Source organism: Akebia trifoliata, chromosome 6 (genome assembly GCF_017979445.1).
Source record: "Akebia trifoliata isolate Shusen 1 chromosome 6, ASM1797944v1, whole genome shotgun sequence".
Lineage (NCBI taxonomy): Eukaryota > Viridiplantae > Streptophyta > Magnoliopsida > Ranunculales > Lardizabalaceae > Akebia > Akebia trifoliata.
Window position 1 is genome coordinate 13,853,800 of NC_141380.1, and position 72,089 is coordinate 13,925,888.

General features: G+C 37.9%; 1 protein-coding gene across 4 annotated transcripts; it reads right to left on the minus strand.

Annotated features, from left to right (window-relative positions):
- Nucleotides 1–25,962: 25,962 nt before the first annotated feature.
- LOC147400288 (glutathione S-transferase T3-like) lies at nucleotides 25,963–54,203 on the minus strand. Of its 4 annotated transcripts, none has more exons than XM_086445930.1 (6): nucleotides 53,955–54,203; nucleotides 53,347–53,514; nucleotides 53,179–53,237; nucleotides 34,692–35,087; nucleotides 34,291–34,604; nucleotides 26,148–26,288 (listed from the first exon to the last, which is right to left on the minus strand). In XM_086445930.1, exons 2-5 carry the CDS (start codon nucleotides 53,444–53,446, stop codon nucleotides 34,308–34,310), a joined length of 852 nt encoding a protein of 283 aa, XP_086302056.1. In that variant the 5' UTR covers nucleotides 53,447–53,514; nucleotides 53,955–54,203; the 3' UTR covers nucleotides 26,148–26,288; nucleotides 34,291–34,307. The 4 variants fall into 4 exon arrangements, with proteins under 4 accessions (XP_086302055.1, XP_086302056.1, XP_086302053.1 ...); XM_086445927.1 differs by having other exon boundaries at nucleotides 53,347–53,572; nucleotides 53,955–54,186; XM_086445928.1 differs by having other exon boundaries at nucleotides 53,179–53,234; nucleotides 53,347–53,572; nucleotides 53,955–54,185.
- Nucleotides 54,204–72,089: the final 17,886 nt, after the last annotated feature.

The window sequence follows — 72,089 nt, forward strand, 5'->3', positions numbered from 1 at the left end:
GGCATAGAGGAAGATGGTTAGTCAATGATCACTAACAATCTATAGTAGTCGAACGTTCAGACACATCGAAAAGAGACCCATTGCTTACGGTCACGTCAAACGGCCAGCCTGAGCCGGATAAATGGTCCTGCAAGTGTGGTAAACAACGACCAACCACAAAATCAGGAACTAATACTTATTATGAAACATCATGTCCCGACTGGGAGCGATCCAGTTGTGAATCCCAACTCTCTAATTCCACTACTTTACCATTGTGTATTATGTATATGTTGTCTTATTTTGATATATAAAATGAAATGCATGTTTAATATTTCCACTTGATCAATTAGTCTTTTATAAAAAGAAAATATTATAGTGAGTACTACTGATCGATGTAATGTGAGTCTTAAAACGTTTAGTTGCTCATCCCTGGTTATATGTACCAGTTAATCGTAGTTTCTTTTGTAAAACTTTACTTATTTTAAAATGATCCAGTACGTTTATTCGTTCATGTTATGAGAGGTTATTGGTAGAAATTATTTGCTTCTCTACTAGGTAACCATTGTTACTCACCCTTTCCTTCTCTATTTTTTTAGTTTCAGATTCAGATCACAAGTGAGGATCATCTGGTGGGTCAGATAGACAACCAGAGTTCGTCACCTAGTGAGTATTGGGACTATACTCAATTTGTCCAAAAGCGTTATAGATTTGTGCTAAGCGTTAAGACTTTTGTTAAAGTGAGGAATTTTTGTATCATCCCGTATATAAATTTCTTCTTCCGCACTCCGATCTATCGTTCGTTATTAGATATATATAGGCTTCCGTTGTTATTATATTTTGTATATATATAAAGGATAATGTATGTCGTTTATCAGGTGCAGGTTGAAAACCTTAAAATGCTAACATAAACAGAGGAGACCATATTGAAATTTCGAGGTGCCTCGAGATCTGACATGGGGTTTTGTGTTAACGTTTGGCGGGGCACCACATAAACACTTTGAGGTTTTTATTTAATTTGAATTTTTCACCCGATACACTCTCAAAATTATTCAACAAGACATTACTCACTGACCAGGCAGAGTAATCTTGTTGAGCTTCCTTGAGTATTACCTACATCGATTAATACAAAATGCATTATAAAAATATATAAATCTAACTTAAAAATATGTAGAGGATGTGTCTATGTCAATTGGACGTACAATATACATTGGACTAAAGAAATGACATTTGAGGAAATGATCTGAATGTTGCAACTCTTTCATTTTAAGAAACTTGCAATATCCATCGATTATCTGTATGTGGCAACAAAGTTAGAGACATATTTGATTATTGCAAAATTGTCAAAAAAATTTAAAATTTAAATATGAAAAATATTACCTGATCGTCCAACCACTAAACCCCCTGAGTGAATCAATAGATGCGCTCGGAATACAATACCCATCCTCCAAATTTATATCAGCGTGATGTGAATTTATCAACATTAATTCTTCGTTGGTAAATGGACGCTTAGAATCATGAAAATAATTACGAACACAACTCTACAAATTAGTACATAAAATAATTACATTTCATTCATAATAATATTAGAACAAACATAATCAAAATGAAATCTGAATCACGCATACATCCCACTTCAAGTCCTTGCATATCTTCTTTTTTTTCGTGTATCTAAGGGTGCATATGGTGGCTTCAAATATACTAAAGGTTTGACATCTCTCTTAGGCTTCCCAGGGTTCATAGAATACCCAGGCTTCCCAGGATTCATGGAATACCCAACTTCCTACAAGAAACGACAATATTGCATAAATTACTCGTACTCGTATGGTAGTTCAAACCTTTAAAATATGAAATTAACAATTGCGTATGAGTAGCCAACTGATTATATTTAAATTGACCATAACATAACATTTCAAATAATACATTTTTCAAAATTTATGCACCTTATTTGCTAAAGAAACCAATCGATACGTTGATTAAAAATTTTCATTTCATCTTAGCAATTTCGACGACATGCAATAAGAAACTATAAATGCGCATAGATACACATTTAAAATCAAATAAATCAATTGAAATTCTTACAATATAATAAATATATCGGATAGATCCCAAAAGGGGATATTGTAAGAAAAAAGACCACACACATTTTGATCAAAATCAGATGATTTCCCCCTAACTAGAATATTGATGTCTTCAGACTCTAACTTTATAAGAGATTAGGGTCCAACCTATAAAAAATAAAAGTTAGAGGGATATTATTGAAGAAGCATTTTTTGTATAGATAATAATTTCCTAACAAAAAATATATAATTCTAAAAATTAGACAACATATGAAGTCGAATGTGAGTGATTTTTTCTGCATTAAAATTTTAAATATTAAGTATATACATACCTTATCAGCGTCGAATTTGAATTCTAAATTTTGTTTATTATTGAGATAATTAGATTTGAAAATATTAAGCGAACTACGTCCATTATCAACCTTAGTAGACAGTTGAATAAGAAGAAATAGGACATCATCATAAAAACCAACTCACATGAAATATTTTTTAAACATTTTAAACATTGTTCATGCAAGGTACCTTGTACTTCGTGGAGGTAGAGAATAATACTTCAGGTTACTGGTTCATTGGCATTGTTTTAGATGTCTTTTCAGCATCGATTTCAATTTTCTCTTCGTTAGGTGGATACTCATTTGTGGAAGGAAATGTCTTGTGTGTACCAAGAAGAACACTAAAGGCCATTATCAGAGGCGATGACTTCGGTATACCTGAAAGATCGTCCGAGCCTTTGGTAGGGGTCGATGCCTTAGGCATATCTGAGGGATTGACGGAGATGTTGGTATGGGGATGTAGCTACGTGATTTTCGTCATTACGACGGCCACAACTACTAAATATTGGAGTCGCCACGATTCATGTACTAAGTAGGTGTGAATGGTCACCCGATGGATATTTTTCAAAAAATGACATTTTGGAATTAGTGACTCGCGATGGATAAGGATTGATCAAGCTTAGAGATTCGGCTAAACGGCTCGATTGGAAAAATGGGAAGGTGTTAGGTACCCCTTTCTCCCCGCCGAGTGGCAGTAACCTCTAGGTAACTTGGTCATTTTTTTTTTGTAAAAGAAAGTGAAAAACGTGCCACGTGGGTGCACTTGTACCCTAGATAGGGGTTCGCTTTCGGCTCGATCATATGATCATCTCATTGAAGGACATGATCCTAATGAATCATTTGCCTTAGGGACTACTCATTTAAAACAAAATGAAATAGAAGAAGGGGATATTAGAAGGGGGAGGAGGAAAGAATAGAGAGGGAGGGGGGTGTACTTAGAACCCACCTTGAAGCTTTAAGTTCACCCTTCTTTCTTCATTTCTTCTTCTTCTTCTATGCTTCTTAGATCCTTAGTGACATATGAGAGAATGTACCTTTTTGTTTTTGTAGAAGGTTAGTATGAGATTTGAGGATAGATGAGGATAAATTTTTTTGTGTTTTTTTGTATAAGACTTGGTAATACTTGGTAATAATTTGGTGATAATTGGTGAGAGAGGATTGATGAGAATTTCTTAGTGAGAATGGTTAACCCTTTTTGGAAGAAGGGGAAGGGTATTTATAGGAGTTGGGAGGAGGTTTAGGGGTATAATGGGGTTAAACATTGGAATAATGGGTAATGGCATGGTTTTTAGAATGTGGGGGTATGAAATTTGGGTTGGGATTGAGGGTAGTTTTGTAAAGGATGAAATGGGTTGTGTTTTAACCTAAATGGTTTGGGTCTTACCCAAATCCATTTGGGTAGAGTGTTTGGTGGGATGAGATGAGTGATGGTTGATGGGAGGAGTGGGGGTGTAAGAGGGTTGTTTAGAGAATGAGTATTAGGTTGGTTGATGAGGTGAGGTGTGTAGATTTAGGAGAATGGGTTGTGTAAGGGGTTGTTAAATTGGTTTTTGGGAGGAGAGAGGGGATGATGCCATGTGATAATCATGATGAAAAAATGAGGTGATGAGATTGGTTGATTGGTTGATGGGAGTTGTTTGATTAGAGAGAGAGAAATGGGTTAGTTGATTGATGATGAATGAAGTATGGGTTGAGTTGATTTTATTGGAATGTTTTAAGGAAGATGATAGGTAGAGATATGGGTGATGATGTGGGTGGTTGATGATGTTAGATAATGGTGATGGATTAGGGTATGTTGAGTATGGGTTGTGATGTTGGTGGTTAGAGAATGAGGGTAGGTTAGGTTAGGTTAGGGTAGGGTATGGGTTGAGGTGATTTTGGAGAGAGGTGAGATGGGTTAGATGAGTTGTTTGGAAAATGGTGATGGGAGTGGGTGATTAGATAAGGGAGGTGAAGGGTGGTGATGACATGTGTCATCTTTTGATATTGAGGGGCTGATTGGTTGATGTGGGTAATGGGTAATGGGTTAAGGTTATGGGTTAGGTAATGGATATGGGTAATAGTTAATGGGCTTTTAAGTGTTGGGCTTGGGTTTAGGAGGGTTGTGGGTTATATAAGGTTTGTTTGTGGGTTGGATTTTTGAGGGAGGGTAGGTGTTAGGGTTTAGGTGATATAGGATTAATTTTGGGTTAAGGGTAAGGTAAGAAATGAATTTAGGAAAGAGTTGAGGGCTTGTGGGCCTTAGGTGGGTTTAGGGTATTCACGAATTTCGAGGTGTAGTGGTGGAAGATAGATGAGGGGTAGGTATCCCAAGTCTCACATTTTAATTTTTTTTTAATTTTTTTGTATTTTTAAAATTATTGATTTGATCAAAAATGCCATGTGTTGACAAATCAGGCTTTTTAGGCCCGTTGAAGGATTTTATCGATTCTTGATGTAAGCGAGGAGCAGTGATGTTGAACACGTGTAGGACGGGTCCCAACCCTTTTCGTAGGTCCCCTTAGACCATTGGGAGGTCTTAGGGACCTTGGTTTAATTGAATTGCCACATTTTAACCTTTTGGGCCTTTGAGGCCTGTCGGCCCATTTTATTGGAAAGTCGATATTTCGGATAGTGTGAAATAGATGGGAGCATGCCGAATCCTTTTGGTGGACCTACTAACCCATTGAGAGGTGTTAGAGGCTTTGATTTTGGCGAAAACGTCGTATATCGAGGGTTCGGGCCATTGAGGCCCGTTGGCTAAATTTATTGGAAAAACACTATTTTTTGGGCCCTTTCGAGCGAGGACCCGTTCAAATCGGGGTGTCTACAGCTGCCCTTCTTTGCAGGAATTGCTTGCAAAGAATAGACTAAACCCCTATTTGTACGGGCCAGACGAAAATTTTTAAAACACGACTTCGAATTTTTGACTAAATTAATAACTTTTGTAGAAAATGGCTACTCAAGCACGGGGTCTGACAGAGTTACCTTATTGATTCCTTGGTCTTGATGGCGCGGAGCTCGTGTGAGACCTTGGATTTGATGCAGATTTAGTGATTTTTGGGTATTTCTCAGTCGTGTTTTAATAAATCGAAATTGAGTGCAACTCGAAAGGATTTAAAATTTTATATATATATATATTTTTTAAACCTTTTTTGCATTTTGTATTTTTTTGATTTTTTGATTTTTATTATTTTTTATTTTTATTTTTTTATTTTTTTTATTTTTGTACGAAGGTTCAATGGGCTTTGAACAAGTTGGTGTGCACACTCTCTTTGCCTAAAGTCCCATTACGATGAGGCTTGATCGAGGTTATGTTGACGTGTTGGGTTCCCGAACCCAACCTTTTCCATTTTGGGGAACATGAAATGACTCCCACCATCGAGGAGTTTGAAGTATTGTTGGGGCTTGAGATATCGGGCCCCGTTGTGATTCCACCATTGCATGATGGATTCCGAAGCGAGGCTTCCTACTTCTTGGGGATAAGCCGCAAGTTTTTGAAAATTTCAGACGGTGGATCCGTTTTGACGACAATGTCCAAGTCTTTCTTGATTGAACGCCTTACGGACTCCTCGAAATCGTTGATTTATTTCAATGCTCTCATTTTGATGGTGGTGAGTCAACTCCTGTTTTCGGGTGGTGGACACATCGTAGATCTTTCTATCATTCACGTGATTCAACAAATCTGAGAAGGACGTCGACTTGCACCGATGCTTTTGAGCGAGATGTTCCAATCTCTCACGACTTATTCGTCCGGTCGTGGTCAAATTTTTCGAGGATGTGCCCCACTCCTGCAGGTAAATTCCGAACTTAGCTTAGTTTTTAAATTTAAATTTGAACTTGCTAGTTTTCGAAGTTTAGACTGCTCCTGTTATTGTAGCTCTAGTTTATGGATCATCTGGCGTCAACTGAAGTAGTTAATCGCCCATTTTGCGTTAACGTCGATCTCGTACTCATGATGTCGAGGTGAGTTGTTCCCTTCATCTCGGGTGGCAAGGAAGAATGGTATTATTTTATCGGCAACCTTGATGATGAAGAAGTGAGATGGGTTGGGTCTCCCGTGATAGCATTCGATGGTGCCCGTTTTCTTGTTTTGATTGGTCTTCGTGAGTCAACTCATTATGTACCACTTCGGGTTCTTCGTCAATTTGGTTATGACCAGGGTGTGCTCATCCCTGAGAATTTCAATGAGCTAGTTGGTCCGTTGTCGACTGCACTTTTGAGTCGACTTGTGAAAGAATGGGGTCAAGTCGAGGTTCTGAGTCGGCCCATCTTTGCAGCGTACTTGTTCTCGGCATACCTTCATTGGATTCGAGAGCTCGTATCTGGGAGACCCTCGGTGTCGATAGTTCCCCAAACACGCCCTGGTGCTTCATCCTTCTTTGATTATCAAGATTGAATTGAGGAGTCTCAGACTGATCATCGTCGAATTCAAGCTATTTGGCTCAAATCCGAGAAGAAGATGCAGAAAGAGATTGCTCGGCTGACATCTGCCCTTGCCCATTCTGGATGTAGTGATAACGATGAAGTGGTTAGGCTGAGCTGAAGTTGCTGAGTTGAGGGATCAGCTTGCCCAGTGTCCTCATTTTGAGGACTTTGCGGCCTATTTGGTGAGCCGTGATGCATCTGATGCCGAGAAAGTGATGATGAGTCAAGCTGCCCGGATCCGTGCTTTGGAGGAGCACCTTGACTCTTTTTTCATTTCTCACCAGGATGTTTGATTGATTGCGCTATATTCTCACTTTTGTATTTTCTTGTCATTAACTAGATGTATGCAAAAACGTTAAAAGATTAATGCAAAGAAAATAGGTTTTGTACTTACTTGGCCTCAGGTATATCTATTGTTCTTGAAAACTCGAGTTTTGTTGAATACATCCTAGATTTGTCGTCATTGGCCAAAATAGTAGTTTTGAAATACAATTTTGTGAAATGTATTTATCAAATGAGTACGATGAGTTCAGAGTTTGTAAAATCTTTGGTTATGACGATTTTGGTATTTTCGCCCTTCACAGAGGATATAAGTGTCAATTACTCTTTTGGTTCTTTTAGAGTCATCCCCAGTACCCTGGTATAGGAAGGTTGTTATCTGTTTGGGTCTTAGGGCTTTGGATGGATTTTGCCGTTCACAGTTTATACTCTTACGGGCCAGGAGTTTTTTTTTTTTTATCGTTTTGTGGTTGTTGACTTGCTCCAGTCTTAGGTTAAGAAATGAATGTGATGGCTCAAAGGGGCTGACTAGGGTTAGATAGCTTGTTTGGGATAGCAAAGATGGCCTTTCGTCATCTCAGGGTCAGATTTCAGGCGTAATATTTCTTGACAGTGTCAGCATTGATCGGTTGCGGGAAGACTTGTCCGTCCATCTCCGTAAGGATCAGAGCACCTCCCGACATCACCTTTTTCACGATAAACGGTCCCTCATAGTTTGGTCGAAATTTTCCTCGGACGTCTTCTTGGATTGGCATAATCTTCTTTACACAAGGTCTCCTGATGAGAAATCTCTAGGCTTGACTTTCTTGTTATAGGCACGAGCTATCCGTCGCTGATAGATCTATCCATGGCAAATGGTCGCAAGACGTTTTTCCTCTATCAAATTCAATTGATCAAACCGGGCTTGAATCCATTCTGTTTCATCCAACTCTACTTCTTTCAATATCCGGAGGGAAGGAATCTCAACCTCTACGGGTAGGACTGCTTCCATTCCGTAGACCAATGAATATGGAGTTGCCCCAATCGACGTTCTGAACGAGGTCCGATAGGCGTGCAGTGCAAAAGGCAACATGTCGTGCCAATCTCTGTACGTAACTGTCATCTTCTCGATAATTTTCTTGATATTCTTGTTGGCTGCCTCGACCGCTCCATTCATCTTAGGTCTGGAAATCTTCGCACATCTTGACCATGTCTCTGTTCTTGAAGTTCTTGGCATTATCCGTTACTAGCCCGCTAGGAAGCCCATATCTGCAGACAATGTTGTTCTTGACAAACTTCAGGACATTACTTTTCGTGACGTTGGCGTACGAGGCGGCTTCTACCCACTTGGTGAAGTAGTCGATAGCCACTAAGATGAAGCAATGCCCATTTGCAGCTTTAGGTGAGATTGACCTGATGACATCCATTCCCCAGAGCGAAAAAGGCCAAGGCGTAGTCATATTATGCAATTCTGATGGTGGAGCATTGATCTTGTTGGCGTAGATTTGGCATAGATGGCATTTGCGAACATGTTGATAGCAGTCACTTTCCATTGTCGACCAATAGTATCCCATCCGCATGATCTTCTTTGCTAGCATATGACCATTCATGTGAGGTCCACTGACTCCACCATGTACAGTCTCGATTAATCGTTTTGTTTCTGTTTTTGCAACGCATCGGAGTAAGACCTCGTGATGTGATTTTTTGTACAGAATGTCATTGCTGATGAAGAATTGCCCTGCCAATTTTTGAATGGTTCTGCGATCATTTGACGTTGCGTCTGGGGGAAGGGTTCGATCCTCGAGATATGCCCTGATGTCCGAGTACCAAGGCTTTTCTTCAGGTTCTTCTACTTCGACAGGTAGACAATAGGCTGGCTCGTCCTGAATTCCAATCTCAATTGGGTCGATGACCTGATCTTCTGAAATACTAATCATGGAAGCAAGCGTAGCTAGTGCATCGGCGAACTGGTTCTTAGCTTTTGGCATGTAGGTGAATGAGATTTTGTCAAAGTGTGAGCTTAGTTCCTCTACATACTCGTGGTAAGGGATCAGTCTCTGTTCCTGAGTCTTCCATTCTCCAGAAGTCTGATAGACTACCAGGCTTGAATCTCCGAAAACATCAATCTCGTCTACCACAAGATCTAGTGCTACTTTCAACCCTGCTATACATGCTTCGTACTCAGCCTCATTGTTAGAGCATTGGAATTTTAACCTGATTGCGATTGGTATGTGGGACCCGTCTGGTTTGATCAAGACTGCCCCTATTCCGTTTTCTTTCTGATTAGCTGTTCTGTCGAAGTACATTTTCCAACCTGATTCTTCATCATCGTCGTTTTCAATCCCGACAAATAGTATGGCTTCATCCGGAAAGTTCGTCTTTAACGGCTCATAATCAGGCAATGGGTGTTCGACGAGGTGATCAACAATGGCTTGCCCTTTGATTGCCTTTTGAGTGACATAGGTGATGTCAAACTCAGATAATAATAATTGCCATTTCGCTGTGCGGTCTGTTAGTGCTGGTTTCTCGAATAGGTACTTCAGGGGGTCCATCCTGGCGATAAGCATAGTCGAGTAGCTGAGCAAGTAATGACGTAGTCGTTTAGATGCCCAGACTAATGCACAGCAAGTCTTCTCAAATGTTGAATATTTTGTTTCGTAGTCAGTGAATTTCTTGCTGAGATAATAGATGGCCTGTTCCTTCCATCCTGATTCATCATGTTGCCCTAGCACACACCCCATTGACGTTTCTTGTACCGAGATGTACATCAGCAGAGGTCGCCCTGAAGTAGAAAGAACTAAGACTGGAGGATTGAGTAGATATTGCTTGATCTTGTCGAATGCTTCCTGACAATCTTTGTTCCATTTCTTTGGCGTGTCTTTCCTCAGCAGCTTGAAGACCGGCTCACATATAGGTGTTAGCTGAGCAATGAACCGACTGATATACTGTATTCTCCCCAGAAAGGCTCGAACGTCTTTTTCTGTGAACGGTGCTTTCATCTCAAGGATATATTTGGTCTTTGCCGGATCTATTTCAATACCCCTTCTGCTGACGATGAACCCCAGTAGTTTGCCTGATGTTGCCCCGAACACGCACTTTGCCGGGTTTAGCCTTAAGTTGTATTTCCTCAGCCTGTCAAATAATTTCTTTAGATTCACCAGATGGTCTTCTTTAACGCTAGATTTAGCGATCATGTCATCTACGTAGACCTCCATTTCCTTGTGGATCATATCATGGAATAAGGCGGTCATTGTCGTTGGTAAGTTGCCCCTGCGTTTTTTAACCAGAATGGCATGACTTTGTAGTGGAAAGTACCCCACGGTGTGATGAATGCAGTCTTTTCTTGGTCTTCTTCTGCCATTTTTATCTGGTTATAGCCTGAGAAGCCGTCCATGAATGAGAACATGCCGTGTCCTGCCGTACTGTCGACTAGAGTGTCGATGTGTGGGAGTGGAAAATCATCCTTGGGACTGGCCTTGTTCAAGTCTCGATAGTCAACACACATGCGTACTTTTCCGTCCTTCTTGGGTACAGGGACAATGTTAGCTAACCATTCAGGGTACGTGGAGACTGCAAGAAATCCGACTTCGAATTGCTTCATGACTTCATCCTTGACCTTGAGGGTCCATTCTGGCTTCAATCTTCTCAGTTTCTGTTTGATCGGCTTGCTTCCTGAGGCAATTGGCAACTTGTGGACAACGAGCTCTGTATCGAACCCCGGCATATCTCTGTATGACCATGCGAAGACGTCTTGATAGTTCCGTAGGAATTCAACCATTTCTTCTTTTTGCTGTGACGTCAACCGTGCTCCGATCTTGACGATTCGTGGGTCCTCTTCGGTACCAAGATTGATTGAATCTGTATCCTCGATGTTTGGTTAAACACCTCTTTCGTGACGTTCTACCAAGGCTTTGATTTCGTTGGGTGGGTACTCCATTTCGTCCTCAGACTCTTCTTCGATCCCCATGAGGTCGAAGTCAAGTTCAAGATCGAAATCATACTCGTCCCTTTCAAATTATGTCTTATCTGGGTACTCATTCGATGGAGACAGATCCCTTGAAAGCTCTTTTTTTGGTTTTTGAAAGATATTTGTTTTTTTGTGATTTTGAAAGCTTTTTGATTTTTTTAGTTTTTGAGAAATTTATGATTTTTTTGCTTTTTGATGAATATTTGTTTTTTTGTGATTTTCTGGATACCTGAAATAAGAAGGACAATCATGCAAATTTGTTAATAAAGATAGGGAGCCCTCAAAATAGTCTTTACCCGAGGACGAGGGCTCATTATGATCCTCGGGTAAATTGATGTCGCCTAACGGCGTTTTTTTTTTTTTTAGGCCTTGACAACCTCAAGTGTCAGTGGGAATTCTTCCCAGTTGTGCAGTGTCTCCCCTTCTTTGAGGGGGCGGATTAGATGAGAAATTGGTTTGTTGGATGATTTGGTCGATGGTTCGGTCGATAATTCGGAGATAACCATGATCTCTGATTGATTGTTGTCAGGTTGGGGCATAGTCCCTCCCAAACTTGGTGGGATGACGACTGATGCCCAGTCAATGCCCGATGAAAATGGTGAGTTGTTCTCTTGGTTGGTAGTGACCTCCGCTTTGGTGGATTTTGGAGTAGTCTCTGATGGACTTTCATCGAAATCCCCATTGAATAGAACATCAATGCCTTCTTCAAAGGATAATTGGGACTCTACGATTGGGTCTTCTTGAATGTGCACTGGTTTAGGATTTACCATTTTTGGCTTCTTTGCTGGTGGCGATTCTGATAAGTCGTCAGGTCTGACATGGGACTTCGGGAAGTTAACACTGATGTGAGGGACTTGGTCTAGATTCCAGATGTTCGGCTCCCTGTTTTACTTTCTTGCTAGCCAAAGCTCTTTTTTCTTGTCATTCATTTCTATAATATCTCTCTTTGTGGGTCTAAACCCTAGACCAAAGTAAGGAGTATGCTTCCTTGCTTTGACCAGTGTAGCTCTTCCTCTTCCTCCCGGCCCCAACCCTTGCTTGGGTCGGTAACCTCCCCTTTTCATAACCCGGCCAATCATAAGGTTCGCTCCTGACAGCTTTGCCCTCACCTTCTCCTTCCCCTTTTCGATGTGATTGACAGCAGCAAATTGGTATGAATGGTAAAGTGCCTTGTCCTTTATCATCTCGATATCAATGAATGGCACATCTAGAGCTCTCCCGGCTGGAATAAGGTTCTCTGCCAATACTGATATCATCCTCTGTCCCATGATAAATTTGACTCTTTGATGCAATGAGGAAGGTACAGCTCCGGCAATGTGGATCCAAGGTCTGCCTAGTAACAGGTTGAATGTCGTTGGTATTTCCATGACTTCAAATGTTATTTCGAAGGTGCAAGGACCTATCGTGATAGGTAAATCTACCTCTCCCAAGGAATCCCTTCTCGAACTGTCGAAGCCTCGGACAACCTTGTTATTGGGTTTCACATATGACCAGTCAGCGTTGAGTTTCCGGAAGGTTTCGAGTGGACAGACGTTAAGTGCTGAGCCATTATCAATCAGCACTCTGGCAACCATCATGCCCTTGCATATGACCATAATATTTAGTGGTTCGACGTGCCCCGTTGCCTCAGGAGTAAATTCATTCTCTGTGAAAATAATAGGATTGGGGGCCATGATCTGGCCGACTGTTTGTTCCAACTGTGCTGGTGTCGTGGTCGAAGGCACATGTGATTTCCCCAGAACTCTCAGCAATGCCTCTTGGTACTCTTTCAATTTTTGCATCAGTCCTAGGATACTAATCTGAGCTGGCTGTTTGTTCAATCTGTCCACTACATTATGCTCACTCTTGAGAATGAGCTTAACGAAGTCTACAGCTTCCTTGTCGGTGACCTTCGGCTTTTCTTCTGTCTTCTCATCCTTATACAGCTTACCCTTTCCCTTTGCTTTTCTTTTTTCTTCATCTGTCCCTTCTTCCATTATCTCTTCGGTTTCTGCCCCAATGTTTTCCCCATTTTTTGGCAATTTTTGGCATTTTCCTGCCCTTGTCATATGGTCGATATCCGCCAGTATTGTTTCGATCCCCGAGGTTGTGGTGATAGTGGTCTCATAGTTCCAAGGAACTGCCTGTTTGGAGCTATAGGAGAATGGTTTAGGTGAGTGTATGATCATGGGGGGTGGATCGAATTTCATATTGAGGATGAGGGGTGGTGGCGGCAATTTAAAGATAGTGGTGGTGTATGGAATGACAAGTGGTAGACATGGGGATGGAGCGTAGGGTACGTGAAGGGGGGGTCGAGTTGATCCTTGAGAATATGGTGGTGTGTATGGTATAACGAGGGGAGGTCGGGTTGAACTTTGATGGTTGGATGATCCGCAAGGTATGACTAGAGGTGATCAGGTAGCAGCATTTTGGTGAGTGGGATGGATGGTAAGGTCGGCCATTCTGAGAGGCAATTGTGGATTTGGAGGTGGATTGGTTGTGTAGTGGTTGACTGTGTTAACTGACGATACCTTTGACTCCTGGGTTAAGTGGACCCTAATTTTTGCCCCTACCGGTGCTATCAAATCAGAAGGATTGAAGTTGAGCTCTCCGCAGATGACATTTACCCTATGCCCACTCCCTTCTCCATTGTGAGTGGGTAGGGGGTTTTGATTAATATTTTGTTGCTGGGGCGGGTTGACAGGCCCATCTAGGATGAGGGCCTTTTTATCAATTAGGTTTTGTACTTGATGCTTGAGCTGCCAGCATTGGTCCGTAGAGTGCCCTAGTGCACCCATGTGCAATTCGCAGAATAAATTGGGGTTGTATTCTGGTCCTTTGGCAGCCTCCGGATGTGGCGGGCGTTTTGTAAGATACTCACCCCTGAGTAAGAGTGGCAGTAATTCTGATAATGTCATGGGTAACCTGATAAACACTCTATTCACTCTGTTGGGTCGTGCTTGCTGGTTTTGCCCGTATAGTAGTGTCTGCTGTGCAACTGATGGAGGATTTGCCCTGAATTGATTTTGAAGGGGAGGGTTCCATGTTGACGGTGCTGGTGCCCATGAAGTTGTCGGTGTTTGTGGTCTTGGTGCTGGTGAAGGGATGAAGAGGGGTCGATTCGGTTGTACGTTGTTGACCTGTGTTTCTTCCTTCTTCCTTCTTATGGGCACTGGCTTTTTCTGAAGAGGGATTCCTGTTGTTGCCCCTAGACTCATGAAGTCAAAGATTTGACCAATTCGGATCCCATCTTCGACCCGATCAGCCACTTGTACCAGGTTCGAGAATGTGTCTGTGGTGTGCCCCACCAGATGAGTGTAGAAGGCATGCCTTAGTGTCGAGATAAACGTAGTGTTCATCTCTTGTTCTGTCATTGCGGGCCTTACTTGTGAGGTGGATTCTCGCCATCTCTGTGCATACTCTTTCACCGTTTCCCTCTGTTACCTTGTCATTTTGGCCATGTCGTTTCGATTTAGCCCCACATCAGTATTGAACCGATAATTTTGCCAGAACATTTCGGCTAAGTCTTACCAGTTCTTAATGAGTGAGTGATCTAGTCCAGAAAACCATTTGAGTGTCGGTCCGGTTAAGCTCCTTTGAAACAACTGTACCATGAACCTATCATCCTCGTCGTACTGGCACATGAAACCACAATACAACTTCAGATGCGACAGTGGACACCCTACTCCGTTATATTTTTCAAACTCCGGGCATTTGAACTTGGCAGGTAGTTGAGCATTAAGGTAGAAGCACAAATCCTTGAATCGAGTTCCGCTCATTGTGTTGAGGCCCTTCATCCTCCTCACCTCTTCCTGTAGAGATTCGATCTGCTAAGCCAGTTTTTCGTCTGTTGCACTTTTGGCTTCTGTAGCTCTGTACTCACATTCGTCGTCGGGAATGACCACTGGGGGCGGACGGTTCTGCAGAATATAGAGTAGAGGCCCCTGATATTCAGGCATTGCGGGTGGCATCGTAGTCTGGGGTTCCTGCGGAGGTTGTTCGGGTAACTCTTGATTCGACCCGGATGCGTGCTGCTGTATCGTTTGCGCTTGTAGGATGCTGGCGTTGGCTAACACAGTACTGACTATTTTTTCCTGTCTTTCGAATATCTTTAGTAATGTTGTTATTTGTGGGTCGATACCTGATGCTTCGATCACTAGAGGTTGTGTTGGTTCGAAAGAACTCATGGCGACGGTAGATGATCGAAGGAAATAAGGAGGCACTTCTGGCTGCTTGTATTTCTTTCGTTTGGCCACCTGTAGGTACAGACAACCAAGAGTTACTATCTTATTTACAAAAATGAGGATGCACGATGTTTTATTAGACCAGGTAAAGTTGTTTATTATGAGTTTTGACGAAAAAGTAATTTCTCGACGCGGAGCCGGTATCAATACGGAGTTGTTTTACAAAAGAATTACATCAGAACGGAGCTGACATCGGCACGGAGTCGGCATCAACACGGAATTGGCATCAGCACGGAGCTGGCATTGACACGGAGTCGATAAACATTTTGTAAAAGTAATTTCATCAGCACGGAGCCGGCATCGACACGGAGTCGGGAAAATATTTTGAAAAAGTAATTTCATCAGCACGGAGCTGGCATCGACACGGAGTCGGGAAAATATTTTGAAAAATAGTTTCATCAGCACGGAGCTGGCATCGACACGGAGTCGGGAAAATATTTTGAAAAATAGTTTCATCAGCACGGAGCTGGCATCGACATGGAGTCGGGAAAAATATTTTGAAAAATAATTATCTCAGCATGGGGCTGGCATCAACATAGAGTTGGCATCAGCACGGAGCTGGTAAAGCATTTTGAAAAGGTAATTTCATCAGCGCGGAGCTGGCATCGACACGGAGTCGGAAAAATATTTTGAGGAATGCAATTATCTTAGCACGGAGCTGGCATCGACACAGAGTCGGAAAGAACATTTTGAAAAGTGATTTCTGAGATAAATTGAGTTGGAACAACCCATATTTTTAGTAGCTTCCAATTCAGTTCTATGAAATCACCGTCGGCCAGGCAGATCTCCAAGGAAGAGGCGGCGCACAATGGCACTCTTAAATCACCTTGTTCCCTGAATAGACGTAGTCTATCCCCCTCGTATCAACAGGGTAAGATCTTTCTAGGCACCGACTTGATCAAGGACTGCAATTGATGATTTTTGGAAATTTTTGTTTTTGTTTTTTTTTTTGAGTTGGATGCGTTTGAGTAGATTGATCGATTGTTATCTTTATTAGATCCTGAACTTGATTCGAAACTGAATCTGGATCCGGCTTGCAGTGGATCTGGGTCTTAGACCCAGTCGAGACAGATTTGGGTCACGGACCCAGTTTGAATGGATCTGGGTTGGGGACCCAGTTGTAGTGGATCTGGGTCGTGGACCTAGTTGACATGGATTTGGATCTGGGTCGTGGACCTAGTTGAGCGGATCTGGGTCGTGGACCCAATTGAGCGGATCTGGGTCGTGGACCCAGTTGAGCGGATCTGGTTGTGAACCTAGTTTGAATGGATCTGGGTCGTGGACCCAGTTGACATGGATTTGGATCTGGGTCGTGGACCCAGTTGAACGGATTTGGGTCGTGGACCCGGTTAAGCGGATTTGGGTTGTGAACCCATTTTGAATGGATCTGGGTCGTGGACCCAATTGACATGGATTTGGATCTGGGTCGTGGACCCGGTTGAACGGATCTAGGTTGTGAACCCAGTTTGAATGGATCTGGATCTGGGTCTTGGACCCGGTTGGATTGGATCTGGGTCGTAACCCAGTTGAAAATGGATCTGGGTCGTGGATCCAGTTGGAAATGGGTCTGAGTCATGACCCAGTTTAGATGGGTGTGGGTCGTGGACCCGGTTCAAATGAATACGAGTGGGGGATCCGGTTTACTAATTTGTTTTTGGTTTTGGGAAAATTCGCAAATTCTTCCCTTTTTCTTTTCTTCATTCCATATCTCCCCCCTTTTTTTTTTTTTTTGGTTGTACCTTATGAAGAAGATCGATTGACAAAAATCCATTTCACATAGTTTTTTTTTTTTTTTTCAAAATTTATGATCTTCCCACTAGGATGTTTTCAATACTTGACAAATGGTGAGGGTCTTTAAAAATGGACTGTCGAGTTCACTCTGGTCCGTGTCAATGGCACGGATTTAATCTACATTCCATTATCCGTGTTTTGTGCACGGATGAGACATTTAATGTTTAAACCTTGCCCAAGACACGGTTAAAGTAGTAATTGTTTCAATTGTGTCACCAACACGGATGAAGCATGTTTTGGTCCATCCGTATGGACACGGACCAGAATGAAATCCAGTTTCTGGAATTTTCACAGAACTGTTTCTTTGTCCCTGTTTTCAATGTTCCCTCACTGTTTTTGAGTCTTTTATTCTCTGTTTTTTTTTCTTTTTTGAACATGATGCAACAAGCATTCCCTCCCCTTTACCTAAGGGGATATGAATGGAGAGTAAAGCAAACCTACAATCTAATCGCCACTTTTGGGCTTTCAACTTGGGCTTCAAGGCCCGACCACAACTTGTATGATTACAACATTGCTTGGGGGTCGATATAACATCAAGAATTTGTGTCCTAGCTCATCTAGCCGGGCATATGCATGAGTTTAATAGGTGGCTTGACGGCTACCCGATCTTCAAACCTCGATGCATACCGAAGTACATGCATCGTTGGTTGGTGATCGGGTTTGATGTGTTCATTCCGGACACTTGAAATAACGATCTCAAGGCGTGGAACTACTAAGCATCGGGGCTAAGTATGTTGAGGGTGGGGTGGCTTGGAAGTGAGGCTATGCTCGCAAGTGCACGTGCCATTCTTTTTCTTTTTCATTTCTTTTCATCGACCCCCTTACAAATATATAACACAAGCGACAAAAAGTAAATAAATATTACAATGGACATGTGAAACAAAATAAAAAGGAAACATAGGAAACCACAAACAAACCATGTTAGTAAATAAAAATCTATTTTTTTTTTTTTCAAAATGACCAAGTTGTCACGAGGGATGAGCCAAAGGTCCCCAGTGGAGTCTCCAGCTGTAGCTACGTGGTTTTCGTCATTACGACGGCCACAACTACTAAATATTGGAGTCGTCACCATTCATGTACTAAGTGGGTGTTAATGGTCACTCGATGGAAATTTTTCAAAAAATGACATTTTGGAATTAGTGACTCGCGATGGATAAGGATTGATCAAGCTTAGAGATTCGGGTAAGCGGCTCGGTTGGAAAAAGGGGAAGGTGTTAGGCACCCCTTTCTCCCCGTCGAGTGGCGGTAACCTCTACGTAACTCTGTCATTTTGTTTTTGTAAAAGAAAGTGAAAAATGTGCCACGTGGGTGCACTTGTACCCTAGATAGGGATTCACTTTCGGCTCGATCATAGGATCATCTCATTGAAGGAGATGATCCTAATGAATCATTTGCCTTAGGGACTACTCATTTAAAACAAAATGAAAGAAAAGAAGGGTATATTAGAAGGGGGAGGAGGAGAGAATAGAGAGGGAGGGGGTGTACTTAGAACCCACCTTGAAGCTTTAAGTTCACCCTTCTTTCTTCATTTCTTCTTCTTCTTCTATGCTTCTTAGATCCTTAGTGACATATGAGAGAATGTACCTTTTGTTTTTGTAGAAGGTTAGTATGAGATTTGAGGATAGATGAGGACAGATTTTTTTGTGTTTTTTTGTGTAAGACTTGGTAATACTTAGTAATAATTTGGTGATAATTGGTGAAAGAGGATTGGTGAGAATTTCTTAGTGAGAATGGTTAACCCTTTTTGGAAGAAGGGGAAGGGTATTTATAGGAGTTGGGAGGAGGTTTGGGGGTATAATGGGGTGAAACATTGGGATAATGGGTAATGGCATGGTTTTTAGAAGGTGAGGGTAGTTTTGTAAATGATGAAATGGGTTATGTTTTAACCCAATTGGTTTGGGTCTTACCCAAATCCATTTGGGTAGAGTGTTTGGTGGGATGAGATGAGTGATGGTTGATGGGAGGAGTGGGGGTGTAAGAGGGTTGTTTAGAGAATGAGTGTTAGGTTGGTTGATGAGGTGAGGTGTGTAGATTTAGGAGAATGGGTTGTGTAAGGGGTTGTTAAATTGATTTTTGGGAAGAGAGAGGGGATGATGCCATGTGGCAATCATGATGAAAGGATGAGGTGATGAGATTGATTGATTGGTTGATGGGGGTTGTTTGATTAGAGAGAGAGAAATGGGTTAGTTGATTGATGATGAATGAAGTATGGGTTGAGTTGATTTTATTGGAGTGTTTTAAGGAAGATGATAGGTAGAGATATGGGTGATGATGTGGGTGGTTGATGATGTTAGATAATGGTGATGGATTAGGGTATGTTGAGTATGGGTTGTGATGTTGGTGGTTAGAGAATGAGGGTAGGTTAGGTTAGGGTAGGGTAGGGTAGGGTATGGGTTGAGGTGATTTTGGAAAGAGGTGAGATGGGTTAGATGAGTTGTTTGGAGAATGGTGATGGGAGTGGGTGATTAGATGAGGGAGGTGAAGGGTGGTGATGACATGTGTCATCTTTTGATATTGAGGGGTTGATTGGTTGATGTGAGTAATGGGTAATGGGTAATGGGTTAAGGTTATGGGTTAGGTAATGGATATGGGTAATAGTTAGTGGGCTTTTAAGTGTTGGGCTTGGGTTTAGGAGGGTTGTGGGTTATATAAGGTTTGTTTGTGGGTTGGATTTTTGAGGGAGGGTAGGTGTTAGGGTTTAGGTGATATAGGATTAATTTTGGGTTAAGGGTAAGGTAAGAAATGAATTTAGGAAAGAGTTGAGGGCTTGTGGGCCTTAGGTGGGTTTAGGGTATTCACGAATTTCGAGGCGGAACGGTGGACGATAGATGAGGGGTAGGTATCCCAAGTCTCACATTTTAATTTTTTTTTAATTTTTTTGTGTTTTTAAAATTATTGATTTGATCAAAAATGCCATGTGTTGACAAATCGGGCTTTTTAGGCCCGTTGAAGGATTTTATCGATTCTTGATGTAAGCGAGGAGCGGTGATGTTGAACACGTGTAGGACGGGTCCCAACCCTTTTCGTAGGTCCCCTTAGACCATTGGGAGGTCTTAGGGCCCTTGGTTTAATTGAATTGCCACATTTTAACCTTTTGGGCCTTTGAGGCCCGTCGGCCCATTTTATTGGAAAGCCGATATTTCGGATAGCGTGAGATAGATGGGAGCATGCCGAATCCTTTTGGTGGACGTACTAACCCATTGAGAGGTGTTAGAGGATTTTATTTTGACGAAAACGTCGTATTTCGAGGTTCGGGCCATCGAGGTCCGTTGGCCAAATTTATTGGAAAAACACTATTTTTTGGGCCCTTTCGAGCGAGGGCCCGTTCAAATCGGGGTGTCTATAGGGGAGATGACTTGATTTTCGAAGGCGCAAAGTCCGACGTTTTATCGAATTTAACGTTGTACTGTTAGATATTAAAACAATCATTCATAATGATTTCTAAGTAGATGTAACCTATTATGTGGATTTATCACATATGGTAGAGAGACAATACCTTAGGGCCAGATTCATTATATGACTTCAAACATTTGCCTCAAAATCTTCCCTAATGCAAAATGCCTTAATACCTTTGCCTCAACCTAAAATAAAAACTATTTGTTTCTCTTCCAAAAAACAGTTATCGTGGATAAAAAAAATTTACTATAATTTTGAATCACATGACCAATTTACTTTAACCTTGAAACCAAAAGAAGAAAATAAGATTTTTGAAATAATAGATGAGATTTTTCAAAAGAAAATTCCAGAGTTTTCTACAAAGGTATTAAGGTGAGATTCAAAATGATGGATTGAAGATGAGGTTCAATTTAAATTTTTTTTTTTTTAGAAGTTGAAGAGTTTGAAGATGACATTTTTTGGTGAAAAATGAATGGTTTTGAGTCACAAATTGAAGATTAGGGTATTTAGGTTATTTTTCGTTAGTGTAGAATAGAAGACCGAAGTCAATGTGATATATCTTGTGTTTAAAACATAGGATTATCTCAAACATTCACGGAGGATTTAGGGGTGTCAATGGATAGTCGAAATCCGAATTCGAATTCGAAAAATCGGATATTATCCGAAATTTTCGGATATCGGATTCGGATTCGGATTCGGATGTCAGTTTAACATTCGAATGAGTTTCGGATACGAATTCGGATATTGCGATATCCGATTCGATAATATCCGCTCCGATGAGAATATGTATATTGTGTATTTATGTTTTACAACAAAACTTTAACACACATATATATGGTGATGTGTATTTCTGTTTTATAACAAAACTTAACTCATAAAGTCATCTTCTCTCAACCTCAATCTGAAACGCAGAATCAGTCGGTAATGGAGGGTTTGGACCATGCGAGGCTGCGAGCTCCATAACCCACCGTCTTCTCAGGTCGGGGCGTCATCCAGGTACATACATACTCTCTCTCTCTCTCTCTCTCTCTCTCTCTCTCTCTCTCTCTCGGTAAAACCTATCTTCTCGACTTGTGCGAGTTCCATTGTCGTCGTCTTCTCTGACCGACGAGCATCCAAGCATCTCTCCTCTCTCTCTCTCTCTCTCTCTCTCTCTCTCAAAGATAGTAAAACCCTATTTTACTCTCACACAAAGAGGAAAATCCCATTTGTAGGATTTTTGTCGGATCGGATATTATCGGATATCCGATATAATTTTCAAGTTCGGATTCGAATGTTTGTTAGTGCTATCCGATCGGATTTGAATTCGAATTCGGATATCATTCTTTTTTTTCGGATTCGAATTCGGATATAGCAATATCCGATCGGATACCTATCCATTGACAGCCCCAGGAGGATTATCCAAATCAGTCAAAATATGGTGGAGGAGGTGTATATCATCAGTTTGGAAAAACAAGGGGTATGTCAAAAAGACACTTTAAAAGGAGGAGACGTGACTTCAATTAAAAAACAGCAAAGGGTGACTGAAATATTCATTGAAAAATAGGGGGACGAGCGGCATATCATCAGTTTTGAAAATAAAGGGGTATCTCAAATAACAACTAAAAGTTGAGGAGACATGTCATCAATTAAAAAGCAAAGGAGTGTCTGAAATTTTAATTAAAAACTTGAGGAGGGGGCAAACGTTGGTGGCATCTCACCAAATAGAGGAGGTTCTAACTTCTAAGAAGCCCAAAAAAAAAATTGTTATTGCTCTGTATGCGCGCGCGCACGTGTAGTCCAAATCGTGGGGCAATTTCAAAATGTATGAAAAATTATTAATAGCGTTTCCAGTTAAAAAAAAGAAAATATCTTATGGGGGCAAGTGCCCCGTTGCCCCAATAGTAAACCCACCCCTTATGGGATACCTTGAATTGACAACCCTCATTAAATTTATCAAAATGTATGAAAATTATCAATAGCGCTTTCAGTTAAAAAACACTCATATGGGGCCGTAGCCCCCACAATAAATCCGCCCCTGATAAGGGGTACGTTGAACTGATGGCCCCCATTGAACTTTATAATAAAATGGTGATTTATCCCTTGTAGACATCTTATTTTTGCACTCTTCTAATTAATTAATTCGTCAATCCGATTGCAATAATTCTTGATGATTGACGAATATTCTAAAATTTTTTATTTATTAGTAGATATGTTTTCAAAGGTTGGATGATATATTTTACACTAACAAACCTTAGAAACTACACTACACTAGAAAAATATGACTCAAAATATAGAAATCATCATTTTGAGATCAAAAGAAGCTTCGCAATAAAAATTATCAAAAAAATTGATTAAATTATCAAAAATATTCTTGAAACCAAAACACCCTTAGAAATCATATTACGCTTAGGAATACCCTTTTGAATGCATAAAATAACAACCTAAAACCAAATGAACTATGTTATCAATTTTCATAAAAAATGACAAAATTATCAAAATACCCCTTGTGGGGGTCCCATTTCATGTCAAAAATCCGTAAATGACACAAACCGACATTTTTAGTGATTTCCTTATTTAAAAAAATCGATTTGAAACACTCCAAAACGTCGAAAAACGACTTTCCAACACAAAAATATTCTTTGAGAGCAAAACAGTAATTTCTAATTCTATTATTCGAAAATCTGAAATCAATAATTAAAAATCTTAATTAATGTAAAGTGAAATTTTAATAAATCAAATTAAAAAAGATTTTAAATAAATAAATACAATTAATTAAGTCCATGGATCATTTTCAAGTAGCAGCTCACCTGATATTTAATTAAAGAACCCTTCATCGGGGGTTTCAAAGAATGTCAAATAATTAAATAAACCTTCCATGAGGAGTTCTCCAAAAATTAAAAATTTTAATTCTATGTACGTCAAATAAAAATCACTTTAAATCTTATTTAAAACCATCTGAAGATTAGTTAGAGATGGACTCTAACTAGAAGAGACTTAATATAACTCAAACCCTATCAAAAACTTCTATAATAAATCAATTCTACCACCAAATTTTGCAAGTCTTTAGAAATCCTTGAGAAAATAGGTTAAAACCTTTCCAGAACACTCCCAAAATCCTAATCTAAAGTCCTAACTCTATACCTAACCCCAGGCCTTGATTTTCAACCCGAAAACATTCAAAAATCCTATAAAAAAAACACCTAGAAAAGTCAGAAAAACATTCATATCTAGTAAAATAACTCATCATCTTGAAGTTTGGAAGTAGATCTAGAAGTAGATATAGACTGAGAACATTTGCACAAGAAACGCTCACCATCAGTCTCTAAGGGAACCATTAGTCGCAATCACCCAGGTAAAATAGGTAAAATTTTTATTTTTATTATAAATTTTAGTTTTTTTTTTTTTTTTTTTTTTTGTAATGTAAATCTTTGAGAATAGTAGATAACGACTTTTGTCAAATGAGATTGGTGCCTAACACATTTTGATCCTCATAACTTAGTTCCCGTTCCGGTAATCTTTTCGATTTGTGTTTTTATTTATTTAGAATCGTTTTTTATTCCTACACCGTAAAACTAGGTGGCGACTCCTAAAATTGTATCCGTGACCGTAGATTGAGGCACTCTCACCCCCCCTCCCCCACCCCACCCCAGGCCTTGATTTTCAACCCGAAAACATTCAAAAATCCTAAAAAAACACCTAGAAAAGTCAGAAAAACATTCATATCTAGTAAAATAACCCATCATTTTGAAGTTTAGAAGTAGATCTAGAAATGGATATATACCGAGAACATTTGCACGAGAAATGCTCACCATCAGTCTCTGAGGGAACCATTAGTCGCAATCACCCAGGTAAAATAGGTAATATTTTTATCTTTATTCTAGATTTAGTTTTTTTTTTTTTTTTGTAATGTAAATCTTTGAGAATAGTAGAGAACGACTTTTGTCAAATGAGATTGGTGCCCAACACATTTTGATCCCCGTAACTTAATTCCCGTTCGAGTAATCTTTTCGATTTGTGTTTTTATCTATTTAGAATCGTTTTTTATTCCTAGACCGTAAAACTAGGTAACGACTCCTAAAATTGTATCTGTGACCGTGGATTGAGGCACTTTCACCCCCCCCCCCCTCCCAATTTTGATAAATATAAGAGAAACACCAGTGCTTTTTTAACAAACGATCTGTGACCGTGGATTGAGGCACTTTCACCCCCCCCCCCCCAATTTTGATAAATATAAGAGAAACACCAGTGCTTTTTTAACAAACGACATGCATCCCTTAACCTCAAGAAACCAAGTAACAAAGTTCAGATTTGGTAATTATTTGAAGGAGATTCAATTTGATTAAATTAGAAAAAGTTTCGTAAAAAAGTCAAGAAAATTTTGAGGAATATAATTATGTTTTTGACGTTCTTGCCAAAATCCACCATCTTCAACTCCCTAAAAATCCTCTCACTCTTGAGATTTTAATGTTGAAGAAAGTAACACTTTTAGATATTCAGCCTAAGCCAAAAAAAAATTTGGAAGTCCCATCAACTATGATTTTAGTGAGAATCTTTTGTCACTCTTATGGAGATTATTTACCAACTATCATTTGTTTGTTGTGACGAATTCAACATTTGTATAGAAAGTAACCAAGATTAACGGCCAACAATCATTATCACTTAGCCCCCACCGACCAAAAATCCAAAGTCCACCAACCCATATTCGAGAATGTGCTAATTATGAACGCATCTACTTTATTATAGAGATTGCGATGATCATAAGCATTTACTAAGATGATCTATTGACTATGAATCACAAATAGAATGCTGATTTGATACTCACATAGTATATGATCAAATATAGTCCATAACTCTTCCTGTGTAATATTTATTTTCCAGTCCCAAACCTAGATAAAAGAGAGGTTATGCTTGCATCAAGTTGGAAACACTAGTGTAAAAAATTTGCAATCTCCTAACATGAGTCCGTCATGTAGTCTATAGTATATACCAAGCCGGTTTCTTGGGGAGGGTTGCACGCTTTAGTAAAGATTCTCAAACAGATTAGACAATTAAGTGCGAGTAAAGAAGTTAGTCTACAATTGCAAGATTCATCTAAGCCGCTTCAAATAGAATTTAAAGTCAGCGGAAACAATGAAAATTAACTACACAATGCTTATTTTAAATATGAAAAGAAAGACCAAGTTAGGTGTAGATTTGGAGAAAATAATAAAATGGGTAATTAATATGCAAAAGACTATAAAGTTATTCCAAAAGAGAATTTAACACCATCATATAGACCAGTGATTTTAGACAATTATCTCCACTGATACAAAGGAAAAGAGGGAGAAAATAAAAGATACCAAAGAATGTATTCAAATGGTTTGAAAAAAAAAAGTCATTTCAATGTATCAAAATGAATCTATTAGAAAGTATTCACAACACATCAGAATGCTGCATATTTTGAAGTTTTTTTTTTTATAACGTAAACTATGATTATAAATCTGTAATTCATAACCCACAAAAAGAACAATGATAACTCAAGCAAAACAGATTCTAAAGTTACAAATTATTTCAGAAAGAGAACTGAAAAATAACTCAAGAACAAACTCAAGATATATTCTTTGAAACAAATTACATCTGTCCTGGAAACAGAATCCAAAAGTAAACAGAATGAGAGAGAATCTACTAAGCTACTAGATTCTTCGTTTTTCTGTTATTTGATTGATGACAGAATGAGATTACAATATTACATTGATGAAGTAACAAAAAGGATTAACTTGGGAAGATTTTCCAGAGCCAAGGTGAACAGTCCACCAATCACAAACATTGAAATGAAAGCAAGAAATATCCTCCCAAAATATAGAACATTGCAGGACGGTTTTGTAGATCTTTCAGCATCATGTATACCATATGGTCTCTGTAAGGATTAAAGAAAATAAAACACGTCTAATTAACAAAATTTAGTCACAATTTGACACAGTTAAACATACAACTGTTCTAGAAGAGCAAATTATGTCAACAACTGTCAGTTTTGATTCATAAACACTAACTCAAGAAACCACATTGAATTTGTGTATGAGAAGCTTGAGAACCCAAATTATGCAGAAGATTATCCCATGGTAAAAATACACATACCAACAAAATTTTCTTCTTTCTCAAGCTAAAAAGTACACACACACACACACACACACACACACACACAATAGGGCATGGAAGATCAAGGAGTGACTCAGTTCATTGGATGATCTTCTTACATTAAGGCTATGTTTGGATTGAGAGAAGTGGAGAGAAGAGAAACTCAATTTCTCTCCACCATGTTTGGATTGATAGGAGAGAACTTGAGACAACTTTGGAATTATATAATATCTTAAAGAGATCTAAGGGGCAGAGTTGGAAGTATAAAATATATTAAAAGTGGTTCTCTCCATTCCTCTCCTCTTCTCTCCACTTTTGAAGAGAAAGAAAACTCACTTTTTTTTTCTCTCCAATTCTGTTCTATCATCTCCCCACTTAACAATCCAAACAAGAGAAATGGAGAGAAGCTTATTTATTTTCTCTTCATTTCTCTCAATCCAAACACAGCGTAAGAGTTTACACTTACCATTAAATAACTGGTTTCAAGCAATTCTCCTACTCTATTTCCAATTAGGTTACAACTAAATCTTTTGACATCAGAATTCCGTTTTGTAGTTACTAAACAAAGGAAAGTGACTGAGGAATCCCAATTAAGCTAAAAGGAAAATTTTGTAAGATGGCAATAAGATCTCCAATAATGTTGTATAAAGCTGAACATTGGGCAATCAAACACCTATATGCCTTGAATGAGCATAACAAAGATAAGGATGCCAAGATGGAAGGGTTACGAAAGATGCGTCTCTAGAAAAACAACGGCTCACTTCCAAGAGTGATAAACTAAGCAAATGTGTAAAAAAAAGGCTGATTACAGTCTCAATTATAAGTAATGTCAAGTTGAAGGTTCAAAATAATAAAAACATGAATTAATAGAGGACATATGTGAATACATTACAATTATTAATAGAGGACATGGCTTCAGACAAAATTGAAAGGAGAATCAAGATTCATTCCGCCAATTCTAAATTTTTGAGATAAGGCTTTGATGATAAGTTACTGAATAAAGATTTTCTCTTACCTCAATTCAGTTAATGCTTGCACAAGCATTTCAAGTATGATTGTATATAATTAGGACTCTTTAGTTTTATGGTTCACAATTCTTTCACTTCTGTTTCTAAGCACCTTAAAGAGGTTAAAGGCTCCTCACAAATCCACTTTCCCCAAGTATAAAGTCTAAGGGGAAAACTTAAAAAGGTTATCCATAATGGATAGGCTATGTGTTATTGATAGTCATTTGGATATTCAAAGGGGCATGCACTCCAACCATGCTATCCAAAATGACATCCATTAATATTTTATTATTTTTTTAATTTAACCAAAATTAAAACAAAACCCAAATCAATTAGCAGGTTGGAAACCTGGTTCTCTGAAATTCAAAAATCAAATGTCAAAATCTCTCTCACCAAAATTCAAAATTGAAATTTAATTTCAAATCTCACTCTCCAAAATTTAGAATCCATCAATCAATATGATCATTTCCTTTCTCATTTTCACCCAGCCCTACTACATCTTCTCTATACTTAACAACATTTTCTTTTTTAAAAGCATTTTGACGACTCTTTATCCTAATATTGTAGGAGATATCCTCAAGTTTTTGAGGATGACTCTGATGACAACTTCGACATGACAACAATATGGAAAACGAGCAATTGTCTAGCTAGAGACGAACGATGCATCGTTGTAATTCCATTCCCGGCCACATAACCATTCATCGCAGTGAAGTTCAAGGCAATGAAAAAATCTATCGCGATTATTTCACTAAAGATCCTAACCATCTATTTCGAAGGAGTCGTTATCTTTTTTTCCCGAATTCAAAATGCGGTGAAAACTAACGACCCATACTTTTTATAATGAAGTAATACTGTTGAATAACTATTTTTATTTAGTATTTTATGTCTTTTGTCCTTTTTTGTCTTTTCCACTTATTGGACTTTGTAATCTCTTCAAAGCCTAATTAGGGTTTTGTAATTAATCAAGAAGTTAGATTTCTCTCAATTCAATTTGGTGTCAGAGCCTACCCCTATCAACCCCTTCTACCTCCATCAACCCCTTCTTTCTTGCTACAAACTCTATCGTCCCTCTCCTTGCTTACATCCATCTTCAACACCTCTAGTCTTTAAATTTAAACATCACCCCTACGGGAGTTTTTTATCACACCATGCAATAGAATACATTGCAGCCTAAGGCAACAACAAAGTTGCTATTTTTTTGTGGTTGTTAAGTCAAACGATGGCCATTGAACCACCCTCAAAGACCTGCGGGCAACAGCCCATTGTCTGTTTGACACCTACGTGACCTACGACAACAACAGATGTGCTGTTTGGGACCACAACAACAGCAGAGGTGTTGTTTGGGGCCTGCGATCACTGCAAACTCATTGTTTGGAGGTTGCGATCACTACAAACCCTTTGCTTGGAGGTTGCGATCACTGCAGACTCACTTTTAGTGGTTGCAATCACAATAGCTTGCTGTTTGAGGGTTGTGACAACAACAAATATGTTGTTTGGAGACTGTGATCACACCAGCCTTGCTGTCTAAGGATTACAACAACCGTAGAACAACTTCTTATTTGACCTCCCTTCAAACCAAAGCACATAGATTTTTTTCATGGCCTCCAAGACGTCTTCTTCCTCAATCACCGGTAATAATGGATGGATCGCGAAGTCTTCCCTCTCATTGGACCGACTTTCCAAGCATCCAAATTACCACCATGAAATTAAATGGTCCTAATTACCTTTGGGCCCGATCGGTTGAAATGTTTATTGGTGGGAAAGGAAAGATCAATTACGTCACAGGGACGAACAAACAACCAGCACCGACTGACACTACTTATCCCCAATGGTTTGCTAATGACTCTATGATCCGTTATTGGCTAATTACATTTATGCAACCACACATTAAAACTGGTTTCGTGTTCTCCAAGACCACAAAACATATATGAGATTCTGCAAAGAGTATCTACTCGCAACGTCAAAACAATATCCGGATTTGTAACTTCGAGTGTGAGATTTCCCGCCTTTCGCAAGGTGACTCTTCAATCACCATCTATATATCACAACTACGTGCTCGATGGGAAAAGTAAACCTTATACTCCTCGTACTATGCTTGGAAGGATTCTGTTGATAAGGCATTATGTGCGTCAATTCTGAATCGAGTTTTTCAATTTTAGTCGACCTTCGGGATGAGTTTTAAGTATGCGAGAGTTCATTTATTGGGTATGGATCCCTTTCCGTCCCTACAGACTGCGTATTCTTATGTCTTAACTGATGAGAGTCGTCCTACAGCTATCCTACCCCACTCTTCAGGAGACCACTCTATTATGCTTGTTTGCATACCTTCTCCACAACCTTCCAGCAAATCTCTACCTCCACGTTAGTGACATAAATGTGATCATTGTGGAAGGTTGGGTCAAGTAAAGGCCCATTGCTATGCATTTCCTAGTCATCCTAATCAGCAACGTCAATTGTCTAACCGATCCTCAACTCATGTTGTCTCTCAATCGACTACTGATCAGGCACTTCCCTTCTCTTGCTACCTCCTCATCGGAGTCAATATCTATATCCCAGGCTGAGCTTAACAAGTTCAAGAAATTCTTCAATCATATGGAGACTTTATCTAAGTCGGTCTCTATTTTCGCTCACTCAGGTACCTTTGCATCTACACACAGTGTTTCTACCACTTCCTCACCATGGATCATTGATTCTGGTGCATCAAGTAACATGACTAGTACGTCCTTCTTGTTCAAAACCTATATTGTTTGCTCTAGTCATCACAAGGTTCGCCTTGCTGATGGTTCTTTATCTTCTATTGCTGGTCAAGGTCATTTTTCTATTATACCTTTATCCTTAATTAATACACTGCATGTTCCTCAACTTACTACTAATCTTATTTCTATTAGTAGCATTATTAAATATTTGAATTACAGTGTAATATTTTATCCCTCTCATTGTGTCTTTCAAAATTTGGAGTCGAATAGGACGATTGGCACTGGACATGAAGTGATTGGCTTATAACTCTTGGATACACTTGCTTTACCTACCACTCATTCTGTTTCTCGACTAAGTAGTAGTAGTCAGTCTAATAAGGCACTTGTAATGCGTTGACACTTACGCTTAGCCATATTTCCTTTAGATATTTGAAACACATGATCCCTGTTTTATTTAATAATAACAATTTACTTGATTTTTCGTGTGAAACTTGTCAATTAGCTAAACATGTACGTTTGCAATACCTATTAGTATGAATACTATTGCACCTGTTATGTTTAACCTAATTTACTCTGATGTGTGAGGTCCTTCCCCCGTCACATCCACTTTCAGTTTTCGCTATTTTGTCTTGTTCATCGATGACCTCGTACCACTTGGGTCTATCTTATGGAACACAAGAATGAAGTATATGGGATCTTCAAGCAATTTCTTGCTATGATTCATACCCAGTTTGGTCGTACCGTCAAGACTTTCTGTTATAATCATGGTACTGAGTACACTTATAGTGAGGTATTGAAGATTTGTTTAGAGTCTGGCATTGAGCATCAAATGTCCAATGTTAAGACTCCAGCAAAATGGTAAATCAAAAAAGAAAAATCGCCATATTCTAGAATTAGCCTGTGCCCTCTCTATTGGCATGAATGTGCCACAATCCTATTGGGCCGATGCAGTTCTTACTGCTATTTACATTATTAATCAGACCCTCTCCTGGGTTCTTCAGTTTGCCACACTCTTCTCTTAGCTCCATCTGGATCGTCCTTTGTTTCCACTTCCTCCGCGCTTGTTTGGGTGCGTCTGCTTTGGTCAAATTCTTGACCAAACTCATATTAAATTTGACCCAAAGACCGTAAAATATATCTTTTGGGTTATTTTCCTATCCTAAAAAGGATACCGCTATTATCATCCTCCTTCTCGAAGGCGCTTCATTTCTCGGGATGTTTCTTTTTTTAGCATACCCCATACTACAATGGGTCAGTTGCATTCAATTCGAGTGGTTTCCTCTAGATTCCCTTATGATGATCCCTTTTCCTTGTTATTCCCTCTTCCCATGCATGTTCCTCCTTCACCTCCTGTCAACTCGTCACTTCCTTCATTACAGATCTACTATCGACAACCACGAGCATCACTTTTATGCCAAACCAGCTTGCTTCTTTGCCTCTAGCTCCGCCTCTTACTATCCTTTGTGATGATTGTCCTATCGTCACTCGCAAGGGTAAGCGCACTTGTACTTATCCCATTTCTAATTATATATATGATTTTGTTCTCTCACCCTCCTATCGGAGTTTTCTTGCTTCTATTTCCGTTGCTTCTCATCCTAATACTGTTGCAGATACTACTGTCCATCCTAAGTGGCAAACAGTTATGATTGATGAGTTGAATGCTCTTGAAGAAACTCAAACTTGGGAACTTGTTCCTCTTCCGCCTGGGAGGAAGGCTGTGGGATGACGCCAGGTTTTCACCCTTAAGCATAATCCTGGTGGTTCTATTGCTTGTTATAAAGCACGTCTGGTGGCAAAGGGTTATGCTCAGATTGATGGGATTGATTGTCAGTATACATTTACTCCAGTTGCCAAGATGACCACCATTCGAGTTTTTTTTTTCTATTGTCGTTATCAAAGGGTGACCTCTCTTTCAATTAGATGTCAAAAATGCATTTCTCAATGGTGATCTTGAAGAAGAAGTCTATATGGTCTAACCTCCTGGTTTTCTCACACCTGTTTTTCCTGCACATGTCTGCCGTCTTTGCCGTTCTCTCTGTGGACTAAGACGTCTCCTCGCGCATGGTCTAAGCGTTTTACTAGGGTAATGCAACAATTTGATTTCCATTAGGGTTCTGCTGATCACACCATTTTCTTGCATCACTCCAAGGGCAAAATTATCGTTCTGATTGTTTCTGTGGATGATATTGTCCTTACTGGAGAAGATAGTGCTGGCATTACCGAGTTAAAATCTTACTTAGGATGTCAATTTAAGATTAAGGACCTTGAACTTCATTATTTTTTCGGTATTAAGGTTACGCAGTCCCATTCTGGTATATTTATCTCTCAACGTAAATATGTCTTTAATTTACTCAGTGACTCCGGTCAACTTTGGTTCTCATCCTGTCGATACTTCTATTGAACAGAATCACAGGTTGGTTGATTCTGAGGGGGAGTGTTTGTCGGATATTAACCAGTATCAGCATCTTGTGGGAAAATTGATCTACTTGTCTCTGGCTCGCCCCGACATTGCCTATGTTGTTAGTATTGTAAGTCAATTTAAGCACTCGCCTCGAACATCTCATCTTACTACTGTCTATCGTATTTTTAGATATCTTAAAGGATGTCCTAGTTGAGGTATTTTGTTTAATAATCATGGTCATCTTCGTACTGAGGCATGGACAGATGCAACTATGCTGGGTCAATGACTGATAGACGGTCCACTTCTAGGTACTGTATTAAAGTTGGTGGCAACTTGGTAACTAGGCGTAGTAAGAAGCAAGATGTGGTTTTCGGTCCAGTACTGAGTCAGATTACAGAGCTATGGCACTTGGAGTGTGTGAATTTTGTGGCTCAAAACCTTACTACCTGACTTGTGTCTTCCCGTGACAGTCCCTTTTTCACTATATTGTGATAATAAATCTATTAACATAGCAGCAAATCCGATTCAGCAAAACAGAACGAAGCATATCGAAGTTTATCGACATTTCATTAGAGAAGATTATTTTCGGGCAGATTTGTATTCCCTTTGTTCCTACATCTCAGCAACTTGTCAATATTCTTATCAAAGGTGTTAGCAAAACTGCCTTTGAAGGTGTCTTGTTCAAGTTGAGCGTTGTTGATATCCATGCACTAACTTGAGGAGGAGTGTTGAATAACTATTTTTATTTAGTATTTTATGTCTTTAATCCTTTTTTACCTTTTTCACTTATTAGACTTTGTAATCTCTTTAAAGCCTAATTAGGGTTTTGTAATTAATCGAGAAATTAAATTTCTCTCAATTCAATTGATACCTTTGGAGTTCTCGATCTGTCATCCCTTCAGAAGATAATAGACGCATTCAGGATGCTTGCTTAAGGAACACCGATAAATTCTATGAACGAGTACGTGCGGATTGGAGAAAGCACTGCCAGAAAAAGTTTGAGAAGGTTTGTGCAGTGTTTGACGACGAGTACATGAAGTCACCAAACACCAATGACATCACTCGATTTCTAGCAGTTGACGGACAACGTGGTTTTCCTACAATGTTGAGGAGTAAAGATTGTGTATATTGAAAGTGGAAGAATTGTCCAACAGTGTGGCAAGAGATGTAAACTAGCCACATCCATAAACTGGCAATAATTCTAAAAAGTGTGACTTCACGAAATCTTTGGATATGGCATGCCTTCTTTAAGCTACCAAGAATGCTTGACAAAATCAACATGCTAGATCAGTCTCATAAATTTGTTTAACTTACATAAGAACATGTCCTTCTAGTCAACTATACGATTATGAAAATGACTATATGATGGGATATTATCTAGCTAATGGTATCTATTTGACATGATCTACGTTTGTAAAAATAATTTCATATCCACAAGACTTGAAGAAAAAACATTATGACGAAGAATTAGAGTCAACAAGGAAAGATGTAAAGCGAGTATTTACGGTACTCCAAACACGTTTTGCAATCGTACGTGGACCAATACGTTTTTGGGATGAAGGAACGCTTGTAGATATTATGAAAACATGCATAACATGATCATTGAGGATGAAGGAGATACAACTATGAGTTTGATGCATTGCATGCAAGTCTGTCTGTATTTGTATCATATTTACGTACCCGTCTATTGGTAAACTTCATTGAAGTTGTGTCTTGAACGCTATCCTTGCCTTTTTTTTATTTTTAATCTTCTTTGAAGCCTTCCTGCCCAATGGCCAATCCAAATTGGCAGAAGGTTCACTCCTATCTTCTAAATTAATTGAATCTGGAGTTGTAGGAGAAGACGAAGTAGGACTCGCGTCACTACAATTTTTTGACTTCTTGACATTGATGGTATCAGTCCATTTTCGCTCATCCCTCAATATTTTCCAACAATGCTCATACTGAAATGGTTTTCCCATAATCGACATGTACATTTTCCTTGTTTCAACAAGCTGAAAAAGCATATAAAATTATAAATATTCAAAAATCAAAAAATAAAATCATTATAAATATACAAATTCCAATAACACGATCATTACCATGTCTTGCTCGGTCTGTCCACTTTGTCGCCTTCCTTCAATTTGTCTGTGGCAAGCAACAAACTTACCACACTTAATATTAATTTCTGACCAACGATGCATAAGAGAGGTTTGAGTACGCTCAGTTCCTCCATTCTCCTTAACATATGCATAAATACGATTCCAAAAAGAGCCGTAGTGGTGTTCATTCCCTGTTATCGCATCTTTACTCATGTTGATCCATCCGGATACAATGAGAAGATCCTCATCTTGGGAGAAGTTTTTAGTTCGTTGTGCTCTTTTCGTTGTGGGTTCAGCTTCCCCAGGGTCTTGGGACGGTAAAGCGGGATTAAAACAGTTTTCGGGCGACTCGTCCGTGAGGAAACTAGTGAAAGGATCACCAAATTGAAAATCCATCTACACAACAAATAAAAAACTAAAATCAAGCCTCAGATCTCATTGCAAATATTGTTGACTTTCATATAACACTAAAAAACATTAAAAATAATAATAATAATTTACCCACATATCAACCTCAAACCTAAAAAACAAGATAAGATTTTAGGAGAAGTTGAAGACAAGCATTGAAGATGAGATCCAAGAGAGTAAAAAAACATGTGCCCTTGAGGTTGAAGGGCTTGAAGACAATGGGTATCTAGTAAAAAAATAAAAAATAAAATTGCAAGGGTATCTATCCAAACTCTAGAGGTTGAAGCAATGTTACTTGATTTGTGGGTTCGAATTCGGGTTCACAGTTCGCTACTCTAAAACAAACCCGATTCGTAGAGGTAGATAGAGATGAGAGTATTTGAAGCTTTAAGTAAAGAGTAGGGTAAAATAGAGATTAAAGATAGTTGATTTTGAGAAGATATAGTCAAACTTTTTTAAATTACAAGTTAAAAAAGGCATTTGGTAATTTCTCATTAGTCTATTAAAAAAGACTAAGGTCAAAGGCGTCTACAGTCAATTTGCATTACGTAAAAGTAAGTTGGAAATACACAGTTAACTAGGTTTGTTACACTTCACAAACCTAGCACGAATTGTACCACGAATTCGTTCGATTTGAACCGGTTCGCTTTATGTCCAACGAATTAGGTAACCTAGGGTTGAAGATGAGGGGACAATTTTTAGTTAATTTTTTGTTAGGGTTTAAGAGAAAACATACATCAAGGGTATATGTAATCAATTTGAAAACAAATAATCTCAAATATTCATCAAAACTCAACAAAACTCTGTATAACGTTGAAGAGAAAGGGAGGGAAAGTTGCGTACTCTACATTTCTCATCTGCAACTTGAACCCACCGATATTCTCTTAAATAATAAAAAATTTCCCTTCTGCTCTAAAGTATGAATCCTTAGTAGATTGGGATTTGAAACCAAAGTTTAGAATTCTCTCCAACAGTCATGAAACTACCCTAACGGTCATGAAGCTACCCCCAATGGTCATGAGGTCTCTCTAGAGAAAAAATGGAGATCACCAAACTCCCTCTCCAAAATGACTATTGAAAACAACACTATCCAAAATGGAGAGGGAAAGGGATATGGATAGTGCGTTGGAGACCTATAAAAGGGGTTTAATTCTCCAAAATAACAGTTGAGGGGACAGAAAATCGGATGGCTAGTCCATTGGAATTGCTCTAACAAAAGAGTTGGTTTGATGGGGCATCCATGTGGGCCCGCACCTATTACACGTCTAATTAGGACTCTTCAATTGAGAATTAAAAGTCCTAGATACTCAAGGTGTTGTAGCTACTTGCATTAGGAGTGCGTAACAACCAACTCAACCTCGATAATAAGAGCTTGAGGACGTGTAAGACACAAAAAATTTCAAATTTCCAAAATATCTCCTTTCTACTACCTTTTCTCTAGGTACAAGTGTTCTCTAGGATTCCCCACACAACGCATGCAACTATTAGAACGAGCTTTTGCTTAGTCGTATTGGTAAAAAACAAGCGAGAGGGGGGACCATGGCGATCTAGCGACCTAGGGCTTTTTTGTTAAAAGAAGATGATGGGTCCCACAAATGCCTAGATTAAGCCACAACCAGAAAAGACTCCATGACTCTTTGGCCAATGAAGTCGAGAATTTGGAACTTCTAGGTGGGGAACACACCTGGGAAAGGGAAGAGGACGAGTTCTAGACAAAGCTAAGCGGAATTCGTGCAGTTGAAAAAAAGCAATATAACGGTGGGGAAGACGCAACGGGCTTTGAGCTTGAAGAGCAGAAGCCTCAAGATAAACAGTCCCAAGAGAACCCCATTAAGAAGAAGGATCAAGGCCTCAAAGACCCTTATGGAAAAAGTTCTACAAGCGTGAGGCCTAAAAAGAACTTGGTAGAGAGCAAGATTCTAGTTGGCCCGTATGGGGGGGAGGGGGGCATTTGAAAAAATTCCTCAAAAAGGCATCGCTAGAGAACATCATGGAGGTAAGGTAAAAGGTGCTTCATAGGCGTAGGAATAGCCAAAGGAGGAGGCTCCAAACCTAGGACTAACCTCTTCACTTCAACAGCTTCAGCTAGAAGCCTTACCAAGATCTCTTTCTTTGAACCAACTTGCAAAGGAGAGGATATCCTCATTGACTGCCTGGATGATCTGGAAGAAGGAATTGCGAAGTTGGATAAATGTTTGTTGGCCACTTCTTCAATGTCAAAGTTCCTTTCATGCTGGTTAAAAATGCAGTCACAACACTTTGAAAGGTGAAAGGATCCTTGGAGGTCTCTTCCAATGATAACAGACTGTTCTTCCAATTTAGGTTGGAGGATGAAATGGTGATATTATGGAGAGAGGTCCCTGGTTTGTAAGACGCACATTACTTCTAGTAAAGCGATGAGACCCCTAGTAGAGTCGAAAAAGAGATAAGTTTCCATTATACCCATTTGGGTTAAATTTTTCAACTTGCCAAAGCACCTGTGGATGCCAATGGGACTTGGATATGTGGCTAGTGGTGTGGGTAAACCACTATACATGAACAATGTTGTTGATGAAGGAAGTAGATTGTCTTTTGCTAGGGTGAGTGTGAAGGTCAATGCTGAGAAGGACCTTTCTAGAGTCCTAAAGGTAAGAATCAGTAAGGATACCCATATTGATGTTAGAGTTGACTATAGGAACCAAAAAAAACCACTTTCCTCGGCATTAGTAATGCTACTAAATCGAGGCATTATGACCCGATACAACCCAAGTCAACCCGAATCAAAATGGATCAGATCAAGCCCAAAACGTACTCACTAGGAGGTTTGGCCTCCTTGGCCGACCCCTCATCCATACTTGCTTCACTAGGTGGTTTGTCCTCCTTGACCAACCCCTCATCCATACATGCTAACTAGATGGTTCGGCCTCCTTAGCCACCCTCTCATCCATACGTGCTCACTAGGTGGTCCGGCCTCCTTGACTAACCCTCATCCATACGTACTCACTAAGATGGTTTGGCCTCCTTGGCTAACCCCTCATCCAAACATGTTTCACTAGGTGGTACAACCATCAAACAAAGGAGAAACTTCCGTTAAACTAAAGAGATACTCTTATGTTAACCTACCCAATTAGCACAAATTACACCTAGTGCCTGAAGGAACCTCGGCTACATAACTTGACTGAGTTAACTGGAAAATTGAGTCGCCACCGACTTAGGTCAATTACACATTTAAGGCCACTCCTCATGAAGGTTACAAAACATCATGGGCATTAACTATCATAAATGTAACACAACATGGGAGAGAGGTTTCAACTAAGTTTACTATCTCTTTCAATGAATCCAATTTATAGATAGAGAGACTTCTCCCACTCAAGCCATGAAGCACAAGCCACACATATTACTCTTATAATATTTCTCTTCTTGCTCAGCAACTTAATTAAGATCTAACTTGATCGTCGAAGGTTCCTTGGCCGATACCAAACTACAACCACAGACTTAGAAGCTTCATTGGAGAAGACCGGAACTTAGAAGCTTCATCAGAGAAAACAACCGGAGTTGTTCATTTATTGTAATAGTATCCCGAGGAGTTAATCATTCTTTGTAACATTGATCTCAAGGGAGATCTGATCATCTATTATAACACATCACGAGGAGAGTGCAATGTCAAAAAAGTTGATCGAGTCAACTATTGTTGACTCAAGTCAAGTCCACCTGGTCAAGCGTTGGTCAACCAATTTTGAGTAAGTCAAACTAACCAAAGTCTATATACTTAGAAGATTCTAATAGAGTTATTTTAGTAAATATCTAGATATTTGTCTTTTTTATTTTTATGGGGTGAAGTTTTGATATCTAACTTTTACATAAAAAACTTTGGGTATCTAAGTAAACTCTTTAACAAAATAAGTTTAAAATCCAACCTATCATCCTTCTCATTAGAAAACTCTGAGATTTGTGTTTCATCATCTTCCCATTCACTAAGAGAAAGGAAGGAATGTAAGAAAAGGAAGATACTGATTTGAGGTAGGCCCTTACATTTTTATAATAGCTTATGTTTTTCATCAAGATCTTTTAAATTAAAGTAGTAAATTAATTGTCAAAATATACATATGTATTTCACTGGATTTTTTTTAATGTCTTATATATGTTTTAGTTGTTAAAAAGAATGTATAGAATTAGATGTGTTACACATATTTAGAATTAGAATTTGCTGATTTTTTTCATATGTATTACATATGTTCTTTTAATTTTTATTTATTAAAGCTTGCTGTTTTTCTGTACTCCACGTATTTTTCTACATACTTTATACATGTTTCATATGTATTTGGTATATACTAAAAAGAAAATTCAGCAACTATACAAGTGGTTTTCACATACAACTTACATATTTTATATATGCTCTAGCAGTTCTAAATACATGTATCGAATGTGTTTTCATTTCTTTATAAACTTGCTGTTTTATTTTTATTTTATATATTTTACATATATATGTATATTCTAACATTTAAAATACATATATAGAATTTTATTTACAAATTTTAACTTGCTGGTTTTTATATGTTGTAATTTTCAAATTAAAAAGTTGGTAAGAAAAATATTTTATTTAAAACAAAATATGAGAACAAGTTCTTAATTGATTACCGTATTTTTCAAATACCCAATTGGTGAAATGCTTCGACTAATTGTTGTGTAAAACACAAAGAAAGAAGATGCTTCAGTCATTAGACTGTATAAGTCATGATAAAAGAGATGCTTCAGCATATGTCGTGTAAGGCACAAAAGAGAGATGTTTCGGCTGATGGTCGTATAAGACACGAAAGAAAAAAAAAAAAAAAGGAAAAAAGAGATGAGGCTTTACATTTAGAGTGGACTGGGTGTTTAAGACACGTGTATGTCTTACTTTCAATACATTTTGAAAAGAAAACAAGTACCTATATGTAGTATTTTAGTGATTTATTAAAGAGATTGTGAAAACCTATAAAGAATCACATGTCGTAACATTTTCGGAATGATGTGTTATTCTAGGATAACAATTGCGTTGTTTGAATTCTTATATATTATGAGATGCATAAGAACACATCACAATAGGAATCCGAAAATTTCCTTTATATCTTTAATAGAAAACAAGATGCAGGTAGTTGTATAATTAATAGAGATTATTGAGCATCACATGCACACCAGATTGGCATAGATGAAAATGGCTTGTTAATGATTATTAATAGTCTAGAGTAGTCAAGAAAAAATGACTTACTTGATTTGGCCCGTTTCTTAAGGCATTAGTCAACAACCAACCTAAGTCGAAAAACAGTTACCCCAATGTGGTAGAGGCTGGCTATAGAATCAAGAACTAACGGTGGGGTTCCACACTGGTGAAGTATTGGAGTAATCGTATCTTGACTAAGATGTTCACATCAGTCGTGATCCTCAACTCTCTATTATAATATACTATTATTTGATGTTATATTATGAATAGTTATTTTTCAGATTTTTAATTGTGTTTCAATTTCCTATTAGGTTTTATGATATTTCGGTATTCAATTATTTTAATTATGTGTTGAATATCAAACATGCATGATTTACGAATTCCTAGAATATTTAAACTGCATGTAAAATGCTATTATTTTGAATTGTAAGATTCTTGTACTAGGTAACTTCCCTGTTACTCACCCCTACGACAACACAATTTCAAGCACACCTGGTTTAGATGATCCTTCAGAGAAAGCTCAAGTCCAGGGCTACATAGATGATCAGTCCAAACTTCCAGGAAAGGATTATGGGTATTATAATTGAGTTATTGACCCAGCGTTAAGTTTAAAAATCTTTCGATGTTGTTTTATCTTGTATCTATGACACAGTACGTGCCGTTACTCTAATATGTAAATATGTCTAAGCCGGTCGAGGTTTGAGAATACTTCTATGTTTTGTTGAACAATAATCAAGTATGATTTTTATTATGATATTTAAGTATCATTTGTGTCTTATATATGATTATCATGTTATGGGTTAAATAGCATATCTCTGTATTCAACTTGGGAATCATGGGATTTCGGGTTGAGTTTTTGGGGCCTGACATAATGTGAGATCCAAAAAATCCCCCACACTTTTTGGCACTGTTTGTGGGAAACGAAGAACTAAGCCAGAGATCTCACCAACCAAAAACCTTCTTCTTCACAATTTGCCATCCTAAATATAACCTTCTTCACCCTCAAAGGTCTTCAACCATCCAGATCCTTTGCCTCTCCTCACCAACTTTCCTTTCAAGGAAGTTCGCAACATTCACCTAGCACACATTGTGTACAATCAACCTAGAGGCCTGCTTTGTAAAGCAACACTCATTTCTCATTCATTTTAGCCGAAGTCAAACTAGCAAGACATCTTTCTTAAGCGATCTTGCACAAGTAGTGCAATACTTAAGAAACCTCTTACTTTCTCATTCACGTCGTCTTATGGCTAGCTCCTCTAACCCACCTCAAAACAAAACAAAGATCCTTCAGACTCTGTAGGTACAACTCCAAAGGGTTCAAACCCAAATGCAAGAGCAACAACAAACTGTCTAACTTGTGCGCCAAAAGAATGTAACACTATTGACTCAACTCAACAGTGCGGGGGCAAATCACCCTCAAGAGAGCATCTTCCCCTTCTTCAAGTGCCATTACTTGTTCATGGGAAGTCGACAGCAGTAGAAAGGGGTGGATTCTCTATTTAATCTCAAGAAAAAGACTGGAGAAACCATAAGAGAATACACTCACCAATTCAAGACGGAGCTTTTTCAGATCAACAATTGCAATGATCGTACGGAAATCATGGCTTATCAAAAAGGGCTCCCCAACAGTCTCAAACTTTATGATTCTCTAGTGAAGAGCAACCCAGAGAAGATGGAAGATCTCCTGCTAAAGGCAGAGAAGTACGTCAAGTTAAAAGGAAACAAGTTGAACGCTACCCCAACAATAGCTTCCATCCTTCAAACAGCAGAGAAGATGTCTCAGTAGGGACAAAAGTGTCTAGTCAAACCAAAAGCAAGGAAGGAACAAAAAGAGAGAAAGAGGTCTAGACCTGAGGGCGCTCGAAACTACACTCCTCAACGACTCACTGGATGGCATCCTAAAGTGAATTCAAAATGAGCCATTTATCAAGTGGCCAAGACATTGGTTTTAGAACCTTCCATAATAGATGTCACGAAGTGATGTGCCTTTCACAAAGATCATGGGCACTGGACAAAAGATTGCAAATCTCTGAAGACTATGATCCAAGACCTTATAGATCAAGGATATCTACAAGAGTTCGTCACTCGTCCAAAGTAGACACATGCCAACCAACAACTAAAACGCTTTCCCCCTCTACCCCCAAGAGGACCAGGGTAACAGAATCAAAGAGTGAACGTTATCAACGTAATACACGGAGGAGTGGTAACTCAAACAAACCGAGCAAAGTAACTAGGGAAGAGGAACCTGATCAAGAAAGTTGTTCAGATTTGGAAGGAATATATGGGTCTCATGAAGATGCCTTGATCCTAACACTACCAATAGGCAATCACGACGTCCATCAAATCTTTGTGAACTCAAGAAGCAACAACAGAACTACCTCAGGGTGTAGAAAAAGCAGCATTAGAACCATGGTCTTCGAAGATTGGATAGTGACTTTTAGAGGATGGATCAACTGACAAGGGCTCGATGGTAGGAACAATGTTAATTACCCCCCCAGAATCTCGAGCTAAAGAATGCAATCTGCTTTAGACTCAAAGCCTCCAACAATGAAGAAGAAATCTACGAAGTCAAAAACGAACCGAATCCTCAAGCACACTTAAAATGGGCACTATCAACTACAATCAAGGTAATCTCAAATCAAGCAAAGATGGATCATTCATCCTCACTCTGTACTCTTTCAAGTCTTAGAAAATTAACATAACAAATATAGCCCAAGCCACATTAAGGAAAAAAGACTTTCAAAAAAGTTGAAGAGTTACCCGGGGGTAAGGGCAACTTAGCTCGAATAGTCGACATGATGAAATGTCTAAAACATCTGTAGAAGAATCCGGAAATCTGATCTCATAGAATCAAGAAAATAGGATATTCTTCTTGATTATTCTTGATTACTCTTAACTTTCTAGAATATTCTTGTAATGTTCTACAATAGGATAGTTGGTTTATTATTCTAGAATATTCTTGAAGTTCTAGATTATTCTTGTAATAGGATAGTTGTCTATAAATACCACTATTGGGGCATTTGTAATGATCATCCAAGAATTCTCAATAAATTCAATTTTTCTACATGGTATCAGAGCACTAGGTTCTGATCTAGGGATTACCTATGGCGGGTCAAAATCCGTGGAAGACGGCTTTAACCGGTGCGACTAGTAAGGACTCAATGGTGTCAGGGGAAAGCACCACAAGTCCGAACCTGAACTCCTCCATCTCATTTAGTGGTTCAGAAGGGTCCACGAATTCGTTCCAATTAAATATCCACCGACTAAATGGAAAAAACTACACGAAATGGTCGCAAATCGTTCGTTTGATTTTGGAAGGCAAGGGGAAGCTTGGATATCTGACAGGAGAAGTGACAAAACCTGCCGATGTAGATTCGACTCTCAAGACCTGGAAATCAGAAATTTCTTTGATTATTGCGTGGTTAGTGAACTCAATGGAACCCGCAATTGGCAAGCCCTTCATGTTCCTGCCGACGGCCAAAGATGTTTGGGAAGCAGTCAGGGATACGTATTCCGATCTAGAAAATTCTTCGCAGATTTTTGGTTTAAAATCCAAACTTTGGCACGCGAAACAGGGTGATCCGAGATGTAACCTCCTACTACAACGAGTTGATGACATTGTGGCAGGAGTTAGACCTCTGTTATGATGATGTCTGGGAGTGTGCGAATGATAGTGTCCGGTTCATGAAACGACAGGAGAATGATCGTGTATTTATGTTCTTAGCAGGACTTAACAAAGAATTAGACGAGGTGCGGGGCCGAATTTTAGGGAAAACTCCTCTGCCAACAATTCGTGAGGCCTTCTCAGATGTTCGGAGAGAAGAAGCACGGCAGAGTGTGATGCTTAACAACAAATCGGTTCCTAGTACTACTAACTCGAAAGTAGAAAGTTCTGCCCTTGTAACTCGAGATTTTCAGGAGGAGGTGAAGAAGGATGGTAAGCATTCTGAACGGCCGTGGTGCGATCACTGCAAACGTCCGTGGCACACACGGGAAACCTGTTGGAAAATTCATGGCAAGCCTCAAAACTGGAAGAAGAAGTCTGGTGGAGCGGGGCGTGCACTTCAGGCCAGTGTTCGGATCAAGAGCAGCAGTCTTCTTCAAATTCGTTTCCTTTCACCAAGGAGCAGATAGACCAACTGTACAAGATTCTCGAGTCTCAGAAAAATCCTACTTGTTCTTTGGCTCAAAAAGGTAATTACCTGAAAACAGCTCTCATTGGTGTCAACCCTGATCGCACCTGGATCATCGATTCAGGTGCAACCGATCATATGACAGGGTTGTCAAATCTTTTTTCTTCGTATAATCCTTGTGCAGGTAATCAGAAAATTAAGATTGCAGATGACTCTCTTTCAGCCATTGCAGGAAAAGGTTCTATTATAGTATCTCCATCACTCACTCTTCACGATGTTCTTCACGTTCCCAAACTTTCCTGTAATCTTTTGTCTGTCAGCAAGCTAGCCCGTGATCAAAATTGTCAAACTAATTTTTTCCCAACTCATTGTGTGTTCCAGGATTTGACCTCGGGCAGGATGATTGGCAGTGCTAAACAGAGTGGAGGACTCTACTTCCTTAATGATGGATCTGAATCGAGGCGACAATCTCAACAAATAAGTTCCTGCTTTGAATCTATTTCTGTTTCCAATAATAATATTATGTTATGGCATTTAAGATTAGGTCATCCAAGTTTCAAATATTTAAAACATTTATTTCCTAAGTTGTTTGGCAATAAAGATCCACCACCGTACATCTTTTCCTTCACAACCATATAAACCATCAAAACCTTTCACTATTATTCACAGTGATGTTTGGGGTCCTAATAAGATAAGTACACCTTCTAGCAAGAGATGGTTCATCACATTTACGGATGATCATACTCGACTCTGCTGGGTGTATTTATTGAAAGAAAATCAGAGGCGAACGCGTTTTTAAAAATTTTTACAATATGGTGCAGACTCAATTTCAAACTAACATACAAGTTTTCAGGAGTGATAATGGGAAAGAGTATTTTAACACGACCTTGGGAAATTTTTTTCTTGAAAAAGGAATAATTCATCACAGTTCTTGCATCGATACACCCCAACAGAATGGTGTTGCAGAAAGAAAAAATAAACATCTGTTGGAGGTGGCTCGTGCATTACTTTTTACAACTAAAGTTCCCAAGTATCTATGGGGAGAGGCTGTTTTAACTGCTGCGTACTTAATAAACAGAATGCCCTCCAAAGTTTTACAATTTCGAACTCCTTTCCAAGTTTTCACAAATTGTTTTCCAACTACTAGACTTTCTGCTGATCTACCTCTAAAAATATTTGGTTGTACGGTTTTTGTTCATGATCATCGAAAAATTGGAAAACTTGAGCCCAGAGCTATAAAATGTGTCTTCATTGGTTACTCCCCAACTCATAAAGGCTATAAATGTTTTGACCCGATATCGAAAAAATGTTTTGTCACAATGGATGTTACATTTTTTGAAAAATAACCATATTTTAAGGATATTCATCTTCAGGGGGAGATTTTTAAGGAAGATTCATTTAACTCGGGCAATGTTTTTCTCTCAGATGATGTGTTTCTCTTGCAAGAATCTGAGTCTAGTATCTCTGCACCTACAGTAAATGGTAAAGATTCATTCCTTGAAAATCCTCCTATTATGAGTGATGTTTCCCCTGAGTCTAGACCTACATTTGAAAAACAATTTAAAAATCAGAATTCTGAACAACAAATTTTGGAAACCGAAAATAAGGAACAACCTACTATAATGTCACAACATGATAATAGATTCAAGGATGGTGACCGAACTTGGAAAGAGATTGTTTACTTGAAGAAGAATCATAAGAAAAGGAAAGACGAATTGACTCTACAGCACAGCCATGATTCTGAACCAAGGACGAATCAACAATCTGAGTCTGTTATAGGTAATTCTCTTTCTCTTTCCAACAGTCAGTCTAAGCCTTCTGATTTAGACATTCCTATAGCTCTTCGTAAAGGGGTTAGATCTTATACTAGTCATCCACTGTCTAAATTTGTATCATACTCGAAATTGTCATCATCTCTTGTTGCTTTTACCTCTCAATTGTCCAGTGTAGAAATTCCTAATAGTGTACAGGAGGCTCTAAAGGTTCCAAAGTGGAAGGAAGCAGTACTTGAAGAGATGAAAGCTCTTGAGAAGAACAATACTTGGAGTGTTGAGGCATTGCCAGCTGGGAAGACCACTGTGGGTTGTAAATGGGTCTTCACTGTGAAGTACAACTCTGATGGTTCAGTGGAAAGATACAAGGCTAGGTTGGTGGCAAAGGGATTCACCCAGACATATGGCATTGATTATTCTGAGACTTTTGCTCCTGTTGCAAAATTAAACACGGTGAGAGTACTTTTATCTATTGCTGCTAATCTGGACTGGCCCTTGCAACAACTAGATGTGAAGAATGCCTTCCTCAATGGTGACTTGGAGGAAGAAGTGTACATGGATAGTCCACCGGGCTTTGAGGAGAAGTTTGGCTCAAGAATATGCAAACTAAAAAAGTCCCTGTATGGTCTCAAACAGTCTCCAAGGGCTTGGTTTGAGAAGTTCACACAGTCTGTCAAAAAACAAGGATATTCTCAAGGACAAGCTGATCATACCTTGTTTTTCAAGTTTTCTCATGAAGGAAAGGTTGCTGTGCTAATAGTTTATGTTGATGATATTATTCTCACAGGTGATGATGTGATCGAAATAGAGAGATTGAAGAAGAGCCTTGCTTTAGAATTCGAAATCAAGGATTTGGGAGCACTAAGATATTTCCTTGGCATGGAAGTTGCTCGTTCAAGGAAAGGAATCGTTGTCTCTCAACGAAAGTATATTCTTGATCTTTTGAAGGAAATCGGGTTAAGTGGTTGCAGACCGGCTGAGACTCCCATGGATCCCAATGTAAAGCTTTGGGAAGAGGGAAGTGTTCCTGTTGATACTGGTAGATACCAAGATTGGTTGGAAAACTAATCTATTTATCTCATACTCGACCGGATATTGCCTTCTCTGTCAGTGTTGTTAGTCAATTTATGCACGCACCTTATGAAGAACACCTCGAGGCGGTCTACCGAATTTTGAGATATTTAAAGTCTACTCCTGGAAAAGGTCTGTTTTTCAAAAAGACAAATCAAAGGAGTGTTGAGGTATTTACTGATGCAGATTGGGCAGGTTCAGTGAATGACAGGAGATCTACTTCAGGGTATTGCACCTTTTTGTGGGGAAACTTGGTTACCTGGCGAAGCAAGAAGCAAAATGTTGTTGCCAGAAGTAGCGCAGAGGCTGAGTTTAGAGCAATGGCTCAAGGGATCTGTGAGGTATTGTGGATATACAGAATCCTCGAAGAACTCAAGATGACTGTGGAACTTCCTCTGAAGCTGTACTGCGACAATAAGGCTGCAATAAGTATTGCTCACAATCCTGTCCAGCATGATAGGACGAAGCACATTGAGATTGATCGACATTTCATTAAGGAAAAAATTGAAGCTGGAACGGTTTGCTTGCCGTTTGTGCCTTCTAGTCAGCAAACAGCCGACATCTTGACTAAGGGGCTTGCTAGACCTAACTTTGAACATCTGATAAGCAAGTTGGGCATGATTGACATCTATGCACCAACTTGAGGGGGAGTGTAGAAGAATCCGGAAATCTGATCTCATAGAATCAAGAAAATAGGATATTCTTGATTATTCTTGATTACTCTTAACTTTCTAGAATATTCTTGTAATGTTCTACAATAGGATAGTTGGTTTATTATTCTAGAATATTCTTGAAGTTCTAGATTATTCTTGTAATAGGATAGTTAGTCTATAAATACCACTATTGGGGCATTTGTAATGATCATCCAAGAATTCTCAATAAATTCAATTTTTCTACAACATCAAATCTGAGTTGCATGGAATTATCCCAACTCTAAGAGTCGGCACAGTATCCAATCTTACGACTTCAAATCCCAAGTTGCATGGAATTATCCCAACTCAAACAGTCGACACGGCAACCAAACCTACGACTTCAAATCTGAGTTGCATGGAAGTATACAAACTCGAAAAGTTGGCACGATGAAAAGTCTACGACTAAGAGAGCTAAGTTAAATGAGGGCAACTCCCAAGTCAAGTGGTTGACGACTAGTCAACGATCAAATATTCAAATTTTATCTCAAACGGGTTAAAAGGGGACAACCCTCAACTCAAAAAATCAACAAAGTGCCAAGCCTACGACCAATATCCTAGCATATTTTCTTTACTAACCCAAATTTAGAAGGTCCTTAAAATCCAAGATCTAATAAAAGATCTAGAATCCTAAGAGGAGGCATTGTAAGAATATAAAAAATGACTTTCGTCGAGATTAGTAAAGTTACTAAATTGAGGCATAATGACCCGATACAACCCAAGTCAACCTGAATCAAAATGGATCAGATCAAACCCAAAACATGCTCACTAGGAAGTTCAACCTCCTTAGCCAACCCCTCAACCGAACTTGCTTCACTAGGAGGTTCGGCCTCCTAGGCCAACCCCTCATCCTTACTTGCTTCTCTAGGTGGTTTGGCTTCCTTGGCCAACCTCATCCATACATGCTCACAAGATGGTTCAGCCTCGTTGGCTTATACGTGCTCACTAAGTGGAACAGCCTCCGTGACCAACCCCTCATCCATACGTACTCACCTAAGTGGTTCGGCCTCCTTGGCTAATCCTCATCCAAACATGCTGCACTAGGTGGTACAACCATCAAACAAAGGAGAAACTTCCGCTAAAACTAAAGAGATACTCTTATGTTAAGCTACCCAAGTAGCACAAATTACACATAGTGCCCTAAAGGAACCCCGACTACATAACTTGACTGAGTTAACTTGAAAACTAAGTAGGCACCGAATCAAGTCAATTACACATTTAAGGTCACTCCTCATGTAGGTTACAAGAACCATGAGGAGTGGGTCTTCATTATCATCAAAACATCATGGGCATTAACTGCCATAAATGCAAGATAACATGGGAGAGAGGTTTCAACTGATTTTGCTACCTCCTTCAATGAATCCAATCTATAAAAAGGGAGACTTCTCCCACTCAAGCCATGAGGCACAAGCCATACATAATACTCTTATAATATTTATCTTCTTCTTACTCTGCAACTTAACTAAGATCTAACTTAACCGTTGAAGGCTCCTTAGCTGACACCCTACTGGTATCTTCCCAAGTTAAGGCGACACCAAATTGCAACCAGAGGCTTAGAAGTTTTCATTGGAGAAGATAACCGGAATTGTTCATTTATTGTAATATGTATCCCAATGAGGGGTTAATCATTCTTTATAACATTGATTTCAAGGAAAATATGATCATCTGTTGTAACACTATCTCGAGGAGTGGGAGATCCAAAACATCCCCTAATAAAAAGCAATAAGCTCGCTATTGTTGATTTGGTTAAGACCAAGGTTAGGAAGCAGAATGCAATTAGAATCATAAATAGAATCTGTCCCTCGTGGAGGAGGATAGATAACTATGACAATGCCATTAATGGCAGGATTTGGGCCTAATGGGATCCTATGGTTGTTAAAGTTCTGCTGGTTAGTAAGTCTGATCAAAGACTACATGTTTTGGTCAACTCGACAGGCATCAAAAGACTTCTTCCTTTCAGTCATTTATGGAGACAATAAAAGAATTGAGAGGAGGCCTTGGGAAGAGTTGGAAGCCACTGCTCAAGTCATGAAGATGCCTTGGATCATTGCTGGAAACTTCAACTGTGTTAAAAACCAAGCTGAGAAAGTATGGGGGGAGGAAAATTAATGTTCAAGCCTCAAGAGAATTTACTGATTATTTGAATCAATGCTGCTTGGAGGCTCTCAAGGCTTCAGGGCAAGATTCACTAGGAACAACAAGCAGAAGTCTGGTAATATTTGGTCTAAGCTTGACAGAATCCTTGTCAATTCTGAGTAGGTGGAAAAGTTCAAGATTTCAAACGGAACTTTTCTTTCTAGTGGTATCTCTGACCATAGCCCTTGTCTGGTGGACACTGCTGGGTTCTTAGAGGTGATTCAAGAAGCTTGGCAGTTAACAAGAGAACCATTTGTAGAGATTTACAATCAAGATCAAGGAGGTCCAGGGCAGGCTGAGAGAGTGGAATAGAAAAAGGAATTTGGCCTACTATGAATCCCTGAACCCAGACGGGTTTAATGCCTGCTTCTTCCAAAGGTCCTGAGATATCATCAAGGGAGACTTGCTAAGGGCTATCAAGAGCTTTTTCAGAAGTGGAAAACTCCAAAAGGAGACCAATGCCACAATGATATCCTTGATCTGCAAGGGTGATATGCCCAAAAGGTTAAATGATTTCCATCCTATATCCTGCAGTAATGTCATTTATAAGATAATTTCTAAAATCATCACTAACAGGATCAGACATGGCCCACAAACTTGTAGGTCTTAATCAATCTGCAGTCATCAAGGGGAGGAGAATAGCAGACAAATATTCTCTTGGGTCATGAGCTCGTCAGGAACTACCAAAGAAAGAACACAAGCCCAAGGGGAGCTGTGAAAGTCAAGTTGAAAAAGACTTATGATACTGTTGACTAGGAAGCCATCATCTCAAGCTTGAAGGTGTTTTGTTTCCCTCAGAAATTTGTTAGTTGGGTCCAGGAGTGCATATCCTCAGTTAGCTAAACAATGGATCTTTCACAGGTTACTTTGAAGGAAGGAGAGGCATAAGATAGGGTGACCCCTTGTCCCCTTATCTTTTCGTGCTTGTCGTGGAGGCTCTTAACCCCTTTTTCTAAGGAAAGTCCAAGAGAAGGAGCTTGATCTTCACCCAAGATTAAAGAAGCAGACGATCACCCACCTCTGCTTAGCAGTTGACCTCTTAGTTTTCTTTGAAAGAAACAACAAATCAGCCAGGCAATTTCTTCAGTGTTGAGAGATTTCAGAGTGCTCACAGGCCTTGAGGTTAATCTGGACAACAGCTCAATGTTCCTTGTTGGAGTTTATAGAAGCCTTGAGAGTGAAATCCTCAACAGCTTGGGATTCAGAAATGGTGTGCTTCCAGTCAGGTATCCATGACTCCCTCCTCTCTCTTTGAGATTATCTTATAGGGTAAGCCAGCCGCTTGTTGATAGGATGACCCAGAGAATTCAGTCCTGCAAGGTGAGATTCTTGTCCTATGCAAGCAGGTTGGAATTGGTGAAATCAGTTTTCCTCGGTATTCAAATTTATTGGAGCAGTTGTTTCATCCTTCCGTGCAAAATTGTGAAGGAGTTGGAAGGGGTGTACTCAAATTTTTTGTGGTCTAGCCCTGTTAGCTCCAAGAAGAGCACTGTTGTGAGCTAGAATGGTATATGTAAGCCTAAGTCAGAAGGTGGCCTGGGTATAATGGGCATTAGAACGTGGAATTCAACTGCTATTTCCAGATTTGCTTGGATTCTGGCATCAAAACAGAATAGTTTGTGGCTCAACTGGACTAGGGACCACCTGATAAGGGGAAAGAACTTCTGGAAGTTGAAAATTCCCAATGAAGTTTCCTGGAGCTGGAGAAAGATCCTCAAGGCCAGAGATATTGCAGCTTCTAACACTATCCACCTAATTGGGAATGGTAGATCTACCAAGTTATGGGATGAGCCTTGGCATCCTTTGGGTATCCTCTCGAATGAACTCGGAGATGAGTTGAGATTTGATTCTAAGCTGGGGCCTAGTGCAAATGTTGAAGTTCTCATTAATGGGGGGCAATGGTGTATCCCTCAAGGGGCTGAATCTGCACTCCAAAGTATCTCCACCCTTCTGGATTTCATTCCCATTCATGGAGGAGAAGACAAAGTGGTGTCAAAAGGCAATTCAAATGGGAAGTTTTCAGTGCAATCTACTATTAAGGCTCTTCTTCCCACTTTTGCTAGTACTAGTTGGACTCATCTAGTTTGGAATAGGCTAGAATTCCAAGGCAAAGCTTTGTTGCTTGGCTGGCTCTGAAGGGTATATTGAAAACTCTGTTGAAGATCAAGGCTGGGGTACCATAAACAATGATACCTGCTGCATGTGCAGGCTTCAAGATGAAGACACCAGCCATATGTTCATGCAATGTGAGTCTGCCAAGTGCTTAAGGACTGAAATCCTTAGAAGATGTCTGATCCACAGAGCTATTGGATCATGGGAGGGATAGCTGGAGTGGGTGCAATCAAACTTCAAAGGTTCGAATGCAGTGGCCTCAGTGAAACAAGTTGTGTTCTGTTCATTCATATACCAACTGTGGCGTGAGCAGTGCAAATGTATCCACCAGAACAGTTTCAGCCCTCCTCCTAAAGTTTTCAGAAGAATTCATTAGGATGTGTGGATCAGTTTTACATCATGAGCTGCAAGGGATTCAAGAGGGTCTGAGCCTGGCCTTGAGGAGTGAATGTCGGAAAATTGAAGTCTAATTTGACTCTCTTTTGGTCATCAATATCCTAAATAGTCTGTGGAGCATTCCCTGGCATGTTCACCATCTGATTCTCTCCATTATGAGAAGTCTGTCCTCTTTTCAAGAAGTGTCATTTTGCCAGGTATTTAGAGAATCCAATAGAATTGCCAACTTGTTGGCTTCCTTTCAAAGTCCTATTGGTTGTATTGACCTCAATCCGGGGTAGTATCGTAGTGATCTTGCAACTATCCTGAGTCAAGATAATAGTGGTCGTTTGTACCTAAGGTTGTAGCTGGTTTGGGTCTACCTTAACCCCGATTATCTTTCAAAAAAAAAAAAGCGTTCACTAAGCAGCCTAAGTGTCTCAAGCCTGGATATCATTGTGATCGCTCTAACAAAAATGGTGACAACAAGTGTTGGGTCTTTCTGATCTCTGATGACCAGTGACAATGTGATATGACTCCATTTCAATTATTCCTTTCCACATAACAGGTATACCTTCTAAACCAAACTAAAAGTGAGGGGAGTAAACTTACCATGATAGGCTGGGCCTGCTTATATGTTGGCTGCATCTCTTTCTGTTTTTCAAGACCTGCTTTGGGAAAGAAAGAAACCAATGTCAAAGTCCTTGCAACTAACTAATAGTGATGGTCCCAATTACAGCCATTATATCAAAAAATCTAATAAATCCCATTAAAATATACCTTCTTCTGCATCTGTCTGTAACTTCCAACCATCACCATAGTTGAAGAGAACAGAATTAGGTCCAAAAATGATGGGTTCTTCATCCTCTTTAACAGCCATTATATAAGAAGCGGGAGGGACCGTAAAATCCCGCTTCCGGTTTATAAAAGATAAGGCAAATCCTGCTTCTGTACCAGTAGCAAATCGCCTTACTTTACCAGAACTTTTGCAAAGAACCTCTAAGAACTATTCCAATAGATGAAACTGAGTTAAATTCAATCCAGAACCAATCAATCAAATAAAATATTACAGAGACCCCATAATTTTGAGAAGTTTAAAAAAAATGTGAAACTCACCCAAAGAAGGGCGAAAAAAAAAACTCCTAAAAATCAAAGGAATTTACCCAAAGAAGAAACAGTGTGGAAAACCCAATTCATAAAATCTCTATAAATTGAAATTTCTAGCAATTTATTAAATAAAATAAAAAATTCAAATTCAGACTCCATGAAGATATGAAGTCTGCTGGGATTAACCAAACAAGAAGAAATGCTTTTGGCAAGAATTATAACTCATAAAAATTGCAAAAAAGAATACATCAAAGTCAATAACAGAGAGATTAGTAGATTACATGAGGTGATGGTTTCGGTTTCGCAAGTTCCTCTTCGGCCATGGATGAGAATCTAAAGCTCACACAGACACAGTTATTTGGAATTTGGAAGAAGATTCGAAAGATTGGGACTCCTTCCAATTTCCAAATTACAGCCTTCTGAGTTCTGACTGGACTTCGCTTTTTTTTCTTTTCTTACACATAAAAATAAGGGAAAATTAATTATAATCCCTAACTTTTAGGTTATAGCTTGCTAGTCCATTTGATGAACTTTTTATATCTAAATGGCCCCTGAATCTCATCTCAGTTTGTAATATTTTTTGGAGTACCCAAACTGCCCTATTCTCATCTTCTTCGCATTACGATGATTTTTTATCATAAGTGTGACAAATGGAGAATGGTATACTTTAATTTTGAACATTTCTATTTATATTTCAACGATTTATAACAAAAAATGAAGAACAAAATTAGGATTTTAGATTTTTTTATAATTTTGTCATAACTTTTGATTCGAGTATTTGTTTCACAACTATAATATATAAATTTTGAGTATTTTGAGAAAATATATCTAATGTTGAAGTTGGAAAAAGGGAGAAAAAAATTGAATCACACTTATAGTGTTGAGTTCACCGCTTTTTATTGTAGAGGTTAACAATTTTAGTGTCAAGTTCAACATTTTTTTGCAGCATCGACTTCAACAATTTTTTTTTTTTTTTTTTTTGGTGATATTAGTTCAACACTTTTTATTGTCGAGTTCATCATTTTTATTGTCGAGATTAACAATTTTCGTATCAAACTCACCACTTTTTGTTGTGAAGTTCAATATTTTTATTGTCGAATTTGTTGTCAACAAGATTAGCATTTTTTATTTTCAAGATCAATTTGTTTTAAAAAAAACGTTGATCTCAATGATAAAATTGTTGAACTCCACAATAAAATATTTGACTTGACAATAAAAATGTAAAACTTAACAATAAAAAATGTTGAGGTAGACAATAAAAATGTTGAACTTGACTTTGTTAGTGTGATTTAGATTTTTTGTTTTCATTTTTTCCACTTCGATATAGGTTAGATTTTCTCAAAATACCCAAAATGCATATATTATAATAGCAAAATGGACGCTCGAATCTAGAGTTACAATGAAAGCTTTAACAATTTTATATTCCCAACCTTGTTCGTCATTTTTTGTTATAAATGGTTGAAATAAATAAAAAAATGAGCCTAAATATTAAAATTAAGAGTATATTATTTTCCATTCTCCATTCATCATTCATGGTTAAAAATCATCGAAAATGATTGCAATCACCGTTAAAACATAAGTATGCGAAGAACATGAAAAAAGGGTTGTTCGGGTACTCCAAAAATATCATAAGGAGAGATGAGTTTGGGGGATCATTTAGATGTAAAAAGTTCACTAAAGACTATCAAGCTATCGCCCAAAAGTTAAGGAATGTTTAAAGAAACCACTCTCATGGAGTTTATTTAGTATTTTTTTTCTTAAATACAAACTTAGAAATGAATATTAATCTTTAGTTCTTTACCATTATAGACTAATGTCAAATGACAGAAATGCTCTAATTCTTCAATCTTGGGAAAAGCATACTTATCAATCCTCCTCCCCCTCAAAAAAAAAAAAACCCTTGTTTTCTACTTCTAGGGTAAAAATTTTTACTCTTGCCAGAAACCTAAAGATTATATCTTCTTCAACAATCACACCTCAAGAACGAGATAGGAATTGTGGGGAGGAGACATAGATTTTCACAAAGATGATGGATGGAAGACAAGTTTGAAGAGTCTAGGGAAAAAATGTTTTAGAGGTTGAAAACAATGGTGTAGACACCCCATTTTTGCATCCGCCTGATTAATCAACTCGTCAACCCGATCGCAACGGTTCCCCAATGATGGATGTCCATTCCAATGCTTTATTTTGTTACCAGATATGTTTCAGAAATCCGGATGAGGTATCTTGAACTGACAAAACTTTAAAAATCACGCTACGCTAGGAAAATACGACCCCAGAAACATAGAAATCATCATCTTGCAAACCAAAAAGAAGCTTCACGATAAAAATCACTAAAAATGACCAAATTACCAAAATGCCCCTAACATCAAAACAACCCTAGAACCTACGTTACGCTTAGAAAGACCCATTCAAAAAACATAAAACAAAAAATCGAAATCAAATAAATCACTTCGCCAATTTTCACAAAATTCGACAAAATTACGAAAATACCCCTCATACAATTCACGATCATTTCACACAAAAAATTTCATAAATGACAAAAACCAACATTCCCATTGAATTACTTACGAAAAACTGATTCCAAAACATCCTGAAATATTGAAAAATGACTTAAAACGTAAAAAATCTTCTCCGAGGGCAAAACGGTAATTTTACAATTTTAATAATTAAAAATTTTGAAATTAATAAACAAATCATTAAATAATGTAAAGTGAAACATTAAAGTCAATCAAGTGAGACTAAAGTCAAGATATTAAAAGCCAATCAAGAAAGACTAAAGTCAAAGTATTAAAGTCAATCTCATAAGACTAAAGTCAAAACCCTAAATCAAAATCTTAATCTAAACTAATCAAGTCAATCTCATAAGACTAAAGTCAAAACCCTAAATCAAAACCCTAATCTAAACTAATCAAGTCAATCTCATAAGACTAAAGTCAAAACGCTAAATTAAAACCCTAAAGACTAAGTCCATCTCATAAGACCAAAGTCAAAACCCTAATTAAAACTCTAAAAGAAACCCTAATCAAACCCTAATGCTTCTAAAAAACTTTATAAATAGGAGCCTCCATGCCCTATTTTCGTATCAAAGAAAAAATCCTAGAAAAAGTAGGTGAAGAAGCCTCCACAACCTCTCCAAAACCCCAATTTTGGAGCTCCAACTCCTTACCCATCACCCCTACTTCGATTTTAGCCTAAAAAATACCCAGAAACCTTTCAAAAACACCCCAAAATCCACAACAAATTTGAAGCACCCAAATCTAAGAAGGAGATACCTTGCCTCAGAGATCAGAAATCAGATCCAGAGACAGAACGAAGTAAGGAGTACGGTACAAGGAGTAGTTTCACCAGATCTGAGGGAATAAAACCTTTGCAGATCGAAGATAAGATTTTTGTTATTTTTTTTTTATCTAGGTTTTTTCATTAGTGATGTAGTCTTATTTGGGATAAGTAGAGACCGGCATTGGCCGGGCGGGGTTGGTGCCTAACACCTTCCAACCCCGTAATATGATCCCCGGATTTATTTTTTCTGTATTAGATTAGTTTTTTATCCGTTTTAGAGTCAGTTTGGTTCCTAGACCATAATAACTAGGTGGCGACTCCCAAACCTCAAGGGTCAAAAGCGGATCCGCGCACCCCGCAGATCGAGGGCGCTTTCAGTGGCGACTCTGCTGGGGACTTTTGAGGATCAGACTTGAAAAACCCCAAGTATGGGAGTATTGCTAAAACGATCTAGACTGTTTTTATTTCTAGTTATTAGTTTGCCTGTTTATTTTGTTTTGTTTTTATCCTTGTTTTTTTTTCATTCAATTATTGGTTGTGTTTTTGGATTATGGATATTCTGCTTTTGCATATTATCATTTTTTTTGTCCAATCGAAAGTCATTCGGAATGACCCTAAATAATGCGAGATTTCAAAGGAATAGTCTTATTAAGGATGGGATAATGGTTTTTGGACCATGATTTTTTTTTACACATGTAAGTATATTTCGATTAAAAATTTAGGTGTGTGCTTGATCTGGCATTGCTGTTAGGAACAGCAACGTTTTTTATTTTGATAGTTGGTGTGCGATGTACCCTTCGACAATATTTTTTATTTGTTTAAAAAAAAATTAGCGTGCTGTCCATTGAGAGCAAGAAGGAATTAACGAAATATTAAAAAAGAAAAAAAAATTTTGAAGGTTCTGTTAAACAGCAGTAACATGCTGGTGCGCGTGGGGTGCCATAAGTAAGTTTCTATTTTTTTTTTTTGTATACACCATCAATACATGATGATGTGTTTGGTGTGCCAAAAATAAAATGACTTCTTTAAATCCTACACATCGTCTTCTTCATTAAGTTTTATACCCAATTCCATTGATTTTTCAACAGAGACCAATTCTGTCTCTTTATCCTCGATACAAAATCATCCCGATCGGTGGAGCCATCAATCGAATCATTTTTTTAAAGTAAAGGGAAAGAAGCAATCATTATTTTTTTACTTTCTTCCAAATCTGCTCGATTGTTATTAACAGCAGAGACCGATTCATTCTCTTTGTCCTCTCAGTCCTAAATCAGCCCGATTGGCTTGGAATTATGGACAAATTTTTTGATCTCTTGGTGTAAAAATCGAAGATTGTTGGTTGCTGGCTCATTTTGAAATCACTGCGGCGGTGAGTAGTGTTCTTCAAAATTTCTTTCATTCATCAAAGAAAGGATTCAAGATTGACGTTGTGATTGGTGATGAGATCTCAAGTTAGAAAAAAGGGATTTTAAAAAAATTAATTCATGTTATTTTTTCTGAAAATCCGACCTTGATTTTAATTTGTTTCCGAAAACTCTAATTGAAATTTGTCATCTGACCACGGCTTCTGCGAAACACGATCACTCAGTCCCTGATGGACTATAGTTAGCTTTGTTTCCAACTCAGCCGAGTCGATATTTCGATTTGGGGAACGACTCAAGATTGGGTTCCACTTTGTTTTTCAGATCAGAACCCAAGGCAATTATTTCGAGTGTTGAGGTGCAGAAAAGGGTCATGTTTATTGGATTTGTAGGCAGAGTGTTGGTTTAAATCTTGTGAAAACGAAATTCACGTTTCTTTTTAGAATTGTTGTCGCTCAGAAATCACACAAAGATAAGCTTGCTGTATTAAATAAAAAACCTCTAAAATATGCATCTCATGTGTTACGCTCGCTTGCACCCAAGAGTTGTGAATTGTAGAAGAATATGGTCACTTTAATCGGAGAGGGCCCAAGGAAAAGATCAAGTTAGCCTTTGATGTACTTGATTTTTACTTTCTGATGATGGAATTGGGGATTTGAAAGCTTTGAATAATAAAAAAAATGGATAATAAAATATGGACGGTTTGCTCGTCATCGATTTGAACTTCAATTTTTTGAATGGCAGCCCTCTCTGTTGGAGTGTTGAGAATGTTTTCTTCTTTGTTTATTTATTTTGAGTCCCTATTGTCACACCGATTTTTACATGGAGCACAACACAACGGTTAATTCTTTCTTTAATCGTGAATATATAAGTTGGTGTGGCAATAGAATCTTATGTTTATTGGACAGTTTTTAGGTTCCCTTAATAGTAGTTGTTTTTCTTTCTTCAAAAAAATCATTTGTTTTTTTTATAAAAAAAAAAAAAAAAAAAAAGGAAAAAATGTATGGAAATTTCTCAAATGTTTCAGGATGATCATAATTTTTCATAATCGAGAATTATCATCCCATTCGTAATTTAAATTGTCCTTGAAATCCTAATTTGTCTAAGGTTACCAAAAATAACCTTTGATTGGATCATAAAAAAGCAAATCCATTTGATTTAAAAAAATAATAATAATAATTTGTGTGCTTGTTTTAAGATCGGTTTGGATCAGTTATTCCGTGTTATATTCATTGATTGATTTACCATTGATATATGCTTGAGATATGTATACTTTAATTTTAAATTGAACCATATAGATATGTTTCAATTTTTTGTTGATCAATGTATACCTTGGCTTGTATGGTTTAATTGACCCATGGGCCCATTTGTTTGAAAAAGGCCCTGGGCACACCCCACCCTGTTTTGCACACACCACATGCACGTTTACTGTTTTGCACACTTACACGTCCTATATAGCCAACGTGATACTAGTGCGTGGCCCGGTCTCTTCGGAGATGCGACGTCATTCATGAAAACCACAACTCCAGTCACGTACCTTAGGGTATATCAAACTGGGGCATCAATGCCGTTTGATCAGGTGATTCTGAGAGGTATATTGATGCACCCAGGCTGGAGCGACCTGAGCCTTTGACCTATTGTGAGCCACACAGTCACATGTCCCGATTGCCAACGCAGTACTAGTACGTGGTCGGTCCTCTTGTGGGATGCCAAACCATTTATGAAAGCTACAACTCTTGACTCGTACCCGTAGGTATAAAAGATAATCTAAGTATATCAATTGCACTTCTTGGTCAAAACCAGTGCCTAAGCGAGATCTTGTCCCGCTGTACCCTATTGTACGAGGGGGATAGAGTACGTTTATTCAAGACAAGAGGTATTTAAGTGGGCCCTTGCTCAGCATTGTGCGCCACCTCTCAACTGGAGATCAAACTAGTTGTTTTTGGCTTCAGAGAAGTGAGTTGAGGTCTTAGATTATCACCTATACGGTATATCAAACCAAGTCACCATGTATCGAGAGGTATATAAGTGTATTTGGGCAAGGGTGGCTAGATAAAATGCATTGCACGTAGTAAGCTTAGTGTCTAGAAACCTTCCTTGTAGGTCACGACTCGAACTTATCGTGGGTGTTCTTAGGTTGTTTATTGAATGGTACCTTGTGAATGATGAATGTATGTGAATGATGAGATCAGAACGCATGTGAATGATAAGATCAGAATGCATGTGAATTATGAGATGAATGTATATGAATGATGAGATTAGGAATGTGCGGGTTTGTCCTCAAGGATAAATTTTTTGTTGTTTAACCTGATTTGAAATTACAGTATCACTGGGTACACCAACCCAATAAAAAATCCATTTAAAACTTGACCCAGTCCATCTCAATCCAACGATCATTATGGACCGGGCCATTTAAATCAAAATAGAAATCAAATTTTCAAAAAGGAAAAATGGTTTACGAAGGGAAAGTATTTTCCAGAAAAAGTGTTTTCCAAAAGAAGTGTTCTTTAAAAAAAAATATTTTCAAGAAAAAGTGTTGTTCTCTAGAAAAAATGTTTTCTAAGAAAAAGTGTTTTCCAGAAAATGTTTTCCATAAGAATAAAATTTTCCAAGAGAAAATGCTTTCCAAATAAAAAACTATTTTCAGAGAAAAAATGTTTTCCAGAAGAAAATGTTTTCCAAAAAAATAAAAATAAAGGAAAAATGATTTACAAAAGATCTATTTTTATATGAAAAATTTTTGAAATATGTTTTTTACCAAAAATCTATTTTTTGCATGGACCTTGTAAAATTATCAAAATATATTTTTCTAAAAAGAAAAAATGATTGCAAAAAATAATCAGAATTGTGAAAATTGTTATTCAATAAAAATATTATTTTCAAGAGTGCAATAAAATTATTTTTCTTCTGAATAATCATTGAATGGATGAATTGTTTAATGGATTGGTGTACAAAATTCAATAAAATCTAAGGATTCATTTAAAATATTATCAAGGGGTAACACTGAAATTGATCAGATTCACCTTCAATGAGGTTTAAAGGTTATCATTGTACCTAAGCTCAATCGTCCATCGTCTAGCTAGGGTTACTAGTCCGGTCAGTTGGAACGAAGTCAACGCCAAATCAATCCTTTAGAATATCTCAACATTTTCTTGTTGTTCCCTGAAGATCACCGTGCCTCAACCCTGTCGGTTGCAAGCAATGTCTCAGTCCTCAGTCTTAATCAAGCCCGTTGTAGATAGTCTTGAGTTTTCATGAGTCATTTGGGTTAGCTCGAGTCCCTTTTTTTCAGCAATGTCATGTTTTCTTTAGATCGAGTCTACTCTTTTCCTGTTGAGTCGAGTTAGTTTATCGAGTCTATAGAGGTGTCTGTCACCCCATCTGAAATTAATCGGACAAAGGAAATTTTTGAATACCTCGAGCGTATTAACGAATTAACTAATAATCTAGCTTCAAGAATAGGAAGATAAAAGTCGGGTTCAAAACAGAAAATAATTACTAAAGAGATCCAAATAAAAACCATCATATCCCTAGAGGAACACAAGGGGATAATGAATTTTCTCAAAAATTTCAAAAGACTTGTTCGTATGGGCCTATGAGGATATATTAAGTGCAAGCTTGGGTGTTGTCTGACACAAGATAGATACTGGCTTGAGAAAATGAGATCAAGGAAGATGTTACAAAATGTATTAGTGCTACATTTCTCAAAATGGTAAAACTCGCAAAATAAATTACCATTTTCAGACTAATGAAACAGTTGAAGCAGTACTGATTTCTGATAACGGGTCACATTTCAAAGCTGAGGTCATTACTTTGTGTTCAAAGTTCAAAATCTCACACCACAAATCATTTCCTTATCGTCCTCAGACTAATGGAGCAGTCGAAGTAGCTAATAAGAATCTTAAGACTATCATCAGGAAAATGTGTCAATCACATCGAGATTGGTCAGAAAAACTGCCATTTGCACTATGGGCATATCGAACTTCAATTCGATCCTCTACTGGAGCTACTCCCTACTCCTTAGTATATGGCATGGAAGCGGTCTTGCCAGTTGAAATGGAAATTCCATCTCTCAGGGTCTTCTTGGAAAGTCAGTTATCAGAAACAAATTGGGTTCGCCAACGGTATGAAGAATTGAATTTGATCGAAGAAAAACGGCTGAGAGCTTTGAATCACGTGCATGCTTATCAAAGAAGAGTCGCCCGTGCATTTGATAAAAAGATTAAGGCCCGTCACTTACAAGTCGGGGATTTAGTACTCAAAGAGAATCGGGCACCTATCTTTGACCCTAGAGGGAAGTTCAAATCAAATTGGGGAGGTCCATACATCATCAAGGAAATATTATCAGGAAAAGCTGTCAGACTTCAAAATCATGATGGAATCTAGTTACCAGAACCAACCAACCTTGACCCAATCAAACGGTACTACATTTAAGGAGGTCATTTTTGGTCGAATCAATTTTCCTACTACCTAGTTCATTATCTCCTTTCTCAACCTATTTGCAGCCTGTTCAAAAAGAAAAAAAATATGCCTTTTATTTCTTAGCCTGATTACCTAACCCAGGGGAGGAAAAAATTCGAACTACGTCTTGGTCTGATCCCAAAATTCTGGGGTACGTAGGCAACCTGAGAAGTTACTTCAGGCCCGACCACATCAAAATAAAAAAATAGATTCCTCGAAAAAAATATAGAAAAAGTTCAAAAGAAAAAAAAAAAGAAATATCATCTAAAATGGGGAAGAAAATTCAAAAAAAAATTAAATGAAATGTCACACAAGGGGCATTTCGGTTTTTGAGCCTCAAAATTCCTTTCTTTTTATATCCAGTCTTAAGCTTACCTATAGAAGTCCTCCTAAGTACCGTACGAAAATTCAAAGAAGATAGCAAAGCATGATCAAACAGCAACTCTAGAAGTTCAGAAGAGAAGAAAAAAATAATAAAAAATAAAAAATAAAAAATGATAAAGCCTGCTGAGTTGAAAATCCGAAAAGGGCGACTTAGGCAAAAATTAAGGCAAGCTCGCAAGGTTGAAAATATGAAAGGACAACTTTCGCAACAATTAGAGCCAAGAAAAAAAAAGAAAAAGCTCGTTAGATCGAAAACCTGAAAAGACGATCTAGGCAAAAGCTATAGCAAGCTCGATAGATTGAAAACCTGAAAAGGCGATCTAGGCAAAAGTTATAACAACAAAGAAAAATAGAAGAAAATCCCAAGCTGAGAGCGGTCCGAGCTGAAACATTAGAAGTCCGAATAATCATGTTCAATACTTAGCTTAAACCAGGTATAGACTCGGAAGCCTCAAGTATCTTGTCTACGATTGATCTGAAAATTCTTACTTCCCCAAGTGAACCAAGGGAGAGAAGGATGAATTCTATGATGAGTATCAAAAGGAAATATTTTGTTCTCTTGAGCCTAACTCAAAATCTTCAATAAAATTAATCAAAATTAAAAGTTGGATCTTTATTGCGCTTGTGGTAATCAAATATTTCAAATCTTCATACAAAGGGGCATTTTCTTTTTCCTCTAAATATGTAATTTCTCCCCTTATACCAGGGGCATTTTTTAATGATGCGTTCAATTATCTTCAATGCCATGTTTATTGTTAAACCAGGGGCATTTTGTTTTTGAGCAATGTTAATCCTAAAAGATAATGGGAACCCCAAACTTAAGGTTACCCTCTTTATAACAGTTTTTTGAAAAACCCTTGAGGTTCAAAAGAAATAAAAACTTAGGCTTTAAATTCATAAAACTTTTGGATGAACCTTGAGGTTCAAACAAATGCATTTTGGATCTCACATAGGATAGGGCATTCATTCTGTCCCAGATCTATTCATTCCCAGATTCAACCCCTCGTTTCTAGATTTCATTTTCAATCGTTATTTCCCAGATTTATTCCTTAATTCTCAGTTTTACTCAGCCAGATGCCGCCGAGGGCTTTCTCGAAATTATGCTCAGTTGCCGCCTAGGGCTTTCTCGGAACTATGTTCAGTTGCTGCCGAGGGCTTTCTTGGAATTATGCTCAGATACCGCCGAGGGTTTTCTCGAAATTATGCTCAGATGTCGCCGAGGGTTTTCTGGGAACTATGCTCAGATGCTGCCAAGGGTTTTCTTGGAATTATGCTCAGATGCTACCGAGGGTTTTCTCGGAACCATGCTCAGATGCCGCCGAGGGTTTTTTTGGAATTATGCTCAGATGCCGCCGAGGGTTTTCTCCGAACTATGCTCAGATGCCGCCAAAGGTTTTCTTGGAATTATGCTCAGATGCCACCGAGGGTTTTCTCGGAATTACGCTCAGATACCGCCGAGGGTTTTCTCGGAATTATGCTCAGATGCCACCAAGGGTTTTCTTGGAATTATGCTCAGATACCGTCGAGGGTTTTCTCGAAATTATGCTCAGATGTCACCAAGGGTTTTCTTGCAATTATGCTCAGATGCCGCCGAGGGTTTTCTCGAAACTATACTCAGATGCCGCCAAGGGTTTTCTTGGAATTATGCTCAGATGCCGCCGAGGGTTTTCTCGGAACTATGCTCAGTTACTGCCGAGGGTTTTCTCGGAATTATGCTCAGATACCACCAAGGGTTTCTTAGAATTATGCTCAGTTTACATTCACTTCATACCCAGATTTGACTCATTTCCAACTCAAACTCTTTGAAATTTATTTCAGATTTTGAGTCCATACACTTGCACAGTTGTTACATCAGTCAAGGAGAATTTTTTTAAAATTCAAGGATCTGATACTGCCAGTGAGAACTCGCACTCAAGGACCTGACAACCTTTTAATTTGGGGAGAATTTTACGCTCAAGGATCCAAACACCCCGACGAATTGCTAAATCAGGCTGCAAAATGATCTGTCACTAGCTTTGGCATTCAGATATCGCACTATCTATCGAAATAGATTTGCTATCTAGTTTGCTTCAACCCTCTGCCAAAGAGGGGCATCTATAGACACCCCATTTTTGCATCCGCCTGATTAATCAACTCGTCAACCCGATCACAACGGTTCCCCAATGATGGATGTCCATTCCAATGCTTTATTTTGTTACCAGATATGTTTCAGAAATCCGGATGAGGTATCTCGAACTGACAAAACTTTAGAAACCACGCTACGCTAGGAAAATACGACCCCAGAAACATAGAAATCATCATCTTGCAAACCAAAAAGAAGTTTCACGATAAAAATCACTAAAAATGACCAAATTACCAAAATGCCCCTAACATCAAAACAACCCTAAAACCTACGTTACACTTAGGAAGACCCATTCAAAACACATAAAACAAAAAATCGAAATCAAATAAATCACTTCGCCAATTTTCACAAAATTTGACAAAATTACGAAAATACCCTTCATAAAATTCACGTTCATTTCACACAAAAAATTTCAGAAATGACAAAAACCAACATTCCCATTGAATTCCTTACGAAAAATTGATTCCAAAACATCCCAAAACATTGAAAAACGACTTAAAACGTAAAAAATCTTCTCCGAGGGCAAAACGGTAATTTTACAACTTTAATAATTAAAATTTTCGAAATATATAAACAAATCATTAAATAATGTAAGGTGAAGCATTAAAGTCAATCAAGTAAGACTAAAGTCAATCAAGTAAGACTAAAGTCAAGATATTAAAAGCCAACCAAGAAAGACTAAAGTCAAAGTATTAAAGTCATCTCATAAGACTAAAGTCAAAACCCTAAATCAAAACCATAATCTAAACTAATCAAGTCAATCTCATAAGACTAAAGTCAAAACCCTAAATCAAAACCAATCTCATAAGACTAAAGTCAAAACCCTAAATCAAAACCCTAATCTAAACTAATCAAGTCAATCTCATAAGACTAAAGTCAAAATCCTAAATTAAAACCATAAAGACTAAGTCCATTTCATAAGACCAAAGTCAAAACCCTAATTAAAACTCTAAAAGAAACCCTAATCAAACCCTAATGCTTCTAAAAAACTTTATAAATAGGAGCCTCCACACCCTATTTTCGTATCAAAGAAAAAATCCTAGAAAAAGTAGGTGAAGAAGCCTCTACAACCTCTCCAAAACCCTAATTTTAGAGCCCCAACTCCTTACCCATCACCCCTACTTCGATTTTAGCCTAAAAAATACCCAAAAACCTTTCAAAAACACCCCAAAATCCACAACATATTCGAAGCACCTAGATCTAAGAAGGAGATACCTTGCCTCGGAGATCAGAAATTAGATCCGGAGACAGAACGAAGTAAGGAGTACGGTACAAGGAACAGTTTCACCAGATTTGAGGGAATAAAACATTTGCAGATCGAAGGTAAGATTTTTGTTAATTTTTTTTATCTAGGTTTTGTCATTAGCGATGTAGTCTTATTTAGAATAAGTAGAGACCGGCATTGGCCGAGCGGGGTTGGTGCCTAACACCTTCCAACCCCGTAATATGATCCCCGGATTCATTTTTTCTTTATTAGATTAATTTTTTATCCGTTTTAGAGTCAGTTTGGTTCCTAGACCATAATAACTAGGTGGCGACTCCCAAACCTCAGGGGTCAAAAGCAGATCCGCGCACCCCGCGGATCGAGGGCGCCTTCAAATGGGTTCTTGAAAACAAAATAAAATAAAGTATATGGTTGAAGATGAGGGAGTTTTGGTAATGTAAAGTTAGTCTCTCATGTAAGACCTAATTCAGGAGGTATGTAATTAGTTTGAAAATGTTGTGACGTTATCTAATTTTCATCAAAACTCAAAGAGTGTCTCAAAATTAAACTCAGAGAGTGTCTCAAAATTATATTGTTTATTGTTTTTTTTTCTTTTTCTTATCTAAAAGAATTTGAAAATCAGCTATTTAGAATGGTGTATAGGTAGAGTATATTGGAATGGAAATTAAAACATAATGCAAATACAAAGGCAAATAGGAATGTTAGAAGAGAGATGGGTTGTGTTTGACATTGCTATTTTTTGTTTTAAGGTAAAGTGAGTTCAAAGGGGTTTGACACTATTTTCTACACTTCTACCACTGAAAATGCTTTGTAATATAACATCATCATTCAACCAATATTTCCCCACTTGACTTAAGAGCAAGAAAATAAATTTCTGAAGAAGATTAATTTCTTCTAAAATTTAAAAATCAAACAAGTGAATAATTACATTTTTCAAGAAAACCATTTTCACCACTAATCTAAAGCAACAAGAATACAACCCTAATTGATTTTTACAATTTATTTTAACAATCAAGATTTTGTGCATTTCCATAGAAGCAAATCTGATTTTTCTCTAATTTTTAAAATCAAACAAGTGAATAATTACATTTTCCAAGAAAACCATGTTCACCACTAATCTAAAGCAACAAGAATGCAACCCTAATTTATTTTTACAATTTATTTTGACAATCAAGATTTTGTGCATTTTCATAGAAGCAAATCTAATTTTTCTCTAATTAGATGTGAATAGGCATCTTATATGTATAGTAATGGAATCTGACTCTGGACAGCAAACAAATAGATTTCAAGATACATATGACAAGTGAATAAATCATCCAAGTTACAAATTTTGTCCCCAAAAATCATCGTGTAGCTTCATTAATATATATTCGAATGATATAAGCTTCAGATCAAAGACGACCATCCAAAGGACATACAACGTGGTTAGATCCAATTGGGAAGTCCAAAAAAAAAAAAAATAGAAGGAACACTTCAATTCTTAGTCTGAAATGTTACAGAATTGAATTGTTAGAAGTTATCAATTCAAAACCATCGAATCTCTTAGATGGTGCTTTAGCTTTGACTCTGGCATGTAACTTTTGACTTTGGTAGTTTTCCTATTCTTTGATTCTTCATTTCTCATTTATTTTATCTACAAGAAATGGATATATAATTAAACCTTTCAAATTTATGAAAATATATGTAATTTAGTAAGTAAAATATAACTTATGATGAATTAAATATTATGCATGATTTTATGAAGAAATTGTAGCTCTTAGATTAGCAAATATGATTAAATGCTCTATAAAATAATGAAAAAATACACAATTTTAGGCACTTAACATAGACCTTAAGTTAATTCAACCATTTTGATTAAATTAGATGTTAGATATCACTCTAGGAAACCAACCCTCAAGAATTCTAAGTAAAATTACTTTCATAGACAAGGTTAATTGAAGTCTAAGATTTGCTAAAAAGAGAAATAGTGGTTGGGACTCTATACCAAATATTACACCTGAAAGTGTCTTGACACTTTTTAAATAAATAAATAAAATTGAAGGTGAATTAGGGGATTTTTAGGGAATGAGAAGTTGCCACCTAGTTTAGGTCTAGGAATTAAAAATAACTTCAATATGGAATCGAGTCAGTCTATGACTAAGAAAAATGGGCAAGGGGTCGAGTTACGGGTTTCGGAATGTATCAAGCACCAAACCCGCCTAATCGAGATAATCGATCTCTACTACGATCTAAAACTAACCTAAATTTAGCAAATTTCATGAATTGTGTGTATTAAGGAATCTTTAGAAGAAGCCATAATTTCTCATTAAAGCTCACGTGACACATATCAATGAGCTGAATTATGCATTAATACATAAATTGATAAGTTTTGAAGAAGATGAAAACTAAGTCAAGATCACGTGTACAAAAATCAATGAGTCAGCCCATTGACTATTATCATAAAAACAAAACTCAATCTTAAGTGTCACGTGCGTAAAAATAATCGAGTTAACTTACGTGCAACCTTTTATATAAAAAGGCGAATTAATTTTAACTCTACGTACACCAAAAATCATCAAGTCGACTCTGGTGTCCTTTTTTGGAAACGTTTCAAATTAAATTGATTCAAAACACCTAAAAATCAATGAGTTAACTCACTTAATTTTAATAAAATATTTTCTCTTGAACCTAGGACATTCAAAGATCAATGAATTGCTAAAAAAAATCGTGCCACAAATCTAAGTATTCCAAGAATTAAGCCTTGCCACCAAGTAAACTTAACAAAAGAGACTTGATCCTTGAGCATCCTAGATTAAGATTAACATTCTAAAATTTCTAACAATTCTCTCGTAGAAGTTTTAAGTGATGAAATTAGTTTATAAAAAAAAATATCGCCTTACATCGATTCAATTTCTCTCAAAAATCAAAATAAGCTTGTATCATTATTCATGATCGAACATATCCTATTCCCCCTATAATCCACATGGAATAATATGGAGAAGAAGGAAAGTGAAAGGAGGGATCTTGCCTTAAGCTTGAAGAAACAATTATAATAATGCAAATAAAATCCACATCAGAAAATGATGAAATATAAAAAATGTTGGGTTGTTGTGTATTTTTCATAGCAATGTGAAATTTCTTCCGACCACTGGTGGGGGTGCATTGACTTCGTTTGTTTTTATAGATCTCACCATTGTTTCAATTGAAATCAATCTGTTACTAGTATTCCCATGGACGACACCAGTTCTATGCGGTCGAAATCTAGTGAACAGCTACGATGTATCCAACTGCACTGATTCGAAGTCATTCCTAGCACCTCCCTCCCTACGACGGCGTGGTACCTGCCAAAATCACTTTGACGCTCAAGTTAGAGAAGTAGAGGAATAGTCTCAAATACTAGTTAAACCTCTAATCCTTCCAAAAAGATCCTTGTCAATAGTGCTTCCTGTGTTATTTCTCCCCCTAGCCATTCGTAGGGTTCCCCCTCTATAGGCTATAATCATGGGATATCTACTGACTTTGTGGAGTTATTTATCTAATTGGGATTTTTTAGATTGATCGTACTAAACTACAGAGATCTTTTCTGGGATCTCTAGGATTGGCGTGCACGTATTAGCCATATGGTTACCTTATGACCTGGCCTGCCCGACTTGGCAGACCTGGTCTTGCTTACCGCTATGTTGCCTTGCCAACTAGACTAGGAAAGTCATTTTTCTGACCTGTCCTGCTTGCAGGGTAGTGCCCCGTATGTTGATTTGTGCCTGGTACAACTTAACTGGTTTGGACATGTGTACACTTAAGTTAACATGCAATTAGTTCCCTTTACAAGATGTTATATGGATGTTGGACGGTGTATTATGCATGTATTTTTTTTATTAGAAAATTTTCATATGTCCATTTTTAAGAGGAGATGCTGTCGAAATTTTAATAGAATTATAAAATTTAAAATTTTATTTAAATTAAAATAATTATTTTTATAATTTTATAGTATAAATTTATTATATTTATATATATTTAGTGTAATTATATATTTATTAGGGTATTCTGGTCATTTTTATGCATTTTGGGTGCATTATCAACACTAAGGGTATTCTGATCATTTTACCAAAATACAGTTGAATCCAACAACTGTATCAAATAATAATTATCAAATTCTAGTAAACAACACAACACTTTTACAAGACTATCAAACAAGCTTTTTGGTGTTCTAGCTTTTTACAGTTGTTTCTTATAGTAGAATTTGATATTAAATTTTGACAGTATTATCAAACGGGGCCTAAGTAATAAAATGTTGAATTGCAAAATAAAAAGCGGTGTATTTGATAATAAGGACACGTTTGATTGCAAGGAAAATATTTACCTGGCAAATGATATATTGGCAAATCTTTTTCTACTATTTGTGCAATTCGTGGAAAATCATATAGAAAATCTCTTTGTACTCTTTCATTTAAATTGGGTCGTATAAATTTTTTTGTTTTGAGTAAGTCTAGCCTTACTAACCTGGTAATATTTCAAATATTATAAGGGTCGTTGAGCTCACCTCGTGGCATCAAAAAACATGATCTGATGCCATAAGGATATAGAGGAAAAGTTCAATGAAATTTAAAAAGATTAATTTTCAGCGTTAAATTTTAATTTTAAATTTAGGGGTTCAATAGCTGTCCATTTTCAAAATCTTGGATCAAGTCTTTGATTTAAATATATTTTTTCAATTATATTAGAAGCTTATCCAACCAAGATGTATCAAAAGGACTTAAATTGTAATTTAAAATAGTTATTAAAGTGTTTTTAGAGATTATATAGTAATAAAAAAATTTAATTACAATTTTATTGTTCTTTTACCCAAATGACCTTTTGTATATCAAGTTTAAATATCAAAGCAAGTGTATTTATGAGATCCAAATTTAGTGTCATATGGCAAATCATTTTCTTACGGGGAGAAGTGAGAAAAGTTTGTCGTCTTATGGGGCAAATCTCATGCATGTAGCAAATCATTTTCTCCATAATTTGTATTTGTTTTTTAGTCAAATACTCTTAAACCATGACAAACTATTTTCTTTAGAATTTGATGTGCAATCAAACATATCCTAAGTAATTAAATATTGGAGTAGACAATAACAAGTGGTGAGTTCATTAATAAAAATGTTGAATTAGAAATAAAAAGTGGTGAACTCGACGCTCTAATGTGAATCAGATTTTTTATTTTTTCAACTTCGATACTTGACAAATCTCATTAAATACCCAAAATGCATAAATCATAGTTGCAAATCAAAAGTTACAATGTAATCATAAAAAAATTTAGAGTCTCAACTTCGTTCTTCATTTTTCTTAATGAAATATTGAAATAATTATAAAAATGTGTCTAAATATTCAAAATTAAGAGAATATCATTCTACATTCGTCATTCATGATCAAAGATAGTGTAAAATGATCAATGATCGTAACAAATGATCGCAATCTCCGTTGAAAACCCTAACTATGTACAAAAGATGATAAAATAGTAGTTTGGATATTTCAAATACCTTATACATGTGAGACCATGTGGCGCCCCGCCAATTGCTAACACAAAGTCCCATGTCAGATTTCAAGGCACTAGGTGGCG

What these genes read in the sequence shown, in the direction of transcription:
- LOC147400288 (XM_086445927.1), bottom strand. Translation starts at nt 53,996, where the DNA reads ATGGCCGAAGAGGAACTTGCGAAACCGAAACCATCACCTCAT. An exon ending in AGCAGGCCCAGCCTATCATG is followed by an intron (nt 35,088 to 53,178) that starts GTAAGTTTACTC and finishes TTTGTTGTGTAG; the next exon opens with ATGGATTTTCAATTTGGTGA. An exon ending in GACAGACCGAGCAAGACATG is followed by an intron (nt 34,605 to 34,691) that starts GTAATGATCGTG and finishes ATGCTTTTTCAG; the next exon opens with CTTGTTGAAACAAGGAAAAT.